Source organism: Polypterus senegalus, chromosome 14 (genome assembly GCF_016835505.1).
Source record: "Polypterus senegalus isolate Bchr_013 chromosome 14, ASM1683550v1, whole genome shotgun sequence".
NCBI lineage: Eukaryota > Metazoa > Chordata > Cladistia > Polypteriformes > Polypteridae > Polypterus > Polypterus senegalus.
This window is the reverse complement of record NC_053167.1, coordinates 138,005,781-138,066,728: the sequence shown is the minus strand read 5'-3', so window position 1 is coordinate 138,066,728 and position 60,948 is coordinate 138,005,781. Positions and strand designations below refer to the sequence as shown.

General features: G+C 40.2%; 1 protein-coding gene across 1 annotated transcript; it reads right to left on the bottom strand.

Moving 5' to 3' along the window:
* Positions 1 to 247: 247 nt before the first annotated feature.
* On the bottom strand, positions 248 to 29,617 carry tmco1 (transmembrane and coiled-coil domains 1). The gene is made up of 7 exons (XM_039735476.1): positions 29,406 to 29,617; positions 27,151 to 27,228; positions 26,964 to 27,023; positions 22,364 to 22,410; positions 13,493 to 13,560; positions 7,826 to 7,970; positions 248 to 399 (listed from the first exon to the last, which is right to left on the bottom strand). Exons 1-7 carry the CDS (start codon positions 29,473 to 29,475, stop codon positions 301 to 303), a joined length of 567 nt encoding a protein of 188 aa, XP_039591410.1. The 5' UTR covers positions 29,476 to 29,617; the 3' UTR covers positions 248 to 300.
* Positions 29,618 to 60,948: the final 31,331 nt, after the last annotated feature.

The following is a 60,948-nucleotide window of genomic DNA, read 5'->3' as shown; positions in this document are numbered from 1 at the left end:
GATTTGTTGGATCACAATAGTCTGTCTGCACTTTAGTTGTCCTGAAGCACACACATGTGCCAGATATAAAACCATCAACACACTGTATTATCTTTTAACATCCCAACTGAAAACTATGATTCTGTGAAGAGAATCCATTTAATTTTTCTTTCCCTTATAATAGCTATCTCTTACGGTCTTTTTGTGCCGCCGTCATCTTAAGTGTGCAGTTGGCTAGCCGCAGTAACTTTGTGATATCCATGTTGTGAAGAGGACCTTCCTCTGTTGTCACGTTACTATAAACATGGAGCTCTTTATCGTTTAGGAGAACTTGGCTGCTTGTGGAGGAGGTCCAAGAAAGCCACCGGCTTGCTTAGTGGCTGCTCTTGAGGGTGCCAATCCCAGCAACTTCTGAATATTCTGTGCAAAAATAAAAAAAAATAAAATAAAACTCAGTAAGTATGTGTTACCTTTCTGGCTCACAATCATAGGATGACAAACAGCTAAGCGGAAGATGATAATTCAAAAAGCCTCTAATACATTCCCCACACTAGAGACTTGGGACAAAAATCACTACTGTATTTGAATATAATGTGCATCTATATGAAAAAAAATTCTTATTTGACTGTAAACTCCAACAAATTGGTCAGAAGAAAGGACAGAATGGTCCTTTTTTAACTCCAGAATTAAATTTTATATTAATATTTATCTTTTTTGTATGTACATTGTACATCACTTCCATGAAAAGAGTTTTTAGAATTTTAAATTGTTTGTATCGTTACTTGTAAAACAGATTTTTCTACTGTACTGCTCTGCTTTTTGAGAATCGGGTACAGCAAAAACAGATTTTAAACCCGTCTCCAACACCCTGAATGTGTTCTGCTCCGTTTCACCTATGAAGCCGAGATCCCTGATTTGCTGTCATTTTACTTTGAAACTGTTAAGAATTCAGCTTATTCATTTCTAATTAAAAACATACCGTATATACTCGCGTATAAGTTGGGTCGTTAAAAAAAAATCAATCATAAAAACCAGACCCCAACTTATACACCCTTTCAAAAATGCGACCCTTAATTTTTTTATTTTTACATCTCCTTGCCTCCTCCAGTCTCGCACCATTTTCTCAGATACATCGAATTTTATTGAAGCAGGGCAGTTAACAGTTTCTTTCGCACACCTCAATGACTTCCAGTTTCATATTTTCTTCTGATTGAACGGTCCATCATAGATAAAGGATGCTCTTATGATGAAGGTGTGAGATACAAAAAACACCAAACAGTGCAAACGTTGCATCGGAACAGTTCGGGTATTACCGTGTGGTCACGTAGGCACGGTACATAGAGAGAAAAAAAAAAAGGCATTGTGCTCCGTGGTTACTCTCTCAGGTGGGCATCAGCATATCATAATCTCTTGGACCAATAGCGGGAGTTTTCCGTTTTCGAGTTATATGACGGATATTATAAAATACCGGAAATTACACTGTAAAATTCAAGCCCCGACTTATCCACGGGGGAATTAAAAGCGAGTATATACGGTTGTTGGAAACAGCTGCCCTAGTTCCAGTTTAGCTTTTATAATTATAATAGCTTTAAAAATCGCCATTTTATAGAGCACTTTCAATGTCAAGAATGCATACCTGGCTACCTTAACCAACACATATCTTTTGGAGGCTGCTGGTTTGACACATAATTCCTAAAACAAAGGCAAAAAATGTTAACACATTTACATGCACTACATTTTTGCTACACACGTAAAGGGGGAAAAGGACCCATTAAGTTTAATCCTATATGTTATTCTTTTACCACCAGCGCCCCCACTCTTTCAAACTTCTCAAATCCGCCTGCCCTGTACACATGATCTACTGTACCTTCCACTATAACCTACGCTTCTTGTGATTTGTTTAAAGATTTTACTGCGTATTTTTTTCCACTTAGTAGAAGTTGTTAATGAAAGATGCTTGCCAAATAAAAAGAGGAGGCAACATTTAGTACGCTCAGTAACACCTTTTGTAAAAAGCAAATGGACTAACTGGGCCTCAACTTGTATAAAATAAACATAGATGGGCATGGACTTCACGCCTGCACCCAAGGACAAGAAAAGTGCACACCAGAGAGGAGGGCCCAAGGACGTGTTTAAGTAATACAAGAATGATTTTGAATGGGTCTTATATGTGCATTATGGGCACGTGCAGAGGCCACTTTCCTCTTTAATCATGTCACTTTCCAAACATAGCAAATCATTTTTCTTAAAGCGCCTCCATACTTGAATCACAAGCACTTGCAGGCATGGCAGATGCACCACAAGCAAAAAAGCAAAAATGTTAAAAACAATAAAGCATTCAAAGGCATATTAAATACAAAACGTACATGCAGTAGCAGTTACAACTTTTAACCTACATTCAAATATTTACTTATTTTTTAACGTAGGTATTCAAACACTGGCAGAACATGAACTAGGGTTTGATTTTAAAACTGTCACTTTCAGTCATCAGAGCTGAGAGGGTAGGCCGTAGCGAGTGCCGTCTTGTGATTGACGAATCATCTGCAGAGTATGTGCTTTAGTTGACTTGGGAATCCTGTGGCTCACGTGCATGCTTAAACTGGTGACTATGCACTTCAACTACGAGTGCAAAAAACGTTGCCCGGAATCGCTGTGTGAAGTGGCCAATTCCATTCTACAAACTCTGAATTCATCATTTACAGCAGGCATTTCAGATGCAAGCTTCTAAAATGGAATTTTGAATCACTGAAGGTTGAGACCTGACGATTCACCAATTACACTGCAGAACTCGCTACAGCCCACCCTCTCGGCTTTGACAAGTGAAAGAGACAGTTTTAAATTCATGTTGCATTTGGAGGAATACTACAGACAAAAGTAAATAAATATGCAACAAAAAACATATTCCATGATACGTTTATTTATTAATGCTTTCATTTCACACTTTTTCTTTATTGTCACATTTCAGAATATTTATTTGCACATTTAAGTAATGTCCTGCCCGGGATTTCTTCCTGCGTTGCGCCATTTGCTGGCTGGGATTGGCTCCAGCAGACCCCCCGTGACCCTGTGTCAGGATATAGCGCATTGGACAATGTCTGACTGACTGACATTTAAGTACAGTAGTTACGTATTTGACCAAAATATTCCTGCATACAAGTTAGACCTTCCACATTTAGGTTCATTAAGACAGTCAACTGAAACCCCCAGTCAGATGACTGCCACTGAACTAATTTGGTGACCTCTAAAACCAATCGCCACTGATGATTTAGGTGTGTCATACTAAAAAGGGTAAATACTTAATGTGATCAAATTATGTTGTATTTTATATTAATAATTAATGCAGACCATTTTTAACAGATCTGTTTTTACTCTGACAGTAAGAGGTTTTTTTCTGGTTGCTCAATCTCTAAAGAGCTAAATTAACATCACTGTGATTCAATGTTATATAAAAATAAAATGTGAAAAGCCTCCAATGGTGGAATTAATACTTTTTATAGCATATGTGATAATTTAGTAAATCTCATTCCTTGGCACCCCCCACTCCAACCCCCAAATTCTGAATATTACTATCAGCACATTACATCATTACAGCTGATGACAAACTCCTTTATTCTCCTTTAAAAATATGGAACAACAATTTTATTCTAACCCCACTTCAAAGAAATAGTGACAAGGACTGAACTACTAAGTATTAAATAGTCACACAGTATCTAGCCTAATTAGACATTTAAAAGGTAAGATCCATCTAGCTTGAACAATGGGTAGATTGGACAGCTATTTTACTTTTAAGTCAAAAAAGTGGGATGGAAGAGTGAGAATTTGACTTAGAAGGTCATTATATTATTTTATTCAGAAAATGGAACTAAACTAACTTAGGTCATTTTTTGATCTAGAAAACAATGTAATTAGACTAATTCTGAATAACTTTTACACATATAAAAAGGTATGAGCAGCAATGTATAAGTTTTGTTTTTTCATTAAGTTCCAATATGTGCCAACACAAACTGATAATACCCTGAGACTTTAAAATTGTGTTAAATCCTATTTTAGGTTATCTAAAACTGCCTCGAATTTTGGACATTTAAAAATGAAAAAGCTGCTGAACCCATGGAGAGGTTTCTCAAAGTTTTTGTTTAGTTCCTCTCAGGTACTCACAAAATTAACAGTTTTCTGTTAATGGTAACTTGACTTCCTTCGTCAAACCACCAGATCCACGAAAAAACCCTGAACTGGTGAATCTGGTTTTTAAAAATGATGGGACTGATGCTAAAAAGGCAATAGACTTGACAACAAAAGAAAAAAACAACTTTGATCTTGAAGATGATGTGAGCATACAAAACTGGAAAATGAATGTCAAACAAGGAAAAAAAATCCATGATGAATATTCAGACCAGCATAATTCCTGTTATTGAGCTATAGTTCTTTGGTTTTGAGGTGGTATGTGAAGATGCTTCAGATTCCACTAGTTGTCATTTTCCAATTCTCTAGAGCTCAGTTTCTTCAATTACATTGAAATAGGCTCAGAAAAATGAGAAAAATGACAGTGCACTAACAGTGTAAAGAGCAAATCACACTAGGATGGTTTAAATTAGAATTTATTTGAAGCACCAAAACTGCTTAACAACAACATTAGTCAACTGACTGTGCTTCCTACAAGAGGTGGATCTTTTTCATTATTGAATCAATTTTTGCACAAACTATCTAATGTAGGCTGATGAATTAAATAAAACTAACAATCAAAGAACAGATCAAACCATTTCTACTATATGCACCTGCTTTCACCTTCTTTTTAGGAAAAACGGAGAGCATTTTTATTTTAGTACTCCGATTATGAAATGACCTCTCAATTAACCCTTGCTTAAAGTTTAAATTTTGTATTTGTTAAATTAAGGTCTGCGGTGGGCTGCCGCCCTGCCCGGGGGATTTGTTTCCTGCCTTGCACCCTGCGTTGGCTGGGATTGGCTCCAGCAGACCCCCCCGTGACCCTGTAGTTAGGATATAGCGCAGGGGTGCCCACACTTTTTCGGCTTGGGAGCTACTTTTAAAATGAATAGGTTCAAATAATCTACCTACATTAAAAATGGAAAATCAGATTATAATTATATACACTGTGTGCACAATTATTAGGCAAGTGAGTATTTTGATCAATCATCATTTTTAATGCGTATATTCCAACTCCAAGCTGTATTAACTTGAATGCTTATTGGATTTAAGCACGTCAGGTGATGTGTATTTGTGTAATGAGGGAGGGTGTGGCCTAAGGAGATCAACACCCTATATCAAGGTGTGCAGAATTATTAGGCAGCTAGTTTTCCTCAGGCAAAATGGGCCAAAAAAGAGATTTAACTGACTCTGAAAAGTCAAAAATTGTAAAAAGTCTTTCAGAGGGATGCAGCACTTTTGGAATTGCTAAGATATTGGTGTGTGATCACAGAACCATCAAACATTTTGTTGCAAATAGTCAACAGGGTCGCAAAAAAAAAAAAACGCAAATTAGCTGCCAAAGATTTGAGAAGAATCAAACGTGAAGCTACCAGGAACCCATTATCCTCCAGTACTTTCATATTCCAGAGCTGCAACCTACCTGGAGTGCCCAGAAGTACAAGGTGTTCAGTGCTCAAAGACATGGCCAAGGTAAGGAGGGCTGAAACCCAACCACCACTGAACAAGAAACATAAGTTGAAACGTCAAAACTGGGCCAAGAAATATCTGAAGACAGATTTTTTCAAAGGTTTTATGGACCGATGAGATGAGAGTGACTCATGATGGACCAGATGGATGGACCTGTGGATCAGTAATGGGCACAGAGCTCCACTCCAACGTGGAGGTGGGGTACTGGTATGAGCTGGTATTTTTAAAGATGAGCTAGTTGGACCTTTTGCATTGAAGATGAACTCAAAATCAACTCCCAAACCTACTGCCAGTTTTTCGAAGACACTTTCTTCAAACAGTGATACAGGAAAAAGACCATGATTTTTATGCAGGCCAATGCTCCATCACTTGCATCGAAGTTCTCCACTGGGTGGCCAGCCAGTAAAGGCCTTAAAGATGAAGGAATAATGACATGGCCCCTTCCTCATCTGACCCAAACCCTATCGAGAACTTGTGGGCACTTCTTAAACGCTAGATTTACGGGGAGAAAAACAATACACCTCTCTGAAGAGTGTCTGGGAGCCTGTAGTCACTGCTCCACAAAAAGCTGATCGTCAACAGATCAAGAAACTGACAGACTCCATGAATGGAAAGGCTTATGACTGTTATTGGAAAGAAGGGTGGCTATATTGGTCATTGATTGATTTATTTTTTTTTAAATGTCAGAGATGTTTATTTGTAAATTTTCAGTTGTTTGTTTATTATTCTCACTATAACAGATGAAAATAAACAAGTGAGATGGGAAAATTTTCATTTTTCCTTTAGTTGCATAATAAATCTGCACACTAATAGTTGCCAAATAATTGTGCGCACATATGTATTCCCCTGATGATGTTCACACTTACATTTCCGTTGTGAAACATTCAGGTTTCAGGTTTATTACATTTTGGATTGACTGATAGCACTGTGTTTGTTCCATATTAAAATTAATCCTCAAAAATACAACTTGCCTAATAATTCTGCACTCCCTGTATACACACACACACTGAGTATACTTTATACAAAAAAAAAAAATTATTTTGTCATACCTTGCATAACTGAATAACCTTTATGGCACAATAACAATTCAATACATTTATGGTCACTACAGTATTTGGATTTAATAATCGTCATGTGGGAAAAGGCTGACTCACATAAATAAGTACAGTCAAATAATGCAGTCAAGAAGCTTTAGAATTCAGCCAAGTGAAAAATGACGGCTGTCCGATTAACTGCGATTTTAGTTCCCTTTCTTTTCGCTTTCTCAGATCGCTTTTTGGAAGGACGTCAGTTTCGTCGTTTCGAAAATACCTTTCCACATTTTCCTTCTTTGGAATAGCAATAATAGATTGACAGATCAGACAAACGCACTTCGATTGTGACATTGTCAGAAAAAAATACTCTTCCAATTCCACATACAGCCCATACCCTCCCCAAACATTTTTTTTTTTAAAATCCTTTCTTTAGTTGATATAAATTGGAAAGCTAACTAGATCACAGCCAGAGTTTTGCAGTAGCTCACGTGTATGATCGTGCATGCGAGATGACCAGTGTGTCAGAAGAGACGAAATCTCAGACTGGCAGCCCTGTATGTCAATCAAGTGGCAAATGCCATAGGGAGGATATATGATACGTATATACGTTTAAAAAAAAATTTTTTTTGAATGCAACGCGATCTACCTACAGTACCTTTGTGATCTACCGGGCGATCGCGATCGACGCATTGGGCACCTCTGATATAGCGGATTGGACAATGGATGGATGGATGGATGGATGGATGAAATTAAGGGTCCACAAGAGTGGCATGTTGATATTTGTTCTGGAAGTCATATTTAAGAATTGTAAAAAAGCAGATGTGTCAATGCCCACCAATGGATCACTATTAAAGAAATAAAAAATCTGTAAACCTTCCCGAAAATGTCCAATACTATGGGGGGGGGAATGACTCAAGTTTGATGGACTGACTGATTAAAGTCTGACTGAACAAATATTTAAAAATGTAAGCAAAGTGTCTTCAAAAAGATAAATTTAATTTTTGTGAGACTCTGTACTCTTAAGTTGGGCGTACAAAATGTGATTTCTGGCACAATTTAAAACCCGATTTCCAACTGATGACCGATTTTCTGTGTCAGATAGAATTTCAGTTGTTGCCCTTTGACCGGTCCTCCAATACAAGGACAATAATGGGAAGACTTGCATGCAGAGTTTTTCTTACCTGTCTGATCGACATGGTGCAAAGGATGTAGAGGAAAATGAAGGAACAGTCAGTGTAGTCTTCTCCCAGTAAATTTCGATGAGACAGGCCTTGAATATAGGATAGAGGAACAAATGGAAGCTTTGCGACGACCCGTCCATCAAATCTGCAAAGGAAATCAAAACGCTTCATTCCTTATTCATTATGAAATAAACACTGTGCCAGCATCCTCCCTGGGAAAATAAACTCAGATTCCAATTAGGCCCATTGCCTCTTAAGTCAACCCTACACAAGGTTGAGCAGCTATTGTACCCTAGGACACCAACAATTTACTACTAACATGTTTTGAACAGACACCAAAAAACAAAACTGACAAGCTTGTTTATGCTTTTCCTGTCCCACAAATTCTTTGGTGAGAACTCCACTTTTACGTTGTCCCAGTCTTTCTGGCTCCTACTCAAAGGCTATTAAGCGGTCTTATAAAAGTGTTTCATTTAGATCTATGAATGCATACTTATTCTTCATTTCTATGGCTGGATGAACTTACTGGAACTCTAGAGCAAAATACAGGCTTTTAGTTTTGCAAATTAATACTTAATTATGAATTAAGTAAACAAAGCTACAACAACATTTTCATTTAACAATACGGTTTCCAACAGGGTCTTGCATTCTTAACGAGTTCAGCTAGAATGCATCACTTTCAATGTTCCTATATGCAAACATCCATCCATCCATTTTCTAACCCGCTGAATCCAAATACAGGGTCACGGGGGTCTGCTGGAGCCAATCCCAGCCAACACAGGGCACAAGGAAGGAACCAATCCAGGGCAGGGTGCCAACCCACCGCAGTATATGCAAACACTTTTTCTTTTGTTAGATAAACTTAATCCAAAGCAGTCTTCACCTTACTGCACCCAGTAATATTTAGGAATATCATGGGAACTGTTCCAAAACAATACGTTTGTGCTTTCTTGGTTCAAACAGAGTTACACTCAAAAATAAGCTTGTGGATACAGTGGTGTTTGTGAAACACTGCTGTGAATCTTTGTAATCATCTGAGGATACAGTGCATCCAGAAAGTATTCACAGCGCATCACTTTTTCCATGTTATGTTACAGCCTTATTCCAAAATGGAATAAATTCATTTTTTCCTCAGAATTCTACACACAACACCCCATAATGACAACATGAAAAAAGTTTACTTGAGGTTTTTGCAAATTTATTAAAAATAATAAAATTGAGAAATCACATGTACATAAGTATTCACAGCCTTTGCCATTAAGCTCCAAATTGAGCTCAGGTGCATCCTGTTTCCCCTGATCATCCTTGAGGTGTTTCTGCAGTTTATTTGGAGTCCACCTGTGGTCAATTCAGTTGATTGGACATGATTTGGAAAGGCACACACCTGTCTATATAAGGTCCCACAGTTGACAGTTCATGTCAGAGCACAAACCAAGCATGAAGTCAAAGGAATTGTCTGTAGACCTCTGACAGGATTGTCTCGAGGCACAAATCTGGGGAAGGTTACAGAAAAATTTCTGCTGCTTTGAACGTCCCAATGAGCACAGTGGCCTCCATCATCCGTAAGTGGAAGAAGTTCGAAACCACCAGGACTCTTCCTAGAGCTGACCAGCGGAGAAGGGCCTTAATCAGGGAGGTGACCAAGAACCCGATGGTCACTCTGTCAGAGCTCCAGAGGTCCTCTGTGGAGAGAGAAGAACCTTCCAGAAGGACAACCATCTCTGCAGCTATCCACCAATCAGGCCTGTATGGTAGAGTGGCCAGACAGAAGCCACTCCTTAGTTAAAGGCACATGGCAGCCCGCCTGGAGTTTGCCAAAAGGCACCTGAAGGACTCTCAGACCATGAGAAACAAAATTCTCTGGTCTGATGTGACAAAGATTGAATTCTTTGGTGTGAATGCCAGGCGTCACGCTTGGAGGAAACCAGGCACCGCTCATCAACAGGCCAATACCATACCCAAAGGGAATCATGGTGGTGGCAGCATCATGCTGTGGGGATGGAACTGGGAGACTAGTCAGGATAAAGGGAAAGATGACTGCAGCAACGTACAGAGACATCCTGGATGAAAACCTGCTCCAGAGCGCTCTTGACCTCAGACTGGGGCGACGGTTCATCTTTCAGCAGGACAACGACCCTAAGTACACAGCCAAGATATCAAAGGAGTGGCTTCAGGACAACTCTGTGAATGTCTTTGAGTGGCACAGCCAGAGCCCAGACTTGAATCCGATTGAACATCTCTGGAGAGATCTTAAAATGGCTGCACCGACGCCTTCCCATCCAACCTGATGGAGCTTGAGAGGTGCTGCAAAGAGGAATGGGCGAAACTGGCCAAGGATAGGTGTGCCAAGCTTGTGGCATCATCTTCAAAAAGACTTGCTGTAATTGCTGCCAAAGGTGTTGTGTGTAGAATTCTGAGGAAATAAGGCTGCAACATAAAATGTGGAAAAAGTGATGCGCTGTGAATACTTTCTGGATTTCTCCAGTTTTGATGTCACTACACTGGTTACCTGTGTCATTCAGGATTGATTTTAAATTTCTGCTTACAGTTTATAAAGCCTTAAATAATCTTGCCCCATCTTATATATCAGAATGTCGGACACCTTATATTCCAAATCGTAACCTCAGATCCTCAAATGAGTGTCTCCTTAGAATTCCAAGAACAAAACTTAAAAGTGGTGAGGCGGCCTTCTGCTTTTATGCACCTAAAATCTGGAATAGCCTGCCAATAGGAATTCGCCGGTAGAGCACTTTAAAAAAACTGCTGAAAACACATTTTAACATGGCTTTCTCATAATTGCACTGTAATCAAAATCCTGATACTCTGTATCTCCAACTCATTATAATAACTATTCATGGTGGCTCTAAAATCTGTATTAACCCCTACTCCCTCTTCTGTTTCCTTTTCCGGTATCATCAAAGCACCGTGATGTTCCAACAATGATGGACAGTTTAAAAGCCAGAAGTCTGTATGACCATCAACATTTAAGTGACTCCGTGAGAACCCTAACTACAAAAAGGACTATTTCAGTAATGTGAGGTAGAATGCCCAGAGGGGGCTGGGCGGTCCCGTGGCCTGGAACCCATGCAGATTTTTTTTTTTCCTCCAGCCGTCTGGAGTTTTTTTTCTGTCCACCCTGGCCATCGGACCTTTCTACTTTTCTATGTTAACTAATGTTGTCTTATTTTAATTTCTCATTTTGTCTTTTATTTTTCTTTTCTTCATTATGTAAAGCTCTTTGAGCTACTTTTTGTATGAAAATGTGCTATATTAATAAATGTTGTTGTTGTTGGATGCACTGTACATATCACTAAATTAATTGTGTGTGAAAACACTTAACCTGCAGTCCAAGACCAGTTTCACATGCAGTGATGTCCATGTTCTAGTTTTAGTTTTTAAATCAGACATATTTGTTTGATTTTGTATTTCAATTTAGCTATTTGGTCATGTAATGTCATTGGATTGGCAGTATAATGTACTGTTAATTTCAATACAAAGTAATTTTATCTTATGCCTAATAATGAGTCTACATCAAATGTAAAATATACACAAAATACCCATGCCTCTAATCTTTTTCCTGCTCATATTTTCTATTTTTTTACTTTCCATATTTCAAATTAAAACAAGTGTGTTTTAACAATGATTGAAATGCATCTTACAATATATTGTGGATGTGCGAGGTGTGGTTTATTATTTATTTATAAAGCACTTCAAAAACATCAAGGCTGACCAAAGTGCTGCACAATTAAAAAAAAAAAAGAAAACTCAACATATCAGACACACAAAACCACAGGGTAAATGAAACACAAACACATAAGAACTGAAGAGATTCTTAATAAAAAGTATACAGATAGCCAACATATCATACTGGGTTAAAAGCCAAAGAGTAAAAATGTGTTTTCAAATAGGATAGTGAAGGAGCCTGCCTAACGTGCAACGGCAAATCGTCTCAGAGTTTTGGGGTTGCAACTGAAAAAGCTCGATCACCTCGGAGTTTGCATCGTGTCTTGGGAACACGTAAAAGCGTCTGGTCTGCTGACCTGAGAGAGCGAGACGGGACAGAAGGGTGCAGCAGTTCCGACAAATAAAGTGGGGCACAACCATTAAAGGATTTAAAAACAAATACAAGGATCTTAAAATGAATTCAAAAACGAACTGGAAGCCAGTGAAGGGAAGCCAAAATCAGGGCAACGTGCTCATGCTTTCTTGGGCCAGTTAAAAATCGAGCAGCAGCGTTGTGCACCAGCTATTTAAAAAGTCTGTTTAAAAGCTGAATGCCAATTTGTGATCCACACAAGGTAGCAAGTCTAGGAAGGATAGTGTATTTAAAGGCACTAATACGTTCAAAGATTGCCTAGCTCAAGCTATAGAGCTCAAGGTATTTCGGTTTGACTTTGTAAAGTGAAACTTTACAATGCAATATATGAAATTAAAACAGCCAGTCATACTTTCATACCAAAGTCAAACAAGACTTCATCCATCCAGACAATATTCAGATTTTAATGTCAATAAACCTAGTAATTTAAATGCCACCTACTACTTAATACAAGCTTCTACAGGAAGCCAGTGAGGAGTGACATGTGCCCGCCTTGGTTGGTTCAACACCACATGTGATTTTGAATCACCGGCAGCAGCTTGGTGACACATACTGGCGCTCTTGCCGACAGAGAGCTTAAATTTGACAAGACAAAAGCTTGGCACAGGATTTGTGCTGCATATTCTGTCAGATTTGGTCTGATCTTGTGGATATTGTACAGAGTAATTCTGCAAGATTGAGAGATTGCACCAACATAGCCCCTAAAGGACAACTGGTCATCAATCAACACCACAAACTTGCATACCAGCTTGCAAAGCACGGTAAGCTAAGCTGAACCGAGACGGGCAGCTAAACAGATGGGATAACATGGTGGTCCATCTTTGCCGGTTGAGCTGGAGATGCTATTCCTTCGTCCAGTTTACAATATTAGTGAGACATGCAAAGATATTGCGTGGTCCTCTGGAGTGACTCATAGGTACAGTATATCAGTGTCAGCATAGCACCAACAGAAGAAGAAAAAAAAAAAACAAAAACATTTGGACAGCATGAAAGGAGATCTCACATAATCAGTGTGTCAAGTCAGCCAGCTGTATGCTCACAATGTCCAGGATACAACATATATAATATTGTTAAATTAACCACATCCAGAAGTTAGAGGTATTGATTATTTTGACAAAATTGCAGTATTTTTGAAAGAAATAATTATTTATCCTTTATACATCCTACAAATACTTAAGGGCGGAGACTGATCACCAGTTGCAATTCGATTAAAGTTATTTTGATATAGATGCTAATTCCCAGAAAAGGCTGTTTTTTCCTTGTGCAGGTGCCCTTTTTAGATTTTAAACCTGTGTCTATGTAAGATTATTGTTGATGCACAAACCAAATGACTTTCATATTTAGGATAATAAAGTTAAAGCTGAACCGAGTTGAGGACAATTATTTGAATATATTTTGTATTTACTTAGGTGACACTTTCTAATTAGTCATAAAAGCATGGTTAATGTTAGGCTTACTAGAATAAAATCAATTAAATTTCACAAAGTTTCTCTTGTTAAAAAGCGCACACAATAGTCACCACAATGCCTCAGGTCTATATCAGTAGGTCAGAAAAAAAACTGTATACTTACATTGAATTAAACATTCCCATCAGTGCAGTAAAACAGAAACCAATGGCAAACATGGACTTCATGCGCACCTAAAAAACAAAACAAAAAAAAAAAGCCAACAATTGTTAAATATTACACTCCTGTAGCTCGCAATTGCTTTAATTTGAATCTCACTGTAAAAATGCAACATAATCAAACAACTCATTTGATTAGCTCCATTTTATTCTTAACTCTAAATATTTCTAATACAAATCCTTAATAATTCAAGTATGGCAGACCCCTCTATGTCTGCTCCTGCCACTTGAGATTATGGCATCATTTAGGTATCTTGAGGCTGGCAGTGTCAAGTACAAGAGTTATTGTATAGAGCAGGGGTCTCCAACCTTTTTTTTCCCCCCCCATGAGAGCTACTTTTACAAACTGAAAATGGCAGAGAGCTACTCATGTTTTGTAATGTTTATTCTCATAGCTTATTTCAACCCAAACAAAATGAGTAAACTTGTTTTGCCTGAACATTTACAAAATATTGGTGGCCACGATTCACATTTTGCATTAAAACATCTAAACAAATATTTAGTTCACCTGCAACTGCATTTTGTATGTCTGTATGCTTTTTCTAGTTTTCTCACACTATTGAATTAAAACATGAATGCTGTCAAAACAAAACAAATACACAGATATTACCTACTCATTTGTCATTTTGTTCCATGTTACTCTTTCACTTCACAAGAGTATTCAGATATCCAGTTGCATGTGTGATGTGTTTTTTCAGTTAGAGAGATGACTGGCACTGCATGGAGACAGCAAGAGAGGAGCCACTCAGGTTCACTCTCATGGAGTCATTTAAATGTTCGTCTGTCAGTTTTGTTCTGAACTTTGATTTCACGACATTCACGTCAGACTCACAGAGGTATGGAGACCCAAACAAAGCAGACACTGTCAGAGCTGCTTGGTGAAGATTCTTATAGTTATCTGACTCTACTGAGCTCCAGAAATGCTGAGAATGCCGTTGAGACTTTAACTGCACAATATTTTGAAGGTTTACTAATATGTAATATATAAAATCCAATGTCTGTCTGTCTGCTTTTCACGAGAGAACTACTTAACGGATTTAGATAGGGCTTTTTCTAGAATTTGCTTGAACATTCCGGTTGATTTTGCAACTTCTCTCATTTCGCTATGTATCAGAGTTTGTTCGCGGTACCAATTTATTTGTGCAAATCCAAGAAAAAGGCAGAGAACAGGCTCTCCTCAATTACTCACTCGCCAGCTTTGGGGCATGTACCTTAACTCTGCTTAGCAGGCGAACGACAGAACAATTGAATTCAACTTTGTTTGATATTTAAAATAAAAAGTTGCTTAGGTCTTGATGAGTTTGAGTCTGGATATTCTCAAGTGTATGACACATTGAAAAGATAGATTGCAATTCAGATTGTGGATCATGATTTTGTGTTAAAAGGATCGTGATATGATTTTTTGGAAAGATCGCCCACCCCTAATATGACTAATCAAATTTATGTGGGATTCATTAACCCTATGGCGAGCTACTTGGAAAGGAGTTGCGAGACCCCTGGTATAGAGTGTTTTTTTTAAAATACCCAAAAACTGGTATGTGTTCAATTAAAGGCAGCTGCGAACTATAAGCATACACAAATGCATTTCACTAATAAAGCCTAATGTCATAAATTAAGGTGTGTACAACTTCAGTAATGAAAGAAAGTTAATTTCTACTATTGGTAGATTTTGAGAAACATTATAGTATTGTAGGAGCAAGCCAACTGGTATAAAGATAGGTGGGGCTGGATGCATGATTAAAAGAATTCTGTCACACACGTACATGACAGCACTGCATACCTAATGTTTCAGGAAGACCTGCGCTACATCTCACAAGCCCAGAAAAATGTAAGAATGCAAGTAGACACTTTCAGAGGAGAGAATATATAGTAGCCCAATGCAGAAGATGAGCATTAATGTTGGTCCATCACAAGAAAAAATGTGTAACAGGTAAGGATGATCACAGATCCTTGCTGTGTTACATAGAGAACAGCGCAATAGTAAGTATATCTAGTGGTAAGTGCACATTTGTTATTCTACGAGGAGTTTCGCATCACTAGTGACAGCAGAGAAGTGTGATTAAGGACGTAAGGTTTCCTGACATACAGAGGGATGAACAGATGATTTGCCATCATTACATAAACAAGCTCATTGTTACGCTTAACTGCTATTCAGTGTGTGCCTCACTTTTTTCATCTCGGTATTTGTTACATTTTAACACAAAAATAGTTTTAGATATGAACTAGTTAACGACACAAGGTAAATCATTTAAGGAGGTTTCCACTATGGCAGAAGGTCAAACTTCACTCCTGCAGGGCGGCTAAAGTGGCGACTCGGTTTGGATCCAGCCACTTTCTACACTATTAATCATTTGCTAATCAAACAGACTAGGTTGCCTTAATTTTCACTGACTTGCATTTTAATGCTTTCATTTCTTCTTTAACTAGCAGCCAAACAATAATAAAGACATGCAAAGCAAGCAAAAAAATGACCAGGTGACCCAAGATCCTATTTGCAAATGTGTCTTTCGTTCAATAGCTATCTCAGAAACATATATCAAAAAAAACAAAAAGAAAAGAAAAAGTGAAGGCCTGAGAAATCCTAAACTGTTGTGTTTCACAAAGCATCTAAATGGTGATTTCAGAAATAAAAATTTCAAGTCTTGGAAAAATCTTTTGAAATGTCTGTTGTGGCAGAATGTGAATGCTAACAAGCAACAGAATTAAATGACAAGTTTCATTAACAGCACATTTACAGTTCACTGTGAAAACGCTGGTCCTCTAGGACTGTATGAGACCCTTGGTTTAGTTGGTCATCTGCTTGGTTTTCACCCCTTTATTGTTTGGCTGATGGTTAATGAAAAAACAAAAACAAGTAAGCAAGTCAATTATAATAAAGGAAAAATGAAAAAAAATGTGTTCAATTACAACAATAACTGGATTACTAATTAAAGAAAAGTGGTTTGAACCAAAACCAGCAGCCACTGCTGACATCAGGGTCTGAGTTTGACGCCCCTGCACTAGAGTATAATTTTAAAAAATAAGCTTTCTTTTGTTACTGAAGTCATGCACTTGTAAAGATATATTAGGCTTTATTAACAAAATACAGCCATACCTGTTTATGCATGCTCAGTATCAATAACTGCCTTTATATACACACATACCAATTGTTTTAGTCCTGGGTACCCATTGAACGACTCATTTTCAAGACAACGCTATGCCAAGACTCTACACTGCACACCCCCAGTCCATGATTAAGGACACAAGACACTGCAGCTTGGTCGGACACAGAGGGGTCTGTCACAGGTGGTCCACAGCCAGACCATTTTCGGTATCAAGTGACATGCTAAGCCTACCCCTGGCAATCTAGAATGTGTCGATCCGAGTTGCTAAATTTATTATATTGAAGATGAATGGTGCTCAGTAAAAATTGTGAATACCGAAGCAGAACTCGAATGGATTTAAAAAAAAAAAAAACCTGCAAACTTTACAAAATGGAGGTTGTATCCTCTATTGATATTTAACAACTTTGCTGTTGGGAGTTCCACAGGCTAGTACTTTTGGATTGGAATTTTGGAGAGGTCTGGGTGTACAGTAATCCCTCACTGCATCGCGCTTCGACTTTTGCGGCTTCACTCTATCGCGGATTTTAAATGTAAGCATATCTAAATATATATCACGGATTTTTCACTGATTCGCAGATTTCTGTGGACATTGGGTCTTTTAATTTATGGTACATGCTTCCTCAGTTTGTTTGCCCAGTTGATTTCATACAAGGGACGCTATTGGCGGATGGCTCAGAAGCTACCCAATCAGAGCATGTATTACATATTAACTAAAACTCCTCAATGATAGAAGATATGCTTCCCGCGTGGTGCTTGATTGTTTGCTTTTCTCTCTCTCTCTCTCTCTCTCTGACATTCTCTGCGCCTGACAGGGGAGATGTGAGCAGAGGGGCGGTTTGCCCAGAGGCTGTTTGCTTAGAAGATACAGACGCTCCTCTAAAAAATGCCGCCTTATCACGGTGCTTCGACATACTTAAAAGTCCATAAGCACGTATTGATTTTTTGATTGTTTGCTTTTCTGTCGCGCGCACACTCTCTCTCTCTCTCTCTCTCTGACATTCTCTGCTCCTGACACGCATTCTTTTAATTGTGAGAAAGAACGGTCATCTCTGTCTTGTCATGGAGCACAGTTTAAACTTTTGACTAAATGGTGTTATTTCATGTCTAGAGGGCTCTAATAATGTTAACAGTGTGGGACAGTTTATAAGGGCTTAAAATACATAAAAATAACCATACAAACATATGGTTTCTACTTCGCAGATTTTCATCTATCGCAGAGGGTTCTGGAACGCAACCCCCGCGATCGAGGAGGGATTACTGTACTGCAAAATGTCAGTGCTGGAAAGCAGACAACTAGACTCACATTCAGAAGAAGTAACACGTTTTGTTTTTTTTTGTTATAGAACAATGGGACACCTCTGTGTTCTTGCTGGAATATTGGCGAATCCACAGATTAGAATCGTCTACACATTTCAGGGAACCAGGAAAGTCTTATCATTATGTAATCCAGGGATATGTTGGAAGGAGGAGTAAGGCCAGGTTTATACTTCACGTGACGCTACGCATGCTCCAGCGGACGCTCCTGTTAAGCAAGCATTTTACTGTTTACAGTGATCCCTCGCTATATCGTGCTTCGACTTTCGCGGCTTCACTCCATCACAGATTTTAAATGTAAGCATATCTAAATCTATATCACAGATTTTTCGCTGATTCGCAGATTTCTGCGGGCAATGGGTCTTTTAATTTATGGTACATGCTTCCTCAATTGGTTTGCCCAGTTGATTTCATGCAAGGGACGCTATTGGCGGATGGCTGAGAAGCTACGCAATCAGAGCACGTATTACATATTAAATAAAACTCCTCAATGATATACGATGTGCTTCCCACACAGTGCTTCGCATACTTGAAAGCCCGAACAGAACATACTGATTTTTGATTGTTTGCTTTTCTCTCTCTCCGTCTCTCTCTCTCTCTGACATTCTCTGCTCCTGACGGAGGGGGTGTGAGCAGAGGGGCTGCCTGCACACTGGCCTAGAGGATACGGATGCTCCTCTAAAAAACGCTGAAAGACTAACTTCACATTGCTCCCTTCCTTGCAGCTGCTTTGTCTGGCAGTGCTTCGCATACTTAAAAGCCCGAACAGCCCTATTGATTATTGATTTTTGATTGTTTGCTTTTGTCTCTCTCTCTGACATTCTCTGCTCCTGACGCGCACTCCTTTGAAGAGGAAGATATGTTTGCATTCTTTTAATTGTGAGACGGAACTGTCATCTCTGTCTTATCATGGAGTACAGTTTAAACTTTTGACTAAAGGGTGTTATGTCTAGAGGGCTCCATTAACGTTAAAAAAACGTATTTAGAAGGTCGTAAACAGGTTTTCTATGCTCAAACTGTGAAAATATTCGATTTATAAATAAAGAATCCTATTTCACGGAAATTCATTTATCGCGGTAGAGTCTGGAACGGATTAACTGCGATAAACGAGGGTTTACTGTATACTTGTGCACGTACTTTACGTAAATCTGGAAGAATCCACCAGGTGGCAGTGTGAGATATTACCACGGTGAGAACAGGTTCGGCTTCGCTGTGTTGTGAATTGCCTGGAACACCTATTAAATTCCGATAACACCTGACCGAAATATCTCTGAAAAGAATGTTTAATGATTAAATCCATCAATTCAGAGATGTGTCCATCCCAGCAAGCATTGGGCACGAGGCAGAAACAATCTCTAGATGTGGCATCAGCTCATCGCAAGGTGAATACAAGCACTCACACATACGCTGGCATCATTTTAGTGTAACCAAATCTGCATATCTTTGGAAGGAAACTGGAGCACCGTGGAAACCCAAAAGGAAAACATGTAAACTCCAGGCAGGGAATACCAGCGACGTGACTCCCTGCGAGACAGCAGTGCTACCCCTCCACCACCGTGTCACCCCCATGTGTGTAATTATTAACAGTATTCATTACTTAAATGAAATTAATAATTTATCTGTAAAACGCAACATACCACTTTCATGATGAAATGCATTAAAGTATGTATCAAGTATAAATATAAAGATTTTAAATGTGCAGAAAGTTAGAATATCATACATTTAATGTGTTCTGTGTGGTGATCTATTGCAGTTTGCCGCTGCTGTCAGGTCAAGAGGAAGCCCCAGAAAAAAAGACACAAAACATGGTATGTGAGAATTAAAAAAAAAATGTATTATGTCATTATGATTGAGAATATGTGACGCTTGAATATAAAAGCTACACGAATACATCTGTATGTCAGCATTTTGCTCCATCACATCGAACCATTCATCAAACATCGAAGCAGGCACATCGATCATGTAGGATCTGCTTAGAGGCTTTCTGTCACATGTAGATAGTAAACAGAGACTCTGACGTCACATTCCGACTTTTATCACACTGCGCCCCCGACTTTTTGCTGGTACTGCAACTCGCGCACGCATCGCATTAATTTCTGAGGACCTGCTCAGAGGATGTGTCAAATGAACGCTGGGAACCCGCAACAGCCATGATGCGGGCGCGTACGTATTCTGAACGTGAAGTATAAACGAGCCCTAAATGTGTGGTTTGTTCTGTCCCAGTTTTTTTATTTTCATTCACAGGAAAAAAAGGTACCATCAAAATGTGTTCAGTTTACAGTCTTCAGTGTTGCATTTCAGCCATTTTTAAAAGATGTAATTCATCTGGAGGAGTTTAAAATTTTAATAGGCCCTGCAGCATCTTCCATTTGGTGACAATGCAACAGATGTAAATTATCACATTTTCCATTTAAAAGGAGGTTTATAACAGGTGAAGGGGGATAATAATTCATTACATTTATATAGCGCTTTTCTCAGTACTCAAAGCGTTATCCACACAGGGAGGAACCGGGAAGCGAACCTACAATCTTCCACAGTCTCCTTACTGCAAAGCAGCAGCACTACCACTGCACCACCTGTGAAGATAATATGTTACAGGCAGATAAAGTTTATCTATTTAAAGTTTATCTAATTTTTCCAAGGAGAAGTTATTACTTCACTATTATGGTATACTGTATATTAATTTGCCACATGAAATTTTGTTCAAAAAAGTGAATCATTTTATTTTGTAATCCTGTCTGCTGCTGCAGTTTGCAATGGGGCTAAAGGTTCCCGGGTTACAAAATGTGAGAACAAAAGTCTTAAACTTGTCCAATATGTCCAAGCCAAGATTGCTACTGTGCAATATATGAGATTTTGCAAAATAGCATATATCAGTTACTTTAGGAAGGAAGGAAAAGGAAAAAAGGCTAAACATTTTGGGAGATTCAGGTAAAAGAAGACCGGTTTTGCCCATCACCTCACTACCCATCATCCTGTGTGTCAAACTTTCAATCCCAGGGGTGCAGTTTCCTCCAGCATATAGTTTCACCTCAGAAAATTGTCTGTTATTGACATTATTAAATGTTGATATCCATATGGGAATTGTTGTCTTTGTTCTTTAGACAACTACATAATAATTACCACAAAAAATGTCACACAATCACTTGCAGACCTTATGCTTCCAAACATAACATGCTGTGAAAAAAGGGATGGATGTAATTTATATCACAGCACATGAACAACTAAACTTTTTGGTTCCCCCACACCCCCCCAATTCTGTGATAAAATCCAGTTAAACACACAAATACCAATGTATCTGTAAATACACAGGGAGAACATGCAAACTCCATGCACTCTGGCTCTGGAAGTCAGAAATGACAGATCTGCTGAACTTTTACCTGATTAAAACTAAATGTTTGCCTACAGTGTCTGTTCAGTTTTTGTCACTTGACTGCACACTATGCATGTGCTCACTCTACAAAGACCCTTCATTAATGCGGTAGTCATGTTTACTTTAATTAACCTTTACTGCTTCAGACTGAAAGCATTTGGCAAGTTTTAAGGCTTTTGCTTTCACGTTTGGACCCTGGGTAGCCACACTGTTAAATGCAAGAACAGACAAGGTATTATTTAAAATGTATTAAAAAAAAAAAAAAAACACTTCATTTTAGAATACAACAGAATGTGGAAAGTTAACATATACTATGACAGAAGAAATAACTGACTTGAAAAACACCAAACTTATCGTTTAACAAAAAGGCTGACCATTGGTTTGGGAAAGGCAGCACTGTACAAATTGGGACTGGTGATGACTCTCCTGATGCATCAGTTAACTGATATCCCATTCGTCACCTAGGATAACAGTTTGTGTAGTGACTAGTATGGAAATGCAAGTAAAAATGGACACAAATTGGTTCTCCTGCAGTTTTGCAAGGCTAAGCCTTTGCAAAAGGGCTGCTTAGGAAATAAGAACAGCCAATTGACAAGGTCTAGGATAAGGTGAGAAAGCTCCTTGGACATCCAATCTAATGAGAATGGAAGAGCAGGACAAGTTGGATGTCCTGACAATGCCTGGGAACACCCCAAGATCACCCGGACACTTCTGACGTGAAAAGGGGCATGTGGCTAGCTTTGACAGCCTGTTAGCAAGCAAACCTCATCTATACAAAGTAGCACAAAAAAACAAAAAAAAAAAACTGGATGAGTTTCAGAACTCCACATTCAGTATTTGATCTGTTTTAACATTCACTTATGGACCTGATAATGTTTAAAAACTTTTATACTATGTCTTTACATGGGACTTTGATAAAGTAATGCTAGAAAATACTAGAGTGGAGGGCCTGCACAGTTGTCAAGTCAAACACATAACTCATAACTTCAAAGGAGACCCAGAAGGTCTAAAGACACATTAATCATACCATTGACAAATCCCGGTTGTTGTTCTTCAGTTTCTCTTCTTGTCGCTCTGGAAAAATGTACAAGAGAAACAAAAGGTCAAATTTCATACATAGTGAAAATGAATCAATGAACCTAATTTAAGGTCATACATTCCTCAATCAGATCATCTTCTATACAACAAGAAAAAACACACATTGCTGCTCAAGCAATCAGTTTTACTACTTTTCAACTTTTAACCACTGATGTATAATTAATGTACACCCTTTGAGTATATACATCCAGAGTGAAATATGTACACAAGAAATTTGACAAACGAGGGGAGACTATTCATTCCACTTGTTGCTTTTTTGTTTAGCAAATAGCTAAGCTGTTCGAATATCGTATTCAGATTCCTCCTAAAGGTTGTCGAAGTTTCTGCTTCAACTCCATGTCTCGGTAGTTTGTACCAGAGCCCTGCAACTCTTTGTAAAGAAGTGCTTCCAGGCTCCAGTTTTAATCGCACTTCCCTTTAACTTCCATTGATGTCCTAGAGTACGAGATTTACCTGGTTTACATGCACATTAAAACACATGGTATGCAACACTTCTATTGCTAAAGACCAGAGAGATTATTTCAAATCCTTGGCATTACACTTGGTTGGAACCTGCAACAGTCATCTAAAGATATTCAGTGTCACTCCTTTGTTGCTGTACTACTTCTAAAAAAAAAAATCTCAGGCCTTATACATCAAACAGTAAGAATATTTACAACTACACTAAAAAGGGGAGACAAGTTACCCTATGAACTTCCACAAAATTCATAATATACTGTAAAACAAACACGGTAGAATTCCTGTCATTTACATTACCAAAAAGTAAAAGCCTGACTCTACGTTACCCTTACTCATTTAGTGCAGCCTACCAGCTAACAACTTATTATGCTTTTTAATGTGGTCACATGTTGATTACCACATGCAATAAAAGATTCACTGTACTATGTACACAAGACAATGAAGACTCTATAAACTATAATGGCAGTTGTAACAGTAGTGCAACGATAGCAAATAAGTCGTGAATACTTTCCAAAGCTGGATTTTTCAGTTTTGTAATTTTTTACTTGCTCTTCTATTATAAGTGATTAGGGCAAATAAAAAAGAAAATCTATTTTGTTAATCTCTATCTATAAATCACAAAACAGCAAAATTGTACTTTAGCACACAAATCTTGTTATTGACATATAATTTTCACTCTGGAGTCAGAAAGTGTCAAGAAATACAGTGCTAGCGCTGCTGCTTCACAGTAAGGAGAGCATGGGTTCACGTCCCGGGTCCTTCCTGCGTGGAGGCCGCTTTGAGTAGTGAGAAAAGTGCTACATAAATGTAAAGAATAATTATTATTACAATATGATCTGTGAATATATACCTACCCATTAATTTAATCTTTCATTTTATCAAGGATTTCTCTATTTTGTTTTCATCGTCCAATTCACCAGCCCCCAGGATAGTCTTATGATAGTCATATGCATGTTGTAACGAGTGGTCATTTCAGTCAAAGTTGCTCTTCTATCAGCTTGAATCAGTCGGCCCATTCATTCTCCTCTGACCTCTAGCATCAACAAGGCATTTTCGCCCACAGGACTGCCGCATACTGGATGTTTTTCCCTTTTCACACCATTCTTTGTAAACCCTAGAAATGGTTGTGCGTGAGAATCCCAGTAACGGAGCAGATTGTGAAATACTCAGACCGGCCCGTCTGGCACCAACAACCATGCCACGCTCAGAATTGCTTAAATCACCTTTCTTTCCCATTCTGACATTCAGTTTGGAGTTCAGGAGATTGTCTTGACCAGGACCACACCCCTAAATGCATTGAAGCAACTGCCATGTGATTGGTTGATTAGATAATTGCATTCATGAGAAACTGAACAGGTGTTCCTAATAATCCTTTAGGTAAGTGTGTATATACTAGTTATACCCACACAGAAATAAGATCTTAGTTCTAAGGTGCCATTTGCTCACATTTATTCTAAAATCTGAAGCTTGCCTCAATACTTGTATAGCACTCCTTTGATGGTATTCATTAGAAACAAATAGCTGAACACAAAACAAAAACATTTCCATGGGTTATCAGTAGAACTGGGTCTTAAATATTTAAAGTAAAACCATCTCCTTAGCAACAGCAGATCCGCAGAGATAATTTCTGTTCAAAAATAATGGTGCAATACCAAAGTACAGGTCTGTGCTCCCAGGTTTCAGCTCCTGCATGTCAATGATAACTGCAACAACACTCTCCTAATAACAGTTAAACAAAACCAATATAGTAAACCACTTCACACAAGTAATAAAAATATCTGTCTGACTTAGGGGTGAACACTTTCACCATTCTTCTTGGGCACTTTTAACTTCAAAATGAAAGCAAGCCCACATTTTTTTTTACTGCAAAGCAGCAGCGCTTCCACTGCACCATTTACAGAGCATGGTTCAAAAAAGGATAAATATCCAGCAAGCGGCAGTTCTGTTGGCAGAATGGCCAGACTGATTTTAGCTGACAAGAAAACTTGTTACAACCAAGGTATGCAGAAGGACATCACTGACCCCACAAAACATCAAACCCTAAAGAAGATGGGCTACAGCAGTAAGAGACCACAGCGGGCATCAATCCTGTCAGCAAAGAGCAGGCAACTGAGGCTACAATTCGCACAGGCTCACCAAAACTGGAAAATAGAAGGTTGTATAAATGTTGTCTGGTCTGATGACTCAATTTCTGCTGCAGTATTCGGATGGTAAGGTCAGCATTTGACTGCAACAACATGAAAGCATATTAATGGTTCAGGATGGTCCTGGTGGTGTAGTGGTGTGTGGGATATTTTCTTGGAACAATTTGGGCTCCTTAGTACCATTGAGCTTCATTTCACTTCCACAGACTATGCGAGTACTGTTTCTGACCATGTCCATCCCTTTATGACCGCAGTGCACCCATCTTCTGATGGCTACTTCCAGCAGGATAACGCACCATGTCACAAAGCTCAAATCATCTCAAACTGGTTTCCTTAACAAGACAATGGAGTTCACAGTACTCAAATGGCCTCTACAGTCACAGTCTACAGTCAATCTCAATCCAACAGAGTACCTTCGGGACACGGTGGAAAGGGAGATTCACAGCTGACAAATCTGCAGCAACTGCATGATCCTATCATGTCAATATGGACCAAAAATCCCTGAGGAATGTTTCAAGCACCTTGTTGAATCTGTGACACGAAGAATTAGAGCAGTTCTGAAGGAAAATGGGGTGTATATATATATATATATATATATATATATATACACACACACACACACACACACAGAGTCTCGCTTATCCGACATAAACGGGCCGGCAGAACGTCAGATAAGCGAAAATGTCGAATTAATGGGAGGTGTTAAGAAAAAGCCTATTAAACATCAAACTATGTTATAATTTTACACATTACGAACCTAATAATCATGTTTTACAACAAAACAGAAATTAACTGAAAAAATGAACTTACAGTTAGAATTGTCTGAAGTTAAATACAGTATGAACTTAAAAAGTGATGATTTAAAGAAATTTCTGATCGTAGGGTGCTGTTTCTTCACTGCCAAGTCTCGCCATATTTGCAGCATCATTATGTCGATTCCTGTAGCTTCTTCTTGTTGCTCAATGTATTTAATTGCAGTTTCTAGAGCCTTAACTCCATCACCCATATAGTCAACATCCGTACGAGTGTATACGGTTTACTACAGCATTGTGACTGCGTGTGTGTGTGTGTGTGTGTTTGTGCCGAGACGTGCGTGCTGTGACATGCGAGTCCCCGTCTTGCACCCGAAAACACGAAGCCGAGTCTCAGTACTTTAGCAACACCAGCTTTATTCAGCTTGAAACAGCAACAGCGCGGTTATTTATTGTAGCGGGATCTGCCAGTCTCCTATACACAGCCACAGCAGTCAGGCAGGGTCGTGGCCAAGTAACTGTGCCCTGTGCATTTATAATGTTCCTTGTATCACCTATCGACGGCAGGCGCTTATAGCCTATCAGGATTTGCTTTTACAGCGAACTGCTTCGGCGCTGGGAGACTGCGATTGCTTTGGAACGCTCTTCCGTGTGTCATCCTGTTGGGTGGAATCCCACAAGAGTTTAGAAACTCACTCACACCAGCCGTGATTCTTTTCAAAGGTAAAGTGCAGGTTAATTTGTTTTATGTATTTTTACTTTATATTTTGCATTAATCAGTTTTATATGAATAGTTTTGGGTTGTGGATTTCTTATGGGGAAATTTGCTTCGATATATCAGTGCTTTGGACTGCAAGAACGTTTCTGGAACAAATTACGCTCGCAAACCGAGGTTCCACTGTAATTAGCTGCGGTAGAGTCGGGAGGAACAAAAAAAAAAAAAAGACTACGCTCACAATTCTTGTTTTTTTTTTTGTGCAGTGGGACGTTGGATAATACGGAATGTTGGTTAAGTGAAGGTAGGATAAGCAAGACTCTACTGTGTGTGTATTATATATATATATATATATATATATATATATATATATATATATATATATATATATATATACACACACATATACATACACACACACACACACACACATATATACAAAAATAGACACATTTTTACCAATTTTTTTCTTCTGCTGGCGTCCAGTTGATTCTGTTATTGTCTCTTTCTTCTTCTCCACTGAAGATGAGGTTGCAGCAAAAGGGGGAAGAAAAAAAAAAAAAAAAAAAAGGATGATTACATTGATATCAGAAAAACAAAACAAGCACTAAATTCTTGAACCTCCACTGAAAGTTGCAATGCTCACGTTTTTTACTCTGCTTTTCCACTTCAGCCTTGAGCCTCTTGTATTTATCTGTCCTATAGACGAGCACCCAGGTTATACCTATGCACAAAAGAAAAAAACCAAAATGTTTTTAATCAATATACTTTCAAGATGTAAAGCACATACACATAAAAATAGGAAAAACTGATTATGGAATTTTAAACACAGAACAAAATTACATTTATACGAATGATACAAAATATGCCAATTTACTGTATGTCATGTCTTAACAGAGCTCAACATGAAGTTCTTGCTATCATTACAAGTGTTGCGCTAGACTTTTTTGCTCAATGTTGCTTTTTAGCTGCGGTGGGCTGGCGCCTTGCCCTGGGGTTTGTTTCCTGCCTTGTGCCAGGTGTTGGCTGGGATTGGCTCCAGCAGACCCCTGTGACCCTGTAGTTAGGATATAGCGGGTTGGATAATGGATGGATGGATGTTGCTTTTTAGATCAGCACAATGTACCCGGGTTTTATTGCGAGACAGGAGTGCGAGGTAGTACTGGACGCCAAATTAACTATCTACAGGAAATGCAGCCACTTTTTTTTTTGTTACTTAAGGAGATTTGGATAGATTTTTAGGTTGAGAATATATGCTGCAGTCAGACTGACCTGAATTTCATCTCACCCCCATTGTCTTTTGGATGAGCTGTGAACTTGGAGACGTGACATGGTGAGCACTGAGGATCCAAAGGCTGCTACGTTCTCAATCACTTTTTAAATTTAACAGATTATCGCATCTCATGGCAAGTTCAGAGACATTCAGGTATTGTGAGCAACCAACTTAAACCTCCTATTTCTGATGCAATTTAATGCCAGGTGGACTACATCTGATACAATCAGACGGAGTGGAAAAAGAGTCTGGAGACTTGTGTGACTTAAGATACTAAAAAGTGAGCACACTTCAATTAAAGCTTAAATGTGTGATGCAAACTCTGAAATGCAGTTGGAATTCATCCACTTTGCCAAAAAGGTGGGCTTCACCATCTTGTTGATGCCTATTTTTAAAATCCTGCAACTGAAAAAGATTCACTCTGTTGTGAACGCAGAGGAGTCCATTCTTAATGCTGGTGTCTCCAACTAGGACCCAACAACATCATCTTCCTCTAGCTGGACGTGCCACCTGATGCCTTTAAAAGTAAACCTGTGGTACTACTACCACCTACAAGCCTGTTATCGACAGCACCAGCTCTTTTCTTTCCACACTTTTTGACCAGCTCTTCTCTTCATATTGCCACTTTACAGCATTGGTCAGTATTGGCTTGGGTTTATATCAAATTTTAGTCTCCATTCTCCAAGAATATACGAGATGAAATTACATGGCGTAAGTTAAATATTCAAAAAATATGTTTGGCTGGAGTATTCCTTTAAATAATCAAGTATTGGGAAACCAGGGTTTATTTTGTCAGAAAGGACTCGCCCACTACATTCTCAAATTTAGTTGTTGCCAACAGGTCACAGGTTCAAGGATTAAAATTAACCAGTTTAAATACTCCATTTGTTTAACTTTAATAAACAGGCACAAACTTAAACCAGGCAATAAAAACGTATTGTTTACATCAGTCAAGTATTAATGCTAGTTTAATTTTTTGTGGATAATATGCAGCATCTGATGGTGCACCTTAAGTTTGTTCTCTGCCATTGTGATGTGTTTTTAATATTACTTTTGTTTTTTAAATTCTTCTTTCTAAAACTTAATGACAATCCAAATTTTTCTATCGAGTCAACAAAAAATTGCACGCATGGATGGATAGAACGTGCAGCATCCAGAATCTTCGACGAGACCAGACCTGTTTTTGGGAGTTGTGTGGCAATAGCGCTAAGCACTGAGCCATCCTATTGCCTCTTGCACGATATCGTCAATGTCACCATTTGCCAGCCAGGCTTCTGAGATGTGGGATTTGCACAGCATGACTGATTGGTGGCAGGTGCCATTGAAAATCCAAGTCAAGGTGAAAGGTTACATCTTATATTTCAAGTCTTCATTGATTCAAAAGGGTTTATTTTCAAAATTGGAGATTGTCTTTCTACCATATAAATTATCCTTCACCCCTCATTAATTTCAAATGCTTCTCAACTTAACACGGAAAGAAAAACAGCTGAGCAGAAGGAAAAAAAAAAGAGCTATATAAAAACACCCACCACGAAAATATTACAACTTCAACATTAACACAAAACGAACGACTGGAACCTTTCCTTCCGAGCACCCTGCCTTGAATGACTGCCGTCCTCATCACTCACCTTCCGCCAGCAGCGCCGTGCATACCGATATAAACACAATAAGAATCGTGTCCGCGAACATGGTACTCATCTTGTCGCTGCCGTTGTCGTTACTTCCTCCACCAACTCCACTTCTTTAGCGATGTGGTCGCTAAAAATCCTAAAGTCCAGTCAGCACGGTCAGTGGTGGCGTTCCCGGGGCATGCTGGGAAACAAGAAGACTTGAGCCTTCTTTATCCCAGCCGAGCGGTATACTGACATCTAGTGTGTGGAAGGAGAATTAATCATTGACAGCAAATTCTAAAGATGACGTGTCTAGGTCAGGGGTTCTCAGTCGCGGTCCTGGGGCTGCCGTCGTGGCTAAAGATTTTCTTTCCAACTAGTTTCCTAATTAGATGACAGTCCTTGCCGATAATGAAACATGGTATTTAACTCCCCTTCTATTTTCCCTTTATCTGCTCCCCTTGAGGGACATCTTTTACAAACATGATGTCGCGTATCATTGTTATGCTGATGATACGCAACTGTACCTCAAAGTTAGTTCTGACATCACCTCATCTGTTAAAAAGCTGTTGAAATGCTTTGAGGATATTAAATATTGGATGGCACAACATTTCTTGCAATTAAACGAAAATAAAACAGAAGTCATTATTTTTGGTCCTACAACATCTGCAATCATGCAGTTAGATAGATAGATAGATAGATAGATAGATAGATAGATAGATAGATAGATAGATAGATAGATAGATACTTTATTAATCCCAAGGGAAAATTCACATACTCCAGCAGCAGCATATTGATAAAAAAAAAAAAATAAATTAAAGAGTGATAACAATGCAGGTATAACAGACAATAACTTTGTATGATGTTAACATTTACCAAGTGGTGGAACTGAAGAGTTGCATAGTGTGGGGGGTCTCCTCAGTCTGTCAGTGGAGCAGGACGGTGACAGCAGTCTGTCGCTGAAGCTGCTCCTCAGTCTGGAGATGATCCTGTTCAGTGGATGCTGTGAATTCTCCATGATTGACAGGAGTCTGCTCAGCGCCCGTCGTTCTGCCACGGATGTCAAACTGTCCAGCTCTGTGCCTACAATAGAGCCTGCCTTCCTCACCAGTTTGTCCAGGTGTGAGGCGTCCCTCTTCTTTATGCTGCCTCCCCAGCACACCACTGCGTAGAAGAGGGCGCTCGTCACAACCGTCTGATAGAACATCTGCAGCATCTTATTGCAGATGTTGAAGGACGCCAGCCTTCTAAGGAAGTATAGTCGGCTCTGTCCTCTCTTGCACAGAGCATCAGTATTGGCAGTCCAGTCCAGTTTATCATCCAGCTGCACTCCCAGGTATTTATAGGTCTGTACCCTCTGCACAGTCACCTCTGATGATCATGGGGTCCATGAGGGGCCTGGGCCTCCTAAAATCCACCACCAGCTCCTTGGTTTTGCTAGTGTTCAGTTGTAGGTGGTTTGAGTCGCACCATTTAACAAAGTCCTTGATTAAGTTCCTATACTCCTCCTCTTGCCAACTCCTGATGCAGCCCACCATAGCAGTGTCGTCAGCGAACGTTTGCACGTGGCAGGACTCCGAGTTGTTTTGGAAGTCCGATGTATGTTGACTGAACAGGACCGGAGAAAGTCCAGTCCCCTGTGGCGCTCCTGCGCTGCTGACCACAATGTCAGACCTGCAGTTCCCGAGATGCACATACTGAGGTCTGTCTGTAACATAAGGACCTTTGGTGGCAATGATTCATAATGATGTTAGGAACCTAGGTATCATCTTTGAGTCATCACTAAGTTTTGAAAAACATATCTCCATGGTCGTAAAGTCCAGTTTTACCAAATGAGGCAAATTTCTAAACTAAAATCCCTTTCTGTCACAGAAGGACTTAGAAACAGTCTTTCATGCCTTTATTACATCTCGCCTTGATTTTTGTAATTCCTTATAGGTGGGTCTGCCAAAATCTGCTCTGTTGCACCTTCAGCTGGTTCAGAACGCTGCAGCTAGATTTTTGAATGGGTCGAGAAAAAGGGATCACATCTCCCCCATTTTAGCCTCTCTCCACTGGCTACCGGTGAGGTGTCACATTGATTTTAAAATCTTGTTGTTTGTTTTTAAAGCCTTGCATGATCTCGCTCCAAAATATATCTGTGACCTCCTTCACCCCTATGTGGCACAGAGAGCACTGAGGTCATCTGAACGACTGCTCCTTGTAGTGCCAAGATCTCAGCTGAAGTCGAGGGAAGACGGAGCTTTCTCAGTTGTTGCTCCGAGACTAGCGTTTCTCAACCTTTTAAGTATTTGCGACTCAAGTTTTCATAACAGTTTTAATCGCGCCCCCCTAAGGTTTTTTTGAAAGGAGCCCACTAATACCAATTTGTTCTTTTTTAATTAATGATATATCATACATGCATATTTTATTATACCTATTTAACTTTTATCGACATTTATCTAACTCTAGATTTATTTTTCTAGTATCAGAATGTAGTTTAAGTTTATTTGTTTTGGTTTCTATAGATGTATTTTTCATATTTTCGATTCTTGCTTTTTTTTCACATCTTCGCGCCCCCTTTTGGTTACTTTTTGCCACCCTAGGGGGGCCCACCCCACCATTTGAGAACCACTGCCCCTGACTTTGGAATGACTTGCCTTCTCACATCAGGTCTTGATCGTCTATCGAGGTTTTTAAAAGTCGACTTACGATCTACTTGTTTTCTTCTGTCTTTTACTGTATATAATAGGACTGTGGTGGATTTTAAAATGGGTTGTTTCATTAATCTGCTTTTGCATGATTGTTTGTATTGTGTTTATTTTAATGCTTTTTTGTACAGCACTTTGGCACAACCTCTGTTGTTTTAAATGTGCTTTTATAAATAAAATAATCTAATCTAATCTATTTGGCATGTTAGTGCTTTCATTTACCCAAGAGAAATTTTAATTGCACTGTACAGATTCCTTCTCTGAGAACATTTTCCATGTGTTTTGTGGGCCAGAACAGATTTAAACTTAAGGGTTTTTCCAATTCCCCTCTCATTTATTTCTAAACATATTTTAACACAGGTTCTTCATGGTGCATATGCACAGGTTTAAAAAGAAGCACATTAGCTGGAGAGCTTCTGGCTTATTGATTATCTGCATTTCAGTATTAACTAATGTCTGGTTAAGAAAACAAGCAACAATCAAAACTTAAATGCAGTTGCTAAAAACTAAAATAGACAATTAATGGTTCTGAATTTTAACAGGCAAGATAAGTAAAATTAAGTCCAAAAAGATATTACTTTAGTAGTAAATAAAAGGGTTCTAATTAAGAAATTGGTTGAAATGAAAACCTGCAGCCACTGCAGACCTCCAGGACTGTAACTGAGGACCTCTGATCTACAATGTAGCTAAACTTTGTCTTGGATGAATGAAAGCGCTAACAAGGCATGTACTCACCTAAAGGATTATTAGGAACACCTGTTCAATTTCTCATGAATGCAATTCTCTAATCAACCAATCACATGGCAGTTGCTTCAATGCATTTAGGGGTGTGGTCCTGGTCAAGTCAATCTCCTGAACTCCAAACTGAATGTCAGAATGGCAAAGAAAGGGGATTTAAGCAATTTGGAGCGTGGCATGGTTGTTGGTGCCAGACGGGCCGGTCTGAGTATTTCACAATCTGCTCAGTTACTGGGATTTTCACGCACAACCATTTCTAGGGTTTACAAAGAATGGAGTGAAAAGGGAAAAACATCCAGTATGCGGCAGTCCTGTGGGCGAAAATGTCTTGTTGATGCTAGAGGTCAGAGGAGAATGGGCCGACTGATTCAAGCTGATAGAAGAGCAACTTTGACTGAAATTACCACTCGTTACAACCGAGGTATGCAGCAAAGCATTTGTGAAGCCACAACACGCACAACCTTGAGGCGGATGGGCTACAACAGCAGAAGACCCCACCGGGTACCACTCATCTCCACTACAAATAGGAAAAAGAGGCTACAATTTGCACGAGCTCACCAAAATTGGACAGCTGAAGACTGGAAAAATGTTGCCTGGTCTGATGAGTCTCGATTTCTGTTGAGACATTCAAATGGTAGAGTCAGAATTTGACGTAAACAGAATGAGAACGTGGATCCATCATGCCTTGTTACCACTGTGCAGGCTGGTGGTGGTGGTGTAATGGTGTGGGGGATGTTTTCTTGGCACACTTTAGGCCCCTTAGTGCCAATTGGGCATCGATTAAATGCCACGGGCTACCTGAGCATTGTTTCTGACCATGTCCATCCCTTCATGACCACCATGGACCCATCCTCTGATGGCTACTTCCAGCAGGATAATGCACCATGTCACAAAGCTCGAATCATTTCAAATTGGTTTCTTGAACATGACAATGAGTTCACTGTACTAAAATGGCCCCCACAGTCACCAGATCTCAACCCAATAGAGCATCTTTGGGATGTGGTGGAACGGGAGCTTCGTGCCCTGGATGTGCATCCCACAAATCTCCATCAACTGCAAGATGCTATCCTATCAATATGGGCCAACATTTCTAAAGAATGCTTTCAGCACCTTATTGAATCAATGCCACGTAGAATTAAGGCAGTTCTGAAGGCGAAAGGGGGTCAAACACCATATTAGTATGGTGGTCCTAATAATCCTTTAGGTGAGTGTATATTTAAATTCCAATTCTCATTGTTAGCAAATACTGAGTTCTAATTAGGAAACTGGCTGGAATAAAAACCTGTCGCCACTGCGGCCCTCAAGGACTGTAATTGAGGACACCCGCTCTAGGTATTGCAGGCTGTAGTTGCACTCTGTTGATCTCTCACACACACACACACAGATGTGCTTCTCAAATGTGGTCCAAGTAGCTGCAATGGTCTACGTGTGTTTCTGTCTGTCTGTCTAGTCTTTTGCAGCACTCACTACAATATTCAAATTGTATCATTAAGCATCAGTACCCTTGTAGTGCGGAGCTCCTGAATTGACCACTTTTTTATCTTTTTATTTTCTCTCATCATCAAGTCTTTTTTTCACTTTCTTTTGCTTTCTCCCTGAAACACTAGCATCGGTTTAAAATGCATGGACTGGAGGATCTGGGGACGGGTGTTCTATGAAGAAGTCTTGTGGGCGGAGCCTTTGCAGTGACAGATTTCACAATTTGCTATTCACTACAAACTTTTTAATGAGTTGTCCCCAGATGTGCATTCTTCATTTGAGAATCCACATCTGGTCATGCAAGACTACTGGCAGTTTTGTTTGATTGCTGTTCAGAGTTTAGCATTCATACTGTATTACGTAACAAAAGGGAACCGAATTGTCAATAGAAGCAATACCTCATGCTTGACATAAATGTCAGATGTTTTAGTATACAAGAGAAAATAAAATGAATGGATCATTAGACAGATTGGGAGAGCATGGAGGGTCATGAGGTCGCTGGAAAGGGGTGTGTGGCGCTCCTGATATCTCTGCAAAAGGATGAAGGTCCAAGTCTTTAGAGTTCTGGTGCTTCCTGTTTGTGAGACATGAACGTTATCCAGTGACCTGAGATGAGGATTGGACTCCTCCGGTACTGTGTCTCTTCTGAGAATCCCTGGGTACTGCTGGTTGACTTTATGTTGTTCACAGAGTCCTGAATGAGGCACATTACCTGCATTGTGAGGGAGTGTCAGTTACGGCACTACGGCAATGTGGCGCGGTTCCCCGAGGGTGATCCAGCTCACAGGACCCTCATTGTTGGATCAGGCCAAGGGGACGCCCATGTAACACAGATGGAGCTTGTAGGACATCCCTTTCCAAAACTGTCATTACAGTGAGCCCAATTCACAAAAGTCTCAAAAAGACATCCAAAAATGCCCAGTTGTGGGGTAAAAACCCTGGTTAAACATAGAAATTGCCTCATGGAATCTTTATAAAATTAAAAATGTTTTCTTCACAAAACTACTGTGTTATATGATGATGCTTCGAAGAGTACAAAAGGGATACAAGAGTACAAAAGTCCTGCTACAGGAAATTTCAAAGCGAACAAAGTTCCAATAGAAAATCAATAAGAAGTCAGAAGAACAGAGAAGATGGTAAAAGAAATAATCTAATAATATCAAAAAAGCATTAAGCACAGCCAAACACATGGAAACTCATCAACTCATTGAAAAATAAACTGCCAGGAACTGTGAGAGACCCTTTGGATTTCATCATGTGTTGTGTGCAGCAAAGCGCTACGCCACTGCATGCAACCTGACTTGGTATTTAGTGTTACACAATTGATAACGATTTCAACCATAGCATGGAAACTCATACCACAAATATAGCAAAGTTGCAAAACATTTAAATTAATTTATTAGGTTAAATTAGATAAACTTTATTAATACCAAGCGTAGTGAGAAGTCAAGCAAAATGACACCTTTTATTAGCTAACTAAAAAGAATACAATATCATATTATAATATAATAGTATTTATAATATTTAATTAGCCAGTAAAATGTGTAATTTTGCTTCAGTTCTCACTACATTCATAATGGCTAACATGGTACAACACCCTAGTACTACTTAATACCAACTGGAAATTCAGATGCATACACTAGCAGAAATATAAAAATCAAGGATACAGACTCACAGGACAGATAATAAAGTCAATCAATCAATCAACCAATAGATAAATAAAGAATAAATAAACTAAAAGTTGGTGATTCACTTTTCTGTCTACTAAGCTAATCTCTTCTTAAAGCACCAAACACAGAAAAAGTGGACTACACTCTTATCCTATAGAGCCACCTACTGGGCATTCAGTGTATTATAACAAAACACCTTGGTGAGCTATCAACTGTTTTCAAAGAACAATAATTAATAATATTAACTTTTTTAGCTGACACCTTTATGCAAGGCAACTTACCAGGCTCGAGAGATATAATTGGTTTCCTTTTCAAGTTGGAGCACAGGCAGATGAAGTGCACATAGTTACACAGTGTCAGTAGGGGGATTTGAACCCACAACCTTAGGCTTTGAGGTCCAAAGCCTTAACCATTCTGTCACTGGTTTATATGGAAAACCTCATTAAAATAAAATGGAAAAAAATAAAAGCATGTACATCCATCCATCCATCAATTGTATAACCCGCTGAATCCGAATAGGGTCACGGGGGTCTGCTGGAGCCAATCCTAGCCAACACAGGGCACAAGGCAGGAACCAATCCTGGGCAGGGTGCCAACCCACCACAGGACAAGCATGTACATAGGATTGTGGAATACTTTCAATAATGCACAATGAAGTATATAAGGACAAGCAAGTTTTATAGATAAATAAATAACTGTCAGTGCTGTATTAGCAAATTACACTTTTCTCAACTGAATTTAGAAAAAGTAAGTAACATAAAGTCTGACTGTGATACTGAGAAGAGATGTCAAAGCTTGGTATTTGATACCAAGGAATATTCATTTTATATAGTGACTTTCACAGTGAGCATCATCACAGATTGTCTCTCTATTATAAAAGAAAATCTTGAGATGAGACAAGACTAATGCCAAGAGATTATTTCAGGTTGGTAGAGGAGGTTCTGCCCTCCTCTCAACCATTTCCAGTTAACGGTCCACGGCCACGGTCCTCTCACATCTCTTGTGCTCTCAGCTCTTATACATTTTTATGTTTTCCTCACTATAAGTTCCCAACAAAAGAAGACTTTTAATGTCCAAATCTTGATGAAGAATTTTATCCCGAAAGGTTATCAATAGAAGAAATGAGTACACGGGCAGTCCTAGCACCATGAAACGATGAAGTAAAATGAATTAACATGAAAATTGTCGATCGGTTACACGGCAAATTGGTTAAATGCGTATCAATAGACTATGCTGAAACAGTTGATGGTGATGATGTGGACGATGAAAACATCAACTTACAATATCCTATAAAATATCTACAACCGTTAACACCATCTGGTCTCCCACCGGCCGAATTACTGTTGAAAGAAGGATGTATCGTAATGTTATTGCATAATAATTTATGTCTGAGTGATGGGCTATGCAATTGGACAAGATTAGTTGCATTTAAATTTAGTACATTTATTAGTAACTACAGGGGGATAAAATTGATGAGTCACAGCATGAAGTTATGTGAAAGAGTAGTGGAAGCTAGGTTAAGAAGGGAGGTGATGATTACTTAGCAGCAGTATAGTTTCATGCCAAGAAAGAGCACCACAGATGTGATGTTTGCTCTAAGGATGCTGACGGAGAAGTATAGAGAAGGCCAGAAGGAGTTGCATTGGGTCTTTGTGGACCTGGAGAAAGCATATGACAGGGTGCCTTGAAAGGCGTTGTGGTATTGTATGAGGAAGTTGGGAGTGGCAGAGAAGTACAAAAGAGTGGTACAGGATATGTACGAGGGAAGTGTGACCATGGTGAGGTCTACGGTAGGAGTGATGGAGGTGGGATTACATCAGGGATCGGCTCTGAACCCTTTCTTATTTGCAATGGTGATGAACAGGTTGACAGACGAGATTAGACAGGAGTCCCCGTGGACTGTGATGTTTGCTGATGACATTGTGATCTGTAGCGATAGTAGGGAGCAGGTTGAGGAGACCCTGGAGAGGTGAAGATATGCTCTGGAGAGGAGAGGAATGAAGGTCAGTAGGATCAAGACAGAATACATTTGTGTAAATGAGAGGGAGGTCAGTGGAGTGGTGAGGATGAGGGGAGTAGAGTTGGCAAAGGTGGATGGATGAGTTTACTTGGGATCAACAGTACAGAGTAATGGGGATTGTGGATGAGAGGTGAAGAAGAGAGTGTAGGCAGGGTGGAGTGGGTGGAGAAGAGCGTAAGGAGTGATTTGTGACAGACGGTTGTCAGCAACAGTGAAAGGGAAGGTCTACAGGACGGTAGTGAGACCAGCTATGTTATATGGGCTGGAGACGGTGGCACAGGAGACAGAGCTGGAGGTGGCAGAGTTAAAGATGCTAAGATTTCCAATGGGAGTGAGGAGGATGGATAGGATTAGAAATGAGGACATTAGAGGGTCAGCTGAAGTTAGATGGTTGGGAGACAAAGTCAGAGAGGCGAGATGTTGATTTGGACATGTGCAGAGTAGAGATGCTGAGTATATTGGGAGAAGGATGCTAAGGATAGAGCTGCCAGGGAAGAGGAAAAAGAGGAAGGCATAAGAGAAGGTTTATGGATGTGGTGAGAGAGGACATGCAGGTGATGGGTGTAACAGAACAAGATGCAGAGGACAGAAAGATATGAAAGAAGATGATCCGCTGTGGCGACCCCTAACAGGAGCAGCCGAAAGAAGAAGAAGAAGTTGTGTTTAAATTTGGTCAAACAATTCTGACATGTAAAATTTAACAGGCGACAAGAAAGGTAATGTAGTACATCTTCCACGGATAACATGAGACACCAACGGAGATCTTTATATGCCATTTGTATTAAAACGTTTACAGTTTCCCATTAGAATAGATTTTCTTATGATAATTAACAAATCACAGAGACAAACATTCGAAAAAGTTGGTTTATTTATTAGAGAAAAAGAAACAATATTCACTCATGGGCAGTTATACATTGCATTGTCACAATGTAAGTCCAAACACAGAATCAAAATTCAATGCAATATTAAAGAAAAGTTAATTTCAAATATTGTTTTTACAGTAAAAGTGGAAGTTTATAAAGTATTTGTGTGTTGATTTCAAAGTCAAACAGAACAAAAACGTATAACGCAATGAATACCCCTAACGCAACATGAAACATAATTTTCTTTCAATTTATTATGTTTTACTATTTATTACTATGGTTAATTACTTGCTGTAATGTAAAATAGTTCTATTATGCATATGTAACAATTCCCATGAAAATAACAATCTGTTTAAATTGTACATTCGCTTCTTCATACGCGAGCGGCAGAGCTGTGAAGTGGCTAGTGCATAGCACCTGCCCGGTAGTTGGTGAGCGAAGCGAGCAGGAGGCAAAGCCTCCTAGTTTAACAAAGAAAAAGATTAGATTGCAAAGCAATACAAGAAAGCAAGGAAGATAAGAAGATGATCAATATCCAAGAATGAAAAGTAGTGTGTATATAAATCAATCGGTCAATCAAACAATCGATCTAATGTTCCATCCATATTTACAGTTTGATCTGATTGCTTATCCAGCCCTGCAAGCAGATCCTGCCTTGCAGGGAAAACTTGGGGACTGGTGGCAGGATTGATATTCCAGCCACTGTAAAGAAACCTCACACTGTTCCAGTGTGGTGCTGAGGTGTCACCCATTGCATGGACGCACTTTGGGGTCCCAGTCCGGGTGGTTCATTGTGTGGTGGGTGAGGCAATGTGCTGTATCAGTACACACTCCTGACCTCTCTCTCTCTCTCTCTCTCTCTCTATTTCTCTGATTGCTTATATACATAAAGTGGAACCTGAGGCACAATTAGAGAAACAATCACCTCATGCACGTACCAAATCTCTTTACCAAGACTGCAAAACAATATGCTCTGCTTAGTACTCAGTTACTCAGTTAGCAATTTCAAAGCACACAATGTGCAAAATATTACACACTGTTCTCTATATTACACACAGTTTACAAAACTGAACCATGTCATGTGTTCATTGGAAAAAAAAAGCCAATCAAAATGCAACACTAATTGGTTAACAGGTGTCACACACGCACGCATGGGAGGCAGCTAAAGGGCTCGAGTGAAGGCAGTTCTGAGGCATGCCGGGATGTGGCAGAGTGCACTAACTCTCTTTCTCACTTCCCTGTAGACCAAAACCGGGAGGTTCCACCTGTCTCTCTTGACGTCACTTCTGGGACCGAGCCAATGGAGACAGACCTTGCCAGCTCCGGCCCCCCTGATGTCACATCCGGGCCTAATCCAATGAATGATGAACACGTGCCCGATCCTTATGACCTCACTTCCTGCCTCCCCCTTTAAAAGCCTTCCCTTTTCCCTTCTCTGACAGTCTTGTTTTGGACTCTGTTGTAAGCACTGCAGTGCTGGTATTTTGAAAAGAAAACGACTTTTGCAGCCAGGATACCAAATTACGTGGGTGGCTGCCCCAAACCTTTTTCTGTCTTTGTCTCGTTTTGTGACACAGGTTACACCCGATCCTCTAGTGTGAGAACTTAAATAGCAAAGCATGAGCAACAGGTTTGTTATCTTGCTTCGGACAACAATAGAGCCAAATATTGCTCGGAGCTGAAGAAGTGTGAGGGTAAGAGGAGGACATGGATGAAGGAAGAATACTAAAATGGTCCATAACTAATGAAGTAGATGCCACCATGGTTGATTATGTGGTCAATCATGGTTTGAGTATGAGGGGAGGTGGGTAAAGAGCAGCTGGTGTCATCCGAACATTCAGAAATGAAAACAGATAAGTAACCTTCAGACTTTCAAGGTCCGGTGATATTTTTTACATCACTACAAACAGTAGTACTACCACATCTATGGTAAAAAATAAAAAACATAAAACATAAAAATTACAGTAAATGTACAACATTTCATTTTGTTCTACAAAGAATCTTGCACCCTAACCATTCACATCATGGTTATACAGGACTGAAAGATGGCCACTTGCTGGTGGAAGAAACCAGCTCTTTATCCCACAGCTAGAGGAGCATATTGAGAGTACTTCAAAATCATATTCTCTCATACACCACCATCTTCAGTGATATCAGATGGCTCAGTTTCTCAGCATTGTCCCATCTCCTTTATTGGCATCACATCAGAATGAAGCAGCTGTACAGAGTGCCATTTGAGAGTAAAAGAACTTTGCTATGAATTTGTGCAGGTGAGCCATTCCTAGTTCTAATTCTAGTTACTCTACACAGTAACAGTGCATATAGTCAATGCCCATACAGTATTAACTGCTCCACATCTGTTTAGAGCAGAGGTATCCAACACGTCGCTCACCAGCTGCTGGTAGCTTGCAACCTCTTTCCAAATAGCTCGCCAAAGGGTTAAAGAATTCTATATAAATTTGAAAACTTGATTAGTCAAATTAGGGGGTGGGCGATCTTTCCAAAAAATCATATCACGATTGTTTTAACACAAAATCACGATCCGCAATCTGAACTACAATATATTTTCAACGTGGCATACACTTAAGAGAATATCCGGAATCAAACTCATCAAGACCTCAGTAACATACCAAACAAAGTTGAATTCAATTGTTCTCTCGTTCGCTAGCTAACCGGAGTTAAGGACCACCCCAGAAGCTAGCGAGTGAGTGAAGAAGGCCCCTGCCCTCGGCCTGTTGCGTATTTTTCAGATTTGCGCAAATAAATCGATACCGCAAGCGAACTATGATACATAGTGTAATGAGAGAAGTCACAAAATCCATCCATTTTCCAACCCGCTGAATCCGAATACAGGGTCACGGGGGTCTGCTGGAGCCAATCCCAGCCAACACAGGGCACAAGGCAGGAACCAATCCTGCGCGCGCCCACACACACACACACACACAAACACACCAAGCACACACTAGGGCCAATTTAGAATCACCAATCCACCTAACCTGCATGTCTTTGGATTGTGGGAGGAAACCCACGCAGACACGGGGAGAACATGCAAACTCCACGCAGGGAGGACCCGGGAAGCGAACCCAGGTCTCCTAACTGCGAGGCAGCAGCGCTACCACTGCGCCACAGTGCCGCCCATAGTCACAAAATCAACTGGAATATTCAAGCAAATTATAGAAAAAAAACCCAATCTAACTCTATTAAGAAGTTCTCTCATGAAAAGCGGACAGACATACAGAGAGACATTGGATTTTATATATTACATATTAGTAAACCTTCAAAATAATGTGCAGTTAAAGTCTCAACAGCATTCTCAGCATTTCTGGAGCTCAGTAGAGTCAGATAACTAGACGAATCTTCACCAAGCAGCTCTGAAAATGTCTGCTTTGTTTTGGTCTCCATACCTCTGTGACTCTGACATGAATGTCATGAAATCAAAGTTCAGAACACGACTGACAGACGGACATTTAAATGACTCCATAAGAGTGAACCTGAGTGGCTCCATTCCACCATACACCTCAGTGACAGTCATCTGACTAACTAAAAACACATCACACATACAACTGGACATGTGAATAAAGTGACACAGTGACATGTAACAAAGTGACAAATGAAGAAGGAATATCTGTGTATTTGAAATTGCATTGTTTTGTTTTGACAGCATTCATGTTTTAATTCAATAGTGTGAGAAAACTAGAAAAAGCATACAGACATATAAAATGCACTTGCAGGTGAACTAAATATTTTTTTGTGATGTTTTAATGCAAAATGTGAGTTGTGGACGCCAACAGTTTGTAAATGTTCAGGCAAAACAAGCGTATTCAGTTTGTTTGGGTTGAAATAAGCTATGAGAATAAACGTTAGAAAACATGAGTAGCTCTCGGCCATTTTCATTTTGTAAAAGTAGCTCTCAGGGGAAAAAAGGTTGGAGACTCCTGGTTTAGAGTGTCAGAATCATGGAGCTGCCAGTGTGCATCATGAGTACATTTATGTTGACGAGGCTGGCTTCAACTTGAACAGAACAAGGTGCAGGTGAAGAAATATCCTAGGAAAAGGGTGCCATTATCAATGTTCCAGGACAGTGAGGTGGTAACATTACTACTGTATGTGTGCTGCCATGGGACAGAATGGGGTCTTACATTACCATGCCATTCTTGGTCCATACAGTACCGACCACTTCATAACATTTCTCGACACCCTACACAACAGCCTGAAGGGATCATCAGAAGGGACCACAGCAGTCCGTGTTTGTCATCATCTTAGATGATTTGGGTTTCCACTGGTCTACTATGGTCCAAAATTGTTTTATCAACCATCCACAAATGTCTGTGCTGTATCTCCCACCATGCTCTCCATTTTCAAGCCTCATTGAAGAAATGTTCTTATCATGGAGGTGGAAGGTATATAATTACCAGCAAGAGTGGTATTTGGGGGTGGCAAGGGGGCGACCACTCCAGGTCCCACGCCTAAAGGGGCCCCACTTTTGAGATCCACATGTCCCGTTCGAGCAGATTTGTCAAGTTATATTCTCCAGTATGTATATATATATATGAGAAGCTTCTAAGAGGAACCCTTTTAAAATTCCTCTTCAAGGTCAAATTCCGTACATGTACGTCTTTAAAAACATTCCATAGTCCACCTTCATCGTCTAAAAAGGGTCTCCAGTATGATCCCTTCCTAAAAAAATTATAGCCCGTTGGTCTCTGGGTTGGCTACTCCTATCTATAGAAAAAGACATTGCATCCAGATTAGACTATGAAGTTGTCATCAACGACTTTTCCAATCGGAAGGCAAGAAAAGTGGATTTTCATCTCTGAACCTGGAAACCGGTAAGAGATTTCATGATGATACCTCTACGTTAATTTCACACTTCCTGTTGAAACACTGAAACTCACATTTTACTTGTAGGCCATAAACATGTCCTAATATTAATGTACAAAAACATGTATTGCTAATGATAACCGCCTGACATGACTTCAACGTGAGTTATGACTATGACATTCGGAAAATATAGTATAATTGTAATTTGGATACTTTTCTAGAAGATGTCCTGCTAATTTCCGCATGACACCACATCTCATTTCACACTGTCGTGGTATTGTCATGAATTATGAATTGGACTTTTTTTAATAGATTATATCATTATATTTTGATAAAGTCCGCGTGTTATTTTGCAAAAAATTTAGCCGAATACTGTAATGAGAAAATCCGGTGTATGTTAACATTATTTTTATTAAATCTGCGAGCAAGTTTATACAGTCCACACATACCCGTAACAGCGTTTGATGTAACCGGCCCCACATGAGGTTGGTCAGCCCTAGGCTCTGCACCCCTAAAGCGGCCTCTGATCACCAGCCATATAGACGTGTACCACTTCTCAAGACAATAGAGGATGCCTTGGGAGATATAGATGTGGGACATGCCAGGCATGGATATGTGACTCCAGAATATACTTGCCCTGCTGTCTTGCCTGGTAGAACATTTCTTGTGACGTAGATGAGGCGTTATGGCCAGACCCAAACAGGTAACAGGATGCTGCCTAACTGTATCCCTTTGTAGTTTTTTCCTTTCTTTTCCTGTGTCACCTCCTGTGTTTTTTTGCCTAGAAGCATACAATACAGTATTTTCCTGCCCAAACACAGTGTTAAATGTACAGTAAAACCTTGGATTGCACGTAACTTGAATTGCGAATGTTTTGCAAGATGAGCTAAAATTTGTAATAAATATTAACTTGATAAACAAGTGAGGTCTTGCAGTACAGCTGAGCGTCATGTGATCACAACTGAGCCGATAGTTCTTCTCTCTCTCTCTCTCTGTCTCTCTCACTGCGGGATTGTGGGTAATCGTCTCCCATGCTCAGTCCCAGTCAGCATGCCTCACTCGTATAGTTAACATCCGTATGATCGTATACTTTAGCAAAACCAACTTTATTTAGCGAGGAACAGCTTCGTAGGGCAGCACAGTGGCGCAGTGGTAGCGCTGCTGCCTCATAGGTTCGCTTCTCGGGTTCTCCCTGCGTGGAAGTATGCATGGTGCTCCGGTTTCCTCCCATTGTCCAAAGACATGCAGGTTAGGTGCATTGGCAATCCTAAATTGTCCCTAGTGTGTGCTTGGTGTGCGTGTGTGTGTGCCCTGCGGTGGGCTGGTACCCAGCCCTGGGTTTGTTTCCTGCCTTGCGCCCTGTGTTGGCTGGAATTGGCTCCAGCAGAACCCTGCGACCATGTAGTTAGGATATAGCGGGATGGATAATGGATGGATGGACAGCACGGTTATTTATTGTAGCGGAATCTTCCACTCTCCTATACACAGGCACAGCATTCAGGAAGCATCATGGCCAAGTTAATGGAGAAGTAATACTGTGCCCTGTGCATTTATAATGTTCCTTGTATCACCCATCAAAGGCAAGTGCTTATAGCATATCCACGATCTTTTCTCATTCACTTTTACGGTGAACTGCTACAGTCCTGGGAGCCTGCGGTTGCTTCGGTTGCTTCGGTTGGGTAGAATCCCAAAAGAGTTTAGAAATCTTACAGTGTGTTAAGCACTGTCCAAGTGTAGTGACTCTTCAGGCAAAAGCAACTGCCATTGGAGAGGCTCCTTGTTAAAGTCGCAAAAAAGAAGATCTGAGTGAACCAACAGATAGCAGGGATTCCGTTAGAGTGAAAGTCAACCTACACAATAACCTTCTTCTCACTCATCTCCCTCACACCAGCCATGATTTTTTTCAAAGGTAAAGTGCAGGTTAATTTGATTTATGTATTTTTACTTTGTATTTTGTATTAATCATTTTTATATGAATAGTTTTAGGTTGCGGAACGAATCATCTGAGTTTCCATTATTTCTTATGGGGAAATTCGCTTTGATGTACGAGTGCTTTGGATTACAAGCATGTTTCCGGAACGAATTATGCTCACAATCCAAGGTTCCACTGTATTTGTTTTTGGAAAAATAAACTTCATTTTCCCCTTGTGTGTTTCATTGACTACATGCAAATATTTTGAAGAAATGCCTAAATACTTTTTGAACTATTCACAAAAGACTGCCACGCATTGCACATTGAAAATGCCACAGACAAACATAATGTTTTTATTTATCCCATCAGTTTGTAGTCCATTATTAGGGTGATGTGCTCATTTGATAGTTTGTTTAGGTCGTGTGGATATCAGGGCAGTCCTGCCCTGGTAGTGCCCTCTGGTGGTCCCCAAAGACCCCCAAGAAGACTGCATCTCAGGGATCCAATTCCCATGCCTCCCTGCGGGTGTATTAAACTGGTCCAGCCTTGAGGAACAGTGCCACCTGCCTTATGAGGGGAATGAATAGCTCCTGGTAAGCCTTTGTGTCCGGTCCTTCCACTTTAGCCTCCATAATGGAAGGAATCCCACCTTTATCTGGGCCATGATGCAAGTCCTTCATTCCTGGCACCTACAGTATATATGATGAAAAACTTCTGAGACAATGTCAGGTTCTGAAGAAAGATGTATTTTGTTCTAGGAACAACAAGTTCTCATACCAAACATGTGGAGGTAGATATTTTATTTTCTAGGAAAGAGGGAGGAGATGGAAGTTGGGAGCATGCGGGCGCTGAGATATTACTTAGCTTATCAATACCAAAAAAGTTAAAAATGCCAAAAAGAGTAAATGTGCCAGGTAGGCCACACAGAATTTATGTGCTGTTTGCATATCATAAATAAAATATGATCTGAGTGGCTGTGTAGGGCTTGTCATCAGTTATCATATGTGAGCGGTCCAGACTGACGCCAAGATTCTTAATTGTGACTCATTGTCAAAGTCTGCACCAGTGATGATTGAGGGGAGTCATATTGAAGGGAGGGAATGTTTATGAGGTCAATTATTTTGTCTTTTAGACTTTTAATTAATTTAGACCTTTTGGCAGAGATCTCATTTCGCTTTGACTTTAGGAGTCTTGTTCTGTTGATCAGTGTCAAAAAAGGCAAATTAAATTCACTCGGATTCAATGCTGTATTAGAAGGAAATGTGTAAACTTTCAAGGAGGTGAATTCTTTTTATAGGTACTGTATATCTACACTGTATGGTCAAATGTTTGTGCACACTTGACCATCACACCGATATGAGCTTGTAGGACATTCCATTCCAAAATTGTCATTGCAGTGAGCCCAATGCACAAATGTCCCAAAAGGACATCCAAAAATGCCAGGTTGTGGGATAAAAACCCTGGCTAAACATAGAAATGGCCTCATAGAATCTTTATAAAATTAAAAATGTATTCTTCACAAAAACATCTGTGTAATACGATGATGCCCTGAAGAGTACAAAAGGGATACAAGTCCCTTTACAGGAAATTTCAAAAGCGAACAAAGTTCCAATAGAAAAGTCAAAAGAACAGAGAAGATGGTAAAAAAAAATTCTAATAATATCATAAAAGCAGAAAGCACAACAAAATACATGGAAACTCACCAACTCCAGGGCACTTTGAAAAATGAACTGCCAGGAACTGTGGGAGACCCTCTGGATTTATAGTCTTACCCGGTTTTTGCGGAATCCCGACATCTGTAAGGATTTTGTTCTACAGACGGACGCTAGTGCGTCTGGTTTAGGCGCTGTCCTGTCTCAGGTTTTTGAAGGTGAAGAGCACCCTATCACATTTTTAAGTAGAAAATTGCTTCCTCGGGAATGCAATTATTCGACAATTGAGAAAGAATGTCTGGTGATTAAATGGGCTGTGGATGCGCTCTGTTATTATTTATGGGTGTAAAAGGCTCTATATAGGCGCCTGACCTGACGCAGACTCACACCGGAGGGACTTGTAAAACCCAAGAACTTATTTTTCTTCACCTGTGGGGCACATCTTCCCCACTGGTACAACACAGTCCCAAAACGTACAAAATAAAGCACACCACACTCCTGTTTTGTAGCACCACTCCTCCTCCAAGCTTCGTCACCCACCTCCCGACTCTGGCCATTGAGTGGTGGCTGCTGGCCCCTTGTATAGTCCACCTGGAAGTGCTCCGGGTGGTAGATTGCCGAGTTTCGGCTGTACTTCCGGGTGTGGTGAATATACTACCCATACAGGCTCAGGAGTCCCAGCTGCAGCACCCCTTGGTGGCGCCTGTGGTACCCAACAGGGCTGCACCCAACTCCAATTCCCATGGAGCCCTGAGGGAAACCAAGGCACCGCTCCAACTCAGGGGGGCGGCCATCTAGCATCCAGGGGGAGGTATTGCACAGTGCATGGCTGTTCCCCCTGAACATATACTGAAGGGGCGCCCCAGCCGGTCATGGAACCCGGCCGTCCACTACAATGGGGTTGTAATTTTACATTGGTGACTGATCACGCTCCTCTTCAATGGCTATACCATTAGAAAGATACAAACTCTCGTCTCATGGGATGGTTCTTGATCTTGCAACCTTATAGTTTTACTGTCAGTCATCGACCTCGCTCTGCGTACATTATTGCAGTAATAATAAAATGTTTACAAAGGTAGTCATGGGAAGGAGGAGATCCCAAAATGTGGGGAAAGAAAAAAAGAATTAAAAAAATACATAGGAAAGGAGGAAACAAGGAGGAAAATTCAAGCACTTACAGAAGAGCAAGTAAGAAAAGTGTGGCAACAAACATCAAACAAAGAATTAACAAATAGACAAAAAGATTTGGGGTGGATGGCAGTAAATGAAATTTTACCAACGAATTCAGTGATGTATAAAAGGAGAGGGGTAAAAAGTAAGACGTGTCCAAGAGACAATTGTTTAGAGGTAGAGACAGCAGAGCATGTGTTCTGGAACTGTAGATATGCACGAGAGTTGTGGAGCTATGTGGGAAGGGAATGGAAAGGGAACTTAGGTATTGAAGAAATTACAAAAGAAGGTGTAATATATGGTTTGGTGGGAAAGGAGCTAAATGAATAAATGAAAATAAGGCAGTGGGAAATTATTAATATTATAAGAATAAAAATATGTGGCGCTGGAGAAATTAATTGGTGATACATAATAAGGAAATAACAATACAAAGACGTGAAAAGAGGTATGGGAGGAATGGGAAATAAAAGAAGAAGAAGAAGAAAGGAACAAATGTACATAGGAAAAAGGTAAAGACCTTTAATATAAAGTTTAAATGGGAAAAAAAAAAAAAAGTGTGTCATGGTGGTGAAATGGTGATAGGTGGCAGTGAATTAGCAAATGGGCCAAACTTGTGTGTGTGCCTAAAGCTAAGACACTGAAAAGGAAAATTAAAGGGGACAAGCAAAATAGCATTTGTCTTAAGTAATGGATTTTAGGCATGAAAAAAAAAATTAATGCAGATGTCCTGTTGCGCCTGTCTGAACCGGGTTTGGAGAGTCGCTTAACTCACGAAGATGTGAATAAAGCTGAGAGAGGAGGTGTGAAGAGGGGTGCTGAACGCACTCCTAGAAGCCCCTCTTAAACGGTGATACAATGTGAAACAAATACAGTTTTGAACCTCCTCTTTGCTTGAATAGCTGCAGGCTTGCTGCTCCTGCTGTGCCACGTGATCTGTATCTCATAAGGCGCTTCGAACATTTAAAAGCCTGTACAGCAGCTGTCCTTTTGTTTTTTTTGCTTTGTCTCTCTTCTCCCCCAGACATCCTTTGCTTTATTATGCTGTATACGAATAAAGTTTATGTTTCTTGAAAACTCTGAATGAATCTGTGCAACTGTGTGACCCAAGCCTGACAATAGGGCCGAGTGCAGGTCCTGGCAGAGAATGACGAGTGGCCCTGATTCTTGGGGGACCACACATAATACAAGTGCAGGGAAATTCTTAGTCATATGAAAACTACGCATCCGCATAGGGCCCCGACTTACAAATTATTTCTTTTTGTTGTCGGGCTGTGGGCCTGGGGCCACTGTCATGCTTCGGCACTGCAGCCATCTGTGCCAGTCCCTCATGTCGTGTGTCACGATACCCTCCTCATCCTAAATTTTAGTGTTCTGAGTCGAATTCGAAGGGGAAGGGTAGGAGCAGGGGGCAGCAGGCAGGGAATCGGGGGCGTGGCCTTGAGACTGGGAATGTATAAATAGTGATCGATCAATCTGGAATGTGCATCTCTTAGTCTTATTAACAATGGTAATTTGTTATCCAAATTGCAATCTTCACCTAAATCCCTAATAATATTGTCACGCCGTCGTAACTTTGCCAAGTGCACTATAACAAACATTCATTTTAGAGATTCGTTTCGGATTCATTTAGAGAGATTCCCATAAAATCATGAAATATCCCTATATTACCAGCTGTCACGCATGCGCGAGTAGGAGGCCGCGGACAGACCTGAAATCACGCTCCGCCATCTTAACCTGACCGCAGCACGTCCACTTCCGCCCTTCCTCTACCATCTTCCCTGACATCAGCAATCCCGTCATCCCTCACGCCTCCTTCCCAGCATTCCTCCACTTCCGGCTCCTCCTATATAAAATGGCCGCCGACGCATGTGAAGGCGTCGCGCATATGAACGATTTTTGTTTGTATCATTTTGACCTGCAATTGATTTCTTTGTTTACAGTATACGGAGCCGGAAACCCCAACCCTTTATGCTGTATTTGTCCTTTATTTTACACAGCCTTTACCAGATCCAGAACAAAATCAATATTTTACCACTCTGCATACACACAAGCATACATGTAGGCCTACTGGCCATCTAAGGCCTTTTCTGGGCATTTAATTAGAACACCTTCCTGAGCTGCGGGATCCGCCCACCCGGACCATTCCAGGGCCTACACATTTCTGAACCGCGTAGGGCCCCCAAACTGCCAAGAAGGGCCCTGACAAGTGAAACATAACAAAGACAACTTACATATGCAGACAAAATCTAAAATAAAGAATAATCAATATAATAATACATAATATAATAATCAACATAAATAAAAGAGGGGAAATGTGGCTATTTACAGAAGCTCTTTAAATAAATAAATACATAAATAGGTAGGTATGTAAGTAAGTAAGTAAATAAATTAAACATACACACACACTTTGGTCTGAACACACACTGGAATGATTATAAAGCAAGAAAATTCAAAAGAAAGAAAAGAAAACCTCTGACTTGGCGGTCCCAGTCCCAATGAGGCATTATATAGGCATACTTCTGTTGGTATAAAGGAGCCCCCATTGCGTTACTTGACACACTTCTGCTGAATGTTTCATTGTTTGAAAGTACTCATTGTTGGTGTGCCAGAGAAAGGATGTGCAGCATTGGTCATAATGGCACTCAGTTTTGTTTTTCTCTCCTTCACTACAACTACCTTCAAGGTATCCAGAGTGCATCCCATAACTGAGCCTGCCATTTTAATCAGCTTGTTGATTCGATTGGCCTGACTTGAAGTGATGTTACCAGCCCAGCACACCACACTGACCATCACAGAGTTGTAGAAGATGCGAAGTATGTCAAATACCCACTTTAAAGGAACACAGTCTCCTAAGGAAAAAGAGCTTGCTCTGCTCTTTCTTATACAATTTGTCTATGTTTCAAGACCAGTCTAACCTGTCAATTATGTGGACCCCCAAGTACACCACCTCTTTATATACTCCCTGAATGATAACTGGGAATGCATAGATGATCTTTGGTGTGGCGAAAGTTGATAAGCAGTTCCTTGGTTTTTGCTGAGGGTAAGATGCAGACAATTGTCAAAGTTCTCCCCTGACTCCTCTCTGCTGTCTCAGCCCACTTATCAATACTCCCCATTAGAGCAGAATCATCTGTGAATTTCTGCCAGTGATCTGGCCTGCTGTTTTATTTGTGAGCAGCACATCACTGTGTAGAAAATTGCACTGGCCATCACAGAGTTATAGAAAATGTAAAGGGTTTCATTTCTCATGTTAAAGGAATGCAGTCACCTAAGGAAAAAGAGCCTAAGGCAGGAGTGGTGAACTCCAGGCCTCGAGTGCCGCAGTGGCTGCAGGTTTTCATTCTTACCATCTTCTTAATTAGTGATCAGTTTTTGCTGCTGATTACTTCTTTTAATTAATTTGACTCAGGCCCCATATCCATCCATCCATTATCCAACCCACTATATCCTAACTACAGGGTTATGGGGGGTCTGCTGGAGCCAATCTCAACTAACACAGGGCGCCAGCCGACCGCAGGGCACACAAACACACCAAGCACACACTAGGGACAATTTAGAATCGCCAATGCACCTAACCTGCATGTCTTTGGACAATGGAAGGAAACTGGAGTACCCGGAGGAAACCCACGCAGACACGGGGAGAACATGCAAACTCCACACAGGGAGGACCCGGGAAGCAAACCCGGGTCTCCTAACTGCGTGGCAGCAGCGTTACCACTGTGCCACCGTGCCACCCCTCAGACCCCATAGTTGTTTCTTTTTCCTTCATTAGCAGCCAAACAATAATGAGACACAAAACAAGCCACCACATGACCGACCGACTCCCCTGTACCCATCACACAATATCTGAAATTAAAGAGAGGTGATAGTCTTGGTACAGTTGATCTCCTAGGTCACCAAAACATTTTGACATTGGTGCTCTTAGGAAGAACAGAAAAACAACAGTTTTTGAAATGTGTGCTGTGGCTGAATGAGAGCAGCACCAAGCCATGGAATTAAATAACGGGTTTAAATAACAGCAAGAATCAGCTTCTCATTAAGAAAGCGATTGGAGTGAAATTGGTTGGAGTTTGAAGCCCCAGTTTAGCTGGTCATCTGTTAGCTCGTTTCACATCTCATTTCTGCTTGGCTGTCATTTAATGAAGAAAGAAATCAATTCAGAGGGCTGAACTTTTCTAACAGAGCTATTAAAGTGATGGGGAAAAAGGTAATTAGCAGTGAAAACTGGAAAAGGGTTAGAATGAAAACATGCAGGCACTGCAGCCCTCCTGGCCTGGAGTTTGCAACCCCTGGCCTAAGGAAATGTTGTAGAACATGAACAAGGGGGTGAGTATTTTTCATAGGCATTTATATGTAATCTTTACATTTTTACTAGATTGCTGTTGATTTGTATCTGCACTTTGTTTGTATTATTCAGCATTCCTTTGAATTACTACTGTTTAGGTGAGACCCTTCAAGAATACCTTTCTTGTTTACACAATGCAAATATTGCTGCAAAAATGAGGTGGAATTGTATTAGACTTTTTTCTTTTCCTGGTTAATAAATCACGTTCCAGGTACTTGTCCAGGTGAAGGTGACAGCGTTAACAGGTTGAGCGGGTCAAACCAGATGTTCCTATCTCCAGATCTTCCTGAGAAATTCTTAGGTGCTCTCAGGCCAGTGCAGACATAATCTCTCCTGCATGCTCTGCTTTGTCTCAGACTCTCCTCCCAGCAGAATGTGCCTGGTATGCCTGCTATGGAAAGCCCCCAAGGACATTCAGGGTAGTTATTGATCTAATTAAACCAGAATAAACAAAATAGGCTTGAAAGGCTTTTCGATGCCATGCCTAAACATTTTGTAACATGTTTTGTTGGAAATAGAACAGGAGAAAAAGAAGTTTCGAGAGTGATGGAGGCATAGAGGGAATGAAACCATATTTGTTTATTTATTATACAGATGTGATTATTATAATTTAGGCTTTGTTAGGGGACAAAGCTCTCCAAGGCAGCACTGGGCACAAGACTCATTCCCTTTGTTTGCCAGAACTTGTGTTAGCATGACTTTCTTTACACTGTAAACTAAGATGTTATCATTTGATATTTATCATTTATGACTTTGCTTAGGTATGCACCGTAAATTTTGCATGAATAGGTACTTTCCTGTTGCTCTATTATATATGAAAATCTAAGTAGGCATTGTGAGTCTGTATGCACTGAACACTCCTAACTGAGCCTATGAGAGAAACTCAGAGTGAAGTCATTGACCATAGTATACATAGTCACTCACACAAACACACACAGTTACCGTAATCTGCATACCTTCAGGTTGTGGGAGGAAATTAGGATATCAAGCTGCATTCCGAGCTGGCTTTAAATCCATAAAACACAAGGTGAACTACCACAGCTACGCAAATGACACGCAGCTTTACTTATCTATAGCAGCAGATGAGCCTGACACTCTCAACTCTCTGACCCAATGTCTGTCTTGTGTGTTGGAATGGATGAGTATTAATTTCCTCAAGCTAAATAAGGAAAAAACTGAAATCTTAGCTGATTAACGTTAATAGAAATGGAGATAGTGAGGGCATTAGAAATAAACTTGACCCCTTAGCATTCAAAGTCAAGGCAGAAGTAAAGAATATACACTCACCAAAAGGATTATTAGGAACACCTGTTCAATTTCTCATTAATGCAATTATCTAATCAGCCAATCACATGGCAGTTGCTTCAATGCATTTAGGGGTGTGGTCCTGGTCAAGACAATCTCCTGAACTCCAAACTGAATGTCAGAATGGGAAAGAAAGGTGATTTAAGCAATTTGGAGCGTGGCGTGGTTGTCGGTGCCAGACGGGCCAGTCTGAGTATTTCACAATCTGTTCAGTTACTGGGATTTTCACGCACAACCATTTCTAGGGTTTACAAAGAATGGTGTGAAAAGGGAAAAACATCCAGTATGCGGCAGTCCTGTGGGCGAAAATGCCTTGTTGATGCTAGAGGTCAGAGGAGAATGAATGGGCCGACTGATTCAAGCTGATAGAAGAGCAACTTTGACTGAAATAACCGCTCGTTACAACCGAGGTATGCAGCAAAGCACTTTTGAAGCCACAACACGCACAACCTTGAGGCGGATGGGCTACAACAGCAGAAGACCCCACCGGGTACCACTCATCTCCACTACAAATAGGAAAAAGAGGCTACAATTTGCACGAGCTCACCAAAATTGGACGGTTGAAGAGTGGAAAAATGTTGCCTGGTCTGATGAGTCTCGATTTCTGTTGAGACATTCAAATGGTAGAGTCAGAATTTGGAGTAAACAGAATGTGAACATGGATCCATCATGCCTTGTTACCACTGTGCAGGCTGGTGGTGGTGGTGTAATGGTGTGGGGGATGTTTTCTTGGCACACTTTAGGCCCCTTAGTGCCAATTGGGCATTGTTTAAATGCCACAGGCTACCTGAGCATTGTTTCTGACCATGTCCCTCCCTTCATGACCACCATGGACCCATCCTCTGATGGCTACTTCCAGCAGGATAATGCACCATGTCACAAAGCTCGAATCATTTCAAATTGGTTTCTTGAACATGACAATGAGTTCACTGTACTAAAATGGCCCCCACAGTCACCAGATCTCAACCCAATAGAGCATCTTTGGGATGTGGTGGAACGGGAGCTTCGTGCCCTGGATGTGCATCCCACAAATCTCCATCAACTGCAAGATGCTATCCTATCAATATGGGCCAACATTTCTAAAGAATGCTTTCAGCAGCTTGTTGAATCAATGCCACGTAGAATTAAGGCAGTTCTGAAGGCGAAAGGGGGTCAAACACCGTATTAGTATGGTGTTCCTAATAATCCTTTAGGTGAGTGTAGGTATAATCATGGACTCAAACCCAACCTTCAAATCACATATTAACCATGTTACTATGACTGCATTTTTACATTTAAGGAATATTGCAAAAGTCAGACCTCTTATAACACTACAAGATGCTGAGAAATGAATTCACGCTTTGTTTTTTAGTTGGCTAGATCAGGGATCGCCAACTCTAGTCCTGGAGGACCACCGTGGCTGCAGGTTTTCATTCTAACCATTTCTTTTAATGAGTGACCTTTTTCTGCTGCTAATTAACTTCTTTTGAACTAATTTTATTTGGCTTGTTCTTGAAGACTCAGACCCCTTAATTGTCTCTTTTTCCTTAATTAGTAGCCTAACAATAACGAGATACAAAATGAGCCAAAACAACTGGGGCCTCATGTATAAACTGTGTGTATGCACAAAAATGTTGCGTAAGATCGTTTCCACGTTCAAATCACGATGTTTAAGTCCTAAACTTGGCGTAAAGTCACGCGCATTTCCACGGTAGCTCATACCCTGTCGTACGCAAGTTCTCTGCTTGGTTTTGCAGACTTGCAGCACCCAGTGTCAAAGCAGTGCTGCTGTTCCTGTGTAGTTTATCTTTCTTTTTCAGATTCACATCCCTGACGCAGCTTTATAAATACACTGAAATTAACAGCATATTGTTTATTAGTTTAATGCATCTGATTGTAATTAACCTGTAACAATATAATGGTCCACGGAATGGCCAAACTATTCCAAATACCAGAACTGCTTTAGCGTTATTACTCTCACTGTACCTCGGATCCTACATCGGATCATCTTTTTCCATATTACTCTCGCTGCACCACTTGTATTTATATCACTGTATCTGAGTGTGAATCACAGCAGTACAGCAGCTGATCAGAAAGAGAATTATTGGTATACAGCATCAAGCACACGCTGCCTCAGCCACTCACTATTTGAACTGCTCTCATATGACAAACGCTTCAGAGACTTTCATGTACTGACCTTGCGGTTCAGAAACAGTTTCATTCCAAGAACTCTAAACGCACTCAATCAGTCCATCAAGTGCTCCTTGTAGAACTGTCTGTACTTATTAGTACAATCACCTCACTGTAAACTCATGATACAGTTATAATATTGCACAACCTGAGCCACTTTATAAAGCGCGTATTTACATATGATGACGATATCATTTTTAAGATGAAATGCAGAAAAATATGTTTATTATATTATACAGATAAAACTTTAACTTTAACTACAAGGTGCCGCAGCACTAGCAAGGAGCTGGCGCTCTGTTCACAGATTGTTCCTGTCTCGCGCTGTATTCTTGCTGTGGCTGGCGCGACACTGGAAGGATAGATGGATAGAATAATTAAACATTACGAAGATATTTCAATGTTCCTTAAAAGGTTTAAGGAAACGGCATTCTAAGCTTACAGATGGCTTAACATCTATTACAGAGCTGATTGTATGGTGATTGGGTATTTGGAAAAAGAAAAGTAAGGACAGGAATTGGAGGTTAGTACATTTGAAGGAGACAGTACTTCTGTAATAAATTATTTCATTGATGATCGCGCATGGCACAGCAAGCATCTTGCATGAGACATGAACAATCACTGCGACACTGTGTTCCCATGTTTAATAACATGCTTTAACTCCTATCATCATTAAAATGATATCAATTATACATCTCAATATTTTAATTATTCAGAGAGCTGCAATATTACAAATGTAGTGGATTCTGTGTCTTGTAGGAAGAAGATGAAAACCCGGAAGCACATAGTGATTCACACACATAGAGCACATAGAAGATCAAATACAAAACAAAGCATTTAATGTGCTACTTTAGTTACGATGGGATTTGTGAAACTAGTAAATTAAATGATTTTAAGATTAAGTTTATGATGTTCTACTTTAATGACAAAATAAACTAAGAGATTAAAGTGGAAATTTTGAGATTAAAGTTGACATTTCGTGCTTTTTCCCCATTGTTTGCCTATTTTTTTTTTGTCTGTACTGCAATAAGCTTTCATATGACATTCAGACGGTGGGCTACGACTCGCCTTTTTACAGCAACTTTGATATGAGACAACTTCTTTTTTTTTTCGAGCACTGTTGAACTTTGTGAACTTGAGCTTTTGAGTTCTCCGACACTCTATGTCACTTGATCAACTTCCTTTTGTTGTTTATACCACTGTTTAAACCAACAAAGTACAATTTTCCTTGCCTCCACTTGGTATTTGCTGAAATTCTTCTATTTTCCCTCGTACTTTTGCCATTGTCTTTTCACAGAAGGCTGATCTTAAGGGCTGTTTATATTGATTTGCATATTCAAAGAGGCGTAATTCTGGGAGGAGACGGGGCGGGACAGCAGGCGTGTGCATGTGCGTTACTTTTCACGCTGACTGGGATTTATGTAGCGGAAGAACATGGAAGTTGGCGAACGCACAGGTTTATGCATCTGGATTTTGTTGTGCGTAAGCACATGTCTGCTTTTGTGCTTACGCCATGTCATAGTGTGAATTCTATGCACCGCGTTATCCATGAGGCCCCTGGTGTCAATCATACAATATCTGAAAATAAAGAAAGATGAAGGTCTCAGGAAGGTCGATCTTCTCAGGTCCGCAAAACATTTTAACAGAGCTCTTAGAAAAGAGAAAATCAACAATTTCGGAAATGTCTGCTAATGCACCACAAGAGCATCAACAAGCCATGAAATTAAAGAATTGGTTTAATTAACGATGAGAATTGGCACCTCATTAAGCAGCTGGTTGGAGTGAAATTGGTTGCAGTTTGAGGCCCTCACTTAGTTGGTCTCCTGTTGGCTCCCTCGCTTCACATTTCATTTCTCTTTGGGTGCCATTTAAGGAAAGAAATGGAGCGATTCGGAGGAATGATGAAGAAATTCAGGGGAGCAAATCTTAAAAAAGTAATTTAATTAAAATTAATTCAGAAGAAGTTAATTAGTAGCAAAAACAGGGCACTCATTAAAAAAAGGTGGGCCTCCAGGACCGGAATTGGCAACCCCTGGGCTAGATCACTGTAATGCAGTCGTAACCGGTCTACCTAAGAAAGACATCAATCAGTTACAGTTAATTCAGAAAGCAGCAGTAGCAGCAAGAATCTTAACCAGAAACAGAAAATCTGGACACATCACTCTTAGCATTGTTGCATTGGTTACCCATGTATTTAGATTTCATGTTGAAATACTACTAATGGTGTATAAAGCCTTAAATGATCTTGTTCATTCCTATATCTTGGAGTGCCTTTCCCTATGGCATAGCAATAGATTGTGCAGATTGTGCAAAGCACAAGGGCCTACGAGCCTGGGGGTGCCCACTTGGGGCCATATAGATTTTTTTTTAATTTTTAATAACTTAAATCACTTCCCCAGTTCATTGCATTATTAATTCACAGTTTCAGTGACATGCTTGCACCATCACCAGGCAAGTCCAATCCAATCCATGATGATATTACGTATTCGGCAGGCCTACAGTTTACACAAATTTAGACTTTGGGAGTTCTGAGCCTAATCGGAGGCACAACGCATCCTAGTCCACCTTTATTCCCAAATTTGACGACCTTTGGCGTGCCATAACGGACATGAATGGAAGAAGTTTTGAAGAACATCACATCAATACTGTAAATATACATTATTATAGTAATTAATTGTTACATTTGTACTTTGATTTGATGACAATAGTTTTCGAAGTTCGAACTTGTAAACGGTAAATCATAGCAATTCTGTTGCTAAGTTATGTTCCTCAAAAGTCAGTAAACGCTGAATAATTGAACGATTTGATACTTTTTATGCTCTCTCCATACGATGCCATGTCAGCCAGTAGCAGCGGATCCGGCAAACATTTTAAAAGTGGTGCTTCTAAACGTAAGGCATTCCTGCAACAGGAACTGAAAAACCTTAAGCTTACCAAGATTTCTACCTTTCTCAAAACTGAGCAATGACCATTGGTAGTAACTGAGAATGCTGATGCTGGTGAATCGTCGCAACGGTTGCAAGCAGGATACGCAGACAGTGTAGTGAGTAAAATGGTTGCAACTACTGAGTCTGGAAGTAGCTATACAACAGCTTCAGATCAGGTGCTGCCTGCTAAAGCTGTGTGATAATGATGAGATACAGACATCATAAAGATTTGGGGCAGCCACCCTTATATAATTCCACGACTGCAGAATAGGTTGTAGATTGAACAGAGATGTTTGAGTCCAAGACAGAACTAACTAGATGTAAGCAAGATGGCAGCTTTAAAGGCCCGTATAAGAAATAACGTCATCATTGGGGCCGGAACCAGAAGTGATGTCATCAGGACCAGAAGTGACATCATCATTGGGGGGGTGGAAAAAAAAGGAAGTGATGTTATCTGGCCCGGAAGTGATGTCTTCGAAGGTGCTTGAACCTGGCTGCATTTCCCGAGAATGGTCTGCAAGGAACTGAGAAAGACAGTCAGCGCACCTCACCAGCCCCTGGTCTGTTGTGGTATTACAATTACTCAGGCCCTTTAGTTGCCTCCTACTCGTACATGTGTGATAACTGTTAAAAATAGAGAAACTACTAAAGACAAGCAAGCAATATATATGACAAAGCGATTTCCCACCAACAAGTCAGTTTTCTTGGAACCATTGACACCTCATTTTATGATGTCTGTTTTCTCAAACTTGTGTAAAACAGGTTGATCGTGTAGTAGTATCCTGTCAGCCGGTGTTGTCGTTTTAATCTGTTGCAAATTGAAATTGCTTCATTTTATAGCACAGAACAGTTTCTACTTTCTAGCTTACATTACATTTTAATCATCTTCCTTCACAAAGTCGTCTTGGAAAAATAAGCGGGTCCACATCTTACGTATATTTATGTACGACTACTACTACTGCCAGAGGGGGGACATTTTTGTACACTGTGTCATTCCATTTCTCTCTTAGGAAAAGAAACATGCAAATATTACATTTAAAGCCCAGCAGATGAACAGACAATAGGCACCATTGTTGGTAGTGGGGGTGAGAAGTTAAAAGGCAGTCTGCAGATTGTAGGTATTTGCTGGATTGCATAGGAGTCACCATTTTGAAGTTAATGGCTGGTTGAAATTTACAAACAATACCACGTGTGATAACAGAACTGCTGCTTCCTTGGAGGATCCTGGATAATCCAGTTACTGATTGTGTCAGGATTGTTTGTGTATTTGCTGTCTTGCAAAGGAGTCGCCGCTTTGAAGTCTTGCCTTGGAGGATTTCTGGATTTACCTGACTTGGCAATTCACATTTTTGACAATATTGATTTCTAAACAGCAGATCTGTACTCATTCATGGTTGGTAACAATACATTTTGTTAACTCGTGTTTTCATTATTTGTTAAACCCATGAAATTTAGCTGTGCCACTTGTTTAATCTGCTTGTCCAGGACTGATAATTGCAGGGACTGAAGGAGATTTAAGCCCTGGCCAGGAGAAGGCAAGAGAGGAGGGGGACGATCCACTGAGAGCACTGCCAAGACACTCGGACAGAGCACAGAGGCTCGCAGGCTGACAAGGGTACGTGGCTGGCATGACATGAGGCACAAGGGTGGCAATACTTCCAGGGAGGAAGAGACAGCTCCACAAGGTGATGTTGGTTGTGGGTCCAGCGAGAGAGGGAAGCCGCATGAAAGGACCGAGCAAAGCTGGCAGACAAGAAATAAGGTGCGCCTTAGGTCACAGCAATACAAGGGGCCCAGAGTGGA

Excerpts from the sequence above, each read along its gene's own strand:
- tmco1 (XM_039735476.1), bottom strand. The coding sequence starts at position 29,475 with ATGAGTACCATGTTCGCGGACACGATTCTTATTGTGTTTATATCGGTA. Across the intron at positions 27,229-29,405 it reads CACGGCGCTGCTGGCGGAAG|GTATAACCTGGGTGCTCGTC; the intron begins GTGAGTGATGAG and ends TTTTGTGCATAG. Across the intron at positions 400-7,825 it reads GCACCATGTCGATCAGACAG|AATATTCAGAAGTTGCTGGG; the intron begins GTAAGAAAAACT and ends ATTTTTGCACAG.